Source organism: Hemiscyllium ocellatum, chromosome 34 (genome assembly GCF_020745735.1).
Source record: "Hemiscyllium ocellatum isolate sHemOce1 chromosome 34, sHemOce1.pat.X.cur, whole genome shotgun sequence".
Taxonomy (NCBI): Eukaryota; Metazoa; Chordata; class Chondrichthyes; order Orectolobiformes; family Hemiscylliidae; genus Hemiscyllium; species Hemiscyllium ocellatum.
The window spans coordinates 9,894,486-9,966,574 of record NC_083434.1 but is presented as its reverse complement, the minus strand read 5'-3'; the positions used below and the strand labels follow the sequence as shown (position 1 = coordinate 9,966,574).

The 72,089-nt window shown below is 42.0% G+C and overlaps 1 protein-coding gene across 1 annotated transcript; it reads right to left on the bottom strand.

Annotated features, from left to right (window-relative positions):
- Positions 1 to 31,180: 31,180 nt before the first annotated feature.
- LOC132832138 (beta-1,3-galactosyl-O-glycosyl-glycoprotein beta-1,6-N-acetylglucosaminyltransferase 7-like) lies at positions 31,181 to 69,040 on the bottom strand. Its single transcript, XM_060849882.1, has 3 exons — positions 67,967 to 69,040; positions 56,829 to 56,924; positions 31,181 to 35,288 (listed from the first exon to the last, which is right to left on the bottom strand). Exons 1-3 carry the CDS (start codon positions 68,928 to 68,930, stop codon positions 35,041 to 35,043), a joined length of 1,308 nt encoding a protein of 435 aa, XP_060705865.1. The 5' UTR covers positions 68,931 to 69,040; the 3' UTR covers positions 31,181 to 35,040.
- Between the last annotated feature and the right edge of the window lie 3,049 nt (positions 69,041 to 72,089).

Below are 72,089 nucleotides of genomic sequence, written 5' to 3'. Positions count from 1 at the left end.
ACAAATTTGGCAATCATATCTTCTGCCCCTGCATCCCAGTTGAGGTCCCAGCTTGTGGCTTGTTACTGTTAGCCACTAATCTTCTATTCATGCCAATATCCTTCCCCTACACCATGCATTTTAATTTTCCATGATAACATAAGTTTAGCATATCCACTGTTCGTCCTTACCACACCACATATTTGGATCCAACATGCCACGTTACCTGAATCCAATGAGCATTTATGTGGGGCCTTGTCAAAAGCATTGCTGCAATCCATATAAACTACATCAACTGCACTGGCCTCATCACACACCTGATTACCTCCTTGAAAATCAAACCAGATTTATTAGGCATAACCTCCATCTGACAAAACCACGGAGGCTATGCCTGATTAAATCTTGCCTTTCTAAATGTAGATTAATTCTGTCTTTAAGAATTTTCTCCAACAGTTTCCATACCACAGATGTGAGACTCACTCATCTGTAATTCCCTAGTTTATCCTTTCTTGAAAAGTAGAACCACGTTAGGTGTTCTCCAGTCCTCTAGCACCTCCCATGTGGCCAGAAAGGAATTAAAGATTTGGGTCAGAGCCCTTGTATTTCTTCACTCATCTCCCACAGCAGCAAGCAGGAAACATGCCACCAGGATACATGAACACCAAGTGGCCTCCAAAAGACATGACCCACTATCACTAGTTTCCATACATACAGACAAAGAAGGACACCACTTTGAGTGGGACAACACACACATGCCAGGATGGATGAAACAAAGACAAGAATTCTTAGAAGCGTGGCATTCTAACCAAAACTCCATCAATAAACACATCAACCTCGATCCCATCTACCTTCCCTTGAAAAAAGAACCGAAAATGATATCACCCACCTTAAGAAACCAAGACCTATAAATAGAGAGGTGAGACATACCACCAGCGCTTTATCGGAGACTCTTGCTGAAGATGTTACCTAGTCATGGTGACGAACATCTAAAAACAAACCTTCCGGCTCAGCAGGCTAACTTACAGACTTATCATCAAATCTGAGCTACAAATCTTCTCAAAAATTGCTACCGTACTGTGTTGCTGGTTTTGTTACTAAAATGCTTTCCCACTGCTACTTTGAATCCCTGTCCGGTTTATTCCCCTGGATTAGGTCCAGCACTGCACTCTTCCATGTTGGACCATTTACATCGGCAGCTGTCCTGAATACATTTCAAGAAATCTGTTCCCTCTTTTATAGCTGGCTTATCCCAACTAATAATAGATATTATTGTTTTTGCACACTTCAGTGAATTGACTATATGTCTGCTCCTCGATTGCCTGCTGACTGTTTGGGAGGTCTATAATATGCTTTTGATGTTGTGACTGTCCCATTTTTATTCCTAAAGTCTATCCATAGACTTATTTGATGACATTTCCAAGATATAATTCCTCCTTACTTCAGTTACTGACTTCTTAATTGCTGATGTGTCACCACCTCCTCTTTCACATCCTGCCCTGTCTTCCCTGAAGATCCTATATCCCAGAATGTTGAATTGCCAATCCTGTCCCTCCCTTAACCATATTATATTGACATGACACAGATAATTCTTTACCTGTGATCTGGGGTGTCAATTTAGCAATCTTTTTAACTACCTTAATTGAACCATTGAACTGTATTGTCAACCATTCATCTTGTAAAGGCAGTCTTACTAACACCTGATTTTTCTGGTTGAATTGTTCAAGATTTGGCATATTCTTCACTCTGTGTCTTCACATCTTCTTCAGAATTCGATGTTTTGCCTGTAGCGTCTGGAACGCTTTCAACTTCAACAGTTTGATTTCAAGTACCTCTGGAAATCGGAGTTCTCTAAGAAAAATAAACAAGCAGCAAAACTCACAGCTGTCCTTGAAGAAACTGTGTGAGGGGATCACATCAAGGGAGCATCTACGCAGCTGGTTTTATTTTGTAAATCCACAAAAAGGATTCTGGGTAATCCAAAATGGAAGACAGGAAAAATTTCTGGCTGTAACAGCTGCTTCCTTTTTGAGAGTTTTAGGTTTTGGAGGTGATTTCCTCGAATTCAAGGAGCAGCAATTACTGTTTTATATGCTGTTGCATTGATTTGGAACTTCGGAGAAAAAAGAGTCAAAACAACAGCACTTTTAAAAGGGAGAAGAATAGACAAAGGAAGCAGATGGTGAGGTCAGTGCAGGAGAGGGAGAGAGAGAGAAAGAAACCCACACTGCTAACTGACAGAATTAGCAGTTACTGCCTTTGCTGTTGAATTCATGTATAACTGGACATCGGGGTGTCGCTGGGAAAATTAACAAACATAGTAATTCACAATTGATCTTGGAGGAACCTATTTGGGAGAGGCCACAGCACAGAAACAGGTAAGTGGATGTTTTAAGCGTGGCCTTAAAATAAGTCTGCAGTAGTGAGTAAAGTGGGTTCTTTCTTGATTATATGTTTTGATGAGCTATGTCCCTTGATTAAAATTAAAATATAAGCCATAAGTATTAATTTAACCTGGAGAAGTGTTTTGTAGAGGAATAAGACAGTGCTATTTTCTGGGTCTGTAAATTGAAAGAAGTGAAAACTGGCCCTCATTAGAGTGATATGTTCTTCTTGTCAAATGCTGAAGTTTAGGGAGAGTTTACGGGTTACTGAGGATTATATCTGCAATAAATGCTGTTGGTTGCAAATCCTATCAGATCGAATGGATCAGTTGGAGTCCCAGTTAAAAGCAATGAGGAATTTACAACAGGATGAGGATGTGATGGATGGCAGTGTTAAGAAGAGGGGCAAGTCTCAGATGTAGTCACATAGATGGGTTAACTCCAGGAAAGATAAGAGAGTTAGACAGGTAGTGCAGGAGTCTTCTGTGGCTATCCCCATTTCAAATAAGTATGCTGTTTTGGACAATGTGGGGGGTGATGGATTCTCATGGGAACGTAGCATGAATAGCCAAGTTTCTGGTATTGAGACTGGCTCTAATGTAATGAGAGGTATGTCGCGTTCCAAGCGATCGATTGTCTTAGGGGACTTTCTAGTCCGAGGAACCAACAGATGTTTCTGTGGCCAGCAGTGAAAAATCAGAATGGTGTCTTGCTTCCCTGGTGCCAGGATCAGGGAGGCCACAAATCCAAACCCTTTTTCCATCACCCTCTCAAACCCACAAACCATCAAAGGCGGGAGGGTGAAAGGAAGGCAATTTGACCAGAGATGAGGAGGTGAACTGGAAATGCCCAGGATCTCCACCTGCAGCCAGAATTGAAGGTGCAGTAGATGGATGTGATATCCAAAGGCAACATCGTTTGATTGTCACAAGGTGGATATCTTTGTTCAGATTGCTGGATGTTCTGATGTAAATCTATGGGATATATCAGTGTAGAGAAAGAACCCCTGACTGAGGGTTAAACAGATCAAGTTGGAGAATCATGGAATCCCTACAGGGTGGAAGCAGGCCAATCAGTCCACCAAGTCCATACTAACCGCCCAAACCCACCTCCATACCCTTGTAACTCTACATTTCCCATGGCTAATCCACCTAGCTTGCACATTCCTGGATACTATGAGCAATTTAACATGGCCAATCCACATCGTCTGCACCTCTTTGAATTGTGGGAGAAAACCAGAGCACCTGGAGGAAACCCATGCAGACAATGGGGAGAATGTGCAAACTCCACACAGACTGTTGTTCAAGAGTGCAATCTTTGGCATTGTGAGGCAGCAGTGCTAACCATTGAGCTACCATGTGTGCCGTAGGTCTGACTGCTGCTATGATGTCCAGAAAATAAACAAGGTATAGATTGTTACAAGGAATTCTCAAGAAAAGGAAATAATTCCTCAAACAAGCCAAAGTACAGATACTGTCATAATTTGATATACAGTAGCCACTCACACAGTATTAGTAGAGAAAGGTATAACTTTTCCTTGAGAGATGAAATGAATGCCAAAGTTTTAGCAAATGGTTGCTCGCAGGAACTATACATGCAAAATATATGCTTTTGGTCTTCCTCCAAGTTAGAACTACAACTTTTAGATCCGGTCTATCCTTTTTCCATCACTAATTTAAAACTAATAGAATTATAGTCACTCGCCCCAAAGTGCTCCCCCACTGACACCTCAGTCACGTGCCCTGCCTTATTTTCCAAGAGTAGATCAAGTTTTGCTCCTTCTCTAGTAGGTACATCCACATACTGAATCAGAAAGTTTTCTTGTACACACATATATAATTCCTCTCCATCTAAACCCTTAATACCATGGCAGTCCCAGTCTATGTCTGGAAAATTAAAATCCCCTACCATAACCACCTGTTATTCTTACAGATAGCTGAGATCTCCTTACAACTTTGTTTCTCAATTTCCGTCTGACTATTCCAATAAAATGATCATCCCTTTCTTATTTCTCAGCTCCACCCAAATAACTTCCCTGGATGTATTTCTGGGAATATCCTCCCTCAGCACAGCTGTAATGCTATCCCTTATCAAAAATGCCACTCCCCCTCCTCTCTTGCCTCCCTTTCTGTCCTTCCCAAAGCATTTGTATCCATCCAGGTCCAGGTCCAGGTCACTTCTACCCAAAAGAGATTCCAATGATGCAAAAATGTGAATCCTTCTCCCATACACCAACTCCTCAGCCATGCATTCATCTGCTCTATCCTCCTATTCCTGCCCTCACTAGCTCATAGCATAGGGAGTAATCCAGATATTACTACTCTCAAGGACCTCCTTTTTAAATTCCTGCCTGTCTGTAATCTCCTTTCAGAATCTCAACCTTTTCCCTTCCTTTGTCATTGGTTCCAATGTGTACAATGACCTCCTGCTGACCCCTTTCCCCCTTGAGAACATTCTGCACCTTCTCTGAGACAATCCTGATCCTGGCACCAGGGAAGCAAGACACCATTCTGATTTTTCACTGCTGGCCACAGAAACATCTGTTGGTTCCTCGGACTAGAAAGTCCCCTAAGACAATCGATCGCTTGGAACGCGACATACCTCTCATTACATTAGAGCCAGTCTCAATACCAGAAACTTGGCTATTCATGCTACGTTCCCATGAGAATCCATCACCCCCCACATTGTCCAAAACAGCATACTTATTTGAAATGGGGATAGCCACAGAAGACTCCTGCACTACCTGCCTAACTCTCTTATCTTTCCTGGAGTTAACCCATCTATGTGACTACATCTGAGACTTGCCCCTCTTCTTAACACTGCCATCCATCACATCCTCATCCTGTTGTAAATTCCTCATTGCTTTTAACTGGGACTCCAACTGATCCATTCGATCTGATAGGATTTGCAACCAACAGCGGATGAAGGGCTTATGCTCGAAACGTCGAATTCTCTATTCCTGAGATGCTGCCTGGCCTGCTGTGCTTTGACCAGCAACACATTTTCAGCTGTGATCTCCAGCATCTGCAGACCTCATTTTTTACTCTTTGGATTTGTGGACCAACTTGTAATCATCAGCCTATCAGCTGCTTGACTTGCTTTTGACACCTTGCACTTTTCCATGAGAATTCTTACTAATGGAGGGTGTGAATTTTTAAAATCTCCCAAGGGAATTACTTCTCTAAGAGTTTGATACCTCATCTTATACCTTTAAGACCAGCATCCAACAGACACAGTGTGCTGTTCTAAACCCTCTCGAATTCTATACAAGTCTGTTTAGGCTGTTTCCAGATATTCCAACATTTCTGCCTGTAAGCCTCAGGGACCAACACAAATGCACCAAAAACAGCCCTTTTAATTTGTAGAAGCCTCCTCAGAGAGTAGGACATAATCATCAAAAGTTCTGTTCATCAATCTGCTTTGCATTTTCAAAGTTCTCTTTTAGCAACCTTATCTGCTTATTTGTCTTTGCAAAAAACTGATAAATACTTCTGTCCTCTTCATAAAATCCTAGGAGCTGTTGCACAAATTTAAATACCTTCCTGCGGGATCTTAGAATCAACATCAATCTTTCTTGCCAGAATAATCCCCATAGTTACCAACCTTTTTAATTTTAATTTCAGGCTTTTTAAAGCTGGAATTTCCGCTCTCTTCCCCCTTATCATTTTGCCTGAAATGTTACGGCCCTATCTCTGAAATCATGTTCTTGTTCCTTTGTTTCTCAAGGTCAAGTTTTAAATTTCCACTTCCTTTTCGTTTTCAATCAGTCTCATCTTATTTTTAATTCATTCTTATAATTAATGCATCACTGGCTGGGCCAGTATTTATTGCCAATCCCGAGCTGTCTTTGGGAAAGTGGTTGTGAGCTGTCTCCTTGAACTGCTGAAGCTTTTTGGTGGTAGTTTGACCCACAATGACTTTTGAAATGGAATTAAAGAATTTTGATCCAGCAACAAGGATGTTGCCAGGGTTGGAGGATTTGAACTATAGGGAGAGGCTCAATACGCTGGAGCTGTTTTCCCGGGAGTGTAAGAGGAGGAGGGGTGACTTTATAGAGGTTTATAAAATCATGAGGAGCATGTATAGGATAAATAGACAAAGTCTTTTCCCTGGGGTTGGGGAGTCCTGAACTAGAGGGCAGAGATGACTTAATTCTGTCATTATTTGGTGCCTTTTGGATGGTGAACAGCTTGGGGAGTCGGGAACTGAACTACCCGCCGTAGGATTCCTAGCCTCTGTTCTGCTTATATAGCCATTGTATTTATATGATTAGTCCAGTTCAGTTTCAAGTCAATGATAATCCCTTTCAGTGATGGTAATGGCATTGAATGTCAAGGGATGATGATTAAATTATTTCTTGTTGGAGATGGTCATTGTTTGGCACATGTCTGGCATTAATGTTACTTGCCACAACTCAGTCGAAATATGAATCTTGTTCAGGTCTTGTTGCATTTGAACATGGACTGCTCCAGTATCTGAGAAGTTACACATGGTGCTGAAAGTTGGGCAATCCTCAGTGAACATTCCCACTTCTGACCTTATGATGAGGGAAGGTCATTGACGGAGTAGCTGAAGATAGTTGGACCTAGGACACTACCCTGGGGAGCTCCTACAGAGATGTCTTGGAGCTGAGATGACTGACTTTCAACAACCATAGTCACCTCCCCCCCACTCCCCAACCCCATATGTGAGGTATGACTCTAAACAGCAAAGAGTTTTCCTCGATTTCCATTGTTTCCAATTTTGCTCGAGCTTTTCTGCCACATTTGGTGAAATTTGACTTTGATATCATTATCACCTCATTTCTAAAATTCAGCTTTTTGGTCCATGCTTGAAACAAGGCTGTAATGTGGTCAGGAGCTGAGTGGTCCAGGTGGAACCCAAACCGGGCATCAGTGAGCAGGTTATTACTGAGCAGGTGTTGCTTGATAGCACTGTTGATGATATCTTCCATCACTTTGCTGACGATTGAGAGTAACTGATGGGGCAGTAATTAGCGGGGTTAGATTTGTCCTGCTTTTTATTTATAGGACATACCTGGGCAATTTCCCACATTGTCAGGTAGATGCTAATGTTGTAGCTGTACTGGAATTGCTTGGTTAGGGGCATGGTAAGCTCTGGAGCTTCCTTACTATTGCCAGAATGTTGTTAATGCCCATCGCCTTTGCAGTATCCAGTGCTATCAGTCATTTCTTGTTATCATGTGAAATGAATCAATTTGGCAGAAGACTGGTTTGGGTGCCTCCAGAAGAGGCCAATATCAGCCATGGACTCAGCAATTCTGGCTGATGTTTGTTACACATGCTTCAATTTTATCTTTTGCATTGACATACTCAGCTTCCACATCACTGAGAATGGGGACATTTGTGGAATCTCTTTTACCAGCCAGTTATACCATTCTTGACCTGTTGTGGCAGCACTTTGGCAGAACTTAGTTCTAATTCATTGGCTATGGAATTGTCTGGCCCTATCTATCATGTTCTGCTTGTGCTGCTTCAGATGTGAGTAGTCCTTTATTGTAGCTTATTTTGAGAATGGCTCCTCATGCTCTCTTCAATGACCAGGGTTAATTGCCTGACATAATGGTAATACTGGAATGTGGGAGATGCTGAACAATCAGATTGTAGATTGCATTCAAGTACAATTCTGTTACCACTAATGGTCCATGTGCCCCCATGGATGCCCTGTCCTCATTGCTGGACCCTAGACTCTTGTCACCCTCAGTTCTTCCTGTGAGATGTGTTCAGTATAAAGGAGCATTGATTAATCAGCTGAGTTTGGGCTTCAGGAGGTTGTCACATAGAGGTGTGATTCATGGGGTACATGGTATTTCTTGCCTTTGAGGCCAGGAGGCATCCAGGGCTACAGAGTTAATGCTGAGGACTCCCAGTGGATCTCCGTCCTGACTGTATACCACTGCTGAATTTGTCCTGCAGATGGGATAGAACATCTCCAGGGATGGTGATGGCGTATGTAAGATTTAGCAATGTCAGGCGTACAATTTTGGCATCGGCCCTAGATATTGGTGAGGAGAACTGTGCAGAACCAATCAGGCTGCGTTTGCCATTTTGTTTTTGGTGTTGAGATCCATCGAATTTTGTTCCTTTTCAGAAGCTTTTAGCAATTGATAGAATTGAATGGCTTGCTCAGCATTTTCAGATGGCATTGCTGTCGCATGTGTGCCACGCCAGAATACTGAAGAAGGGTCACTGGACCTGAAATGCTAACTCTGCTTTCTCTCCACAGATGCTGCCAGACCTAAAGAACAAAGAAGAACAAAGAAAATTTACTGCCCAGGAACAGGCCCTTCAGCCCTACAAGTCTGTGGTGATCCAAATCCACTGTCTAAGCCAATTGCCCAATTTCTAAGAATCTGTATTCCTCTGCTCCCCACCTATTCATGCAACTGTCCAGATGCACTTTAAATGACTCTACTGTGCCTGCCTCTACTGCCTCTGCTGACAACGCGTTCCAGGCATCTACCATCCTCTGTGTAAAGTACTTTCCACATGTGCCCCCCTTAAACTTTTCACCTCTCACCTTGAACACGTGGCCTCTCATTATTGAATCCTTCACCTTGGGAAAAAGCTTGTCTCTATCCACCCTGTCTATACTCTTCATAATTTTGTAGACTTCAATCAGGTCCCCCCTTAATCTCCTTTTTTACTAATGAAAACAATCCTAACCTACTCAACCTCTCTTCATAGCTAGCACCTTCTATACCAAGCAACATCTTCGTACACCTTCTCTGCATCCTCTCCAAAGCGATCTGTCGAGTTTTTCCAGCAATTTATGTTTGGGTAGACCAAGCCAAGCTTGAAAGGAGATTAGTGAACCAGGTGGGGTTTTTTTTAACAACAATGATTTCACAGTTATTATTACAGTTTTAATTTCAGATTTATTAGTTAAAATTCACCATCTGCCATGAGGGATTCACACTACATCTCTAGATTACTAGTCCAGAGCTGAAAAATGTGTTGCTGGAAAAGCGCAGCAGGTCAGGCAGCATCCAAGGAGCAGAAGAATCGATGTTTCGGGAATAAGCCCTTCTTCAGGAGGGCTACTATTCCAGAGACAATATTAGCATCACTAACTCAGTTGACTCACTCTCTGGTTTACATTACTATTCTTTTAACTTCAAATATTGTCCCATTGCCCTACTAATGTCTTCCTTCCCTGCTCTTGTTTTTAAATCTAACCCTAACTTCTTTGTCCATTCCATTAGCACTGTCACCACAGGTCACAAGGAAAATAAAGCTACTTTCTCCATTTACCAGAATGGTCAATTAAATTATATTGAATTGAATTAAATTATTTAGATGATAAAAAGTGACGAATGAGTTGTGAAGAAGATGCAAGGCAGTTTCAGAAGGATTTGGACAGGCTTGTTAATTGGGTACGAACATGGCACTTGGAAACTAATGTGGAAAAGTGGGAGGTAAAGGTAGTTCTTCTGTAATGCAATGATTGTGTTCTTGTGCAACTCCGCATTATAGAAAAATTGCCCTTTAGAAACCATGCTTAAAGTGTTGGCGATGTAATCGTGTTACAGCCAACGCACGTTTTAAAAGTATGCATTTTAGAAACAGGGTACTCAATTTGTCAATTGCGTTACAGCGAATTTGCATTAACGAAATATGTGTTATGGCAGAGCGACCTGTATCCACTCTGGTAGGAAGGAACAGATGCACAGAATACTTCTTAAATGGTGAGAGGTTTGAAAGTGTAGATGTGCAAAGGAACCCAACTACCTTTGTCAGTTAGGCTAATACTGAAGGCTAACATGCAGGTGCAGCAAGCTGTTAATGGAATGTTAGCCTTTATCACAAGAGAACTTAAGTACATGAGTAGTGATGTGTCACTTCAGTTGTCTAGGAGCTTCGATAGATCACAACTGGAGTACTGGAGTACTGACTGTGTGCAGCTTGATCTCAGGAGAAATTTTAGTGTCACAGAGGGAGTTCCAAATTTCACCAGAAGTGTTCCTAGGATGACAGGACAGACCAAAGCAGAGGATTTGGGTAAACTGGATGTGTGTTCCCTGGAGTTTTCATCAAAATCAAAGGTAATGTCATTGAAATCTACACAACACATAAATGGATAGACAGAGTAAGTTAAAAGAAGATGTTTCTCCTAGTTGGGTGCTCTAGAACCAGAGGGCAGAATTTAAAAATGGGGGGGGACACTATCATTTCGGACCGAGAGGAAGAGAATTTATTTTTACCCAAAGCATTATGAGTGTGGAACTTGCTTTGCCACTGGAAGCTCAGTCTTTGAGTTTATTTAAAGTAAAATTTAATAGATTTCTGGTTATCGATGGTGGTTATGGGAATAGTATGGGTGAAGGGCATTGAAATATTCAATCAACCATTCTGACCAGAATATAAAACAACAAGGTCTATAAATCAGGTAATAAAGACAGGTATTGGTATATCATGAAAACAAATGTGTTTGAAAAATATTTAATAGGATATTATTCACAGTCAGTAACATAGAAATACAAATGATTATCCTTCCAAATATGTCCCAAGCACACACAACCTTCATAAAAGTATTAAAGAAACAGATCTCCCCCACAGATCGATTTTCTGGTGAAAAAAAACACTTTAGTGAATGGTTTATTCTTAAGCTGAAAGGAGAAAGTGCAGAAAGTATTGGAATCTGTTGCTGACATATCCTGGCTACTGTGGGCAAGTTACTAACCTTGTACATTTGTCTCTGGAATTTTGCAGATACAGTTTGTTCAGGAAATTACAGGGTGGACTTTTCCACAGCCTTGAGTAGCTTGGGTAATGGTGAGAAAGTTGGGAAAATATGACGAGAATGGAAAAATCAGATTCCCGACGTCAAGGAAACCATCTAACTCTCCCCTTAAGGTCTAGATGGCCAGTTCTGAATTATCCTAGTGAGCAGTGATTTGCTAATCTTGACTGATTTATACACAGTTCCTTATACTCCCCTCTGAGAGAACATTTCTTAAAATGAAACTCAGAATGGTTATCTGGGGCAGTTTGCTGTTTGTTTCCACGGATCTTCATCCAAATCAACCGACACAACCATTTTCTTGCATGCTGAGCTCTTACTCCACACAAGACAGCACGGTGGCACAGTGGTTAGCACTGCTGCCTCACAGTGCCAGAGACCCGGGTTCAATTCCTGCCTCAGGCAACTCTCTGTGTGGAGTTTGCACGTTCTCCCCATGTCTGCATGGGCTTCCTCCGATTTCCTCCCACAATCCAAAAATGTACAGGTTAAGTGAATTGGCCATGCTAAATTGCCCATAGTGTTAGGTGAAGGGGTAAATGTAGGGGAATGGGTCTGGGTAGGTTGTGATTCGGCAAGTCGGTGTGGACTTGTTGGGCCAAAGGGCCTGTTTCCACACGGTAAGTAATCTAATCAAGAGGCAATTGCCAGAACACCAGCCTCACCACATCATTGTAGTTGTTTTCAGAGCAATGAATGCATCACTGCAGGACCTCCGGAGTAGTTATGACTTGCAGGATCTGCAAGGTCACTTTCTGTGCAGGGGCACACATAAAGGTCTCATGCATCTGCACTTTCTGGCTCTTGGTGTACTTTCTTAGTGTTCACTCACTTTGTGCTTTCTTCCAGGCAGATAGCCTCTCTGGCTTGCTTTCGTTTTTAATGTATAGGGAGAGGCAGGCCCCTGAACATGGTCATAAGATTATAGAAGCAGAAGTAGACCATTCAGCCCATCAACTCTGCTCACCCATTCATTGAGATCATGGCTGATCTGATAGTCCTCAACTTCACTTCACTGCCTTATCTCCATAACATTTGATTCACGTACTGATTAAATATCTCTTTCAGCTTTGGATATACTTAAAGACCCACCACTACAGCTCTTTGTGGCAAAGGATTCCACAGACTTAGTGCACCCGAGAGAAAGAATTCCACCTCATCTCTGTTCCAACTGGGAAACTCCTTATTCTTAGATTCTGAGACTCTAACTGAATAGTAAGAACCATCTATATCATAGTTGTCAAGCCCTTGAAGAATTTTGTCTGATTCAATAAAGTTGTCTCTTGTATTTCTAAACTCAATTTAAAACAAGCTCAATCTGCCCAACTTCTCCTCATAAGAAAATCCCTTTACAACCAGGATAAACTCTTCTCAGGATTGTCTCCTATTCTTCCTTAGAGAAAGAGTCCAGAACTGTTCACAGGATATCAGCTGTGGTCTATCTCATGCCTTTGTAGTTTTAGCAAAAAAGCTCTATTTTTATACTCAATTCCCGTTGAAATAAAGGCTGACAGTCTTTGCTTTCCCTACTGCCTGCTGAACTTAAATGCTAGCTTTTTGTAATTCACATTCACAAGGACTCCCTCTGTGCTGCAGCTTTTCTCTGTCTTTCTCCATTTCAATAATATTCAGCTCTTTATTACTTCTTGCCAAAGTGCATAAACTCACATGTTCCCAAATTATATTCCATCTATCAAGTTTTCGCCCACTCATTTACCCCGTCTATATCCCACTATAGATTCTTTGTGTCATCCTCATTACTTGCCATTCTACCTATTTTGTATCATCTGCAAACTGGCAATAGTACACTCACTTCCCTCCTTCAAATCACAGAAAGGGTTCAATTCCCGCACTGGCTGAGCTTACTATGAAGATCCAGCCTTCTCAACTTCACAGGGAGAAAGTGAGGACTAAAGATCAGAGATCCCAGATGCAACCTGACTGGCTGTGCTTTCCCAGCACCACACATTTTGTCACTTCTCAACTTTACCCCATGCTTGAGGAATGGTGACCGTCAGATTAAATTCACTGCCAGTTCTCTCTCTCTTTCTATGTATTGAAAGAGTAACCCCATGGTCCTCTGGGATTATGGTGACTTTACCTTTACCTAAATATTGTAAATAATTGTAGCTCCAATGCTGACCCATGTGGTACTCTACTAGTTACAGGTTGTCATCCTGGAAATGCCTCTTATCCCATATCTCTGCCTTCTATGAGTTAGCTAATTCTCTATATATAGTACCTCAGATACAGTGGGTTCTTACTAAATAACTGTGTGTAATGCTTAATAGAATGCCTTTTGGAAATCCATACATAATACACTGACTGGTTCCGACTTATTTAGTCTTAGAGTTGTAAAGATGTACAGCATGGAAACAGACCCTTCGGTCCAACTTGTCCATACCGACCAGCTATCCTAAATTAATCTAGTCCCATTTGTCAGAATTTGTCCCATAGCCCTCTAAACCATTCCTATTCATATACCCATCCAGATGCCTTTTAAATGCTGTAATTGTACCAGCCTCCACCACATCCTCTGGCAGCTCATTCCATACACGCAACATCTTTCCCATCTCACTCTAAACCTAGTTTTGGATTGCCCCAATTCAGGGAAAAGACCTTGTCTATTTATCCTATCCATGTCCCTCATGATTTTATAAATCTCTATAAGGTCACCCCTCAGCCTCTGCGAATCTAGGGAAAACAGCCCCAGCCTATTCAGCCTCTTTCTATAGCTCAAACCCTCCAACCCTGGCACATCCTTGTAAATTTTTTCTGAACCCTTTCAAGTTTCACAACATCCTTCCTATGCACTTCCTCAAAGAACTGTAATAAATGTGTCAGGCATGATTTCCCCTTTGGGAAGCTATGGTGACTCTGCTTGATTTTGTTATGTGTTTTCAAATATCCTGCTATTACATCCTTTCTAATAAACTCTAATATTTCACAAATAAGCAGATGTTGGACTAACTGACTTAATCTTACCTGTTTTTGTTTCTCTCCCTTATTGAACAAGGATGTTACATTGGCAGATTTCTAAACCTCTGGGATATTCCCTGAATCTCAGGATTCTTGCCACTCTGTGATTACTTCTTTTAAAAACCAAGTTGGAACCCTTCAGTTCCCAGGACTTGTCAGCTTCCAGTCCTGTTGGTTTCCTTAGTATCTTTTCACTAGTGACTGATATTGAATCTATAGTCCCCAGCTCAGTGTTGGAATTTAAGAATATAAATCTTAATTTTTCACATGCTTGAAATCTAAAATTGTGGGGAAGGGAAGGGTAGACATTTTAAGGGTTGTACTTACAGCTAGTTCTTCAAAGCATTATAGTATGAAAGATAGGCAGAGAGTGAGCGGCAAGAGCATGCAATCGCTGAGATTTGAACTAAGTGCGGAAGTTTTAGGCAAGTCTACATTCACTACTTGTTAAAGGGGCAGAGATGGCAGTCAGTGGAGTGGCATGCTCCTCCTGTTGGATGTGGGAGATCAGGGAACAGTTGACTGACGACTATATCTGCAGGAAGTATGTTTGGCTGCGGCTCATAACAGATTATTTGGATTGGTTGGAGAGGCAGTCGGACTCACTGAGGAGCACACAGGAGGCAGAGTGTGAGGCATAGTAACTTCAGGGAGGTGGTCACACTGCAGGTTTAGACAAATAGACGGGTGACTGCCAGGAAAGGAAGGAAGGCAGTACAAGAGCCTCATGTGGCTATCACCTCTCAAACAAATACAGTAGCGCCTTGACATACAAACGACCCCGTTCACATACAAATCGGTTTACGAACAGGATTGTACGTAAACTTTTGCTTCAGCATACGTACGAAATTCAAGATACGAACAAAGGTACGAATGCAAAAAGCCCGTGTGCGACCACGTGGTTTCATTGTTCTGCTTTGCTATGCGCGCTTTGAACGCAAAAGCTCTCGGGCCCCGCGTGATCTCATTCAGTTCATCTTTGGCGCGTGCGCTGTAAACAGCCATCCAAGCATTCTTATGTGATCCGAACAACAGGAAAAATTGATGGAGTTTGCAAACTTTTCGGTTTGCGAACCGGGTCCCGGAACAGATTAAGTTCGTAAGTCGAGGCGCTACTTTATATATTTTTGGATACTGTTGTGACGGATAGCCTTTCAGAGGAAAATAGCAGCAGCAGCTCAATCTTGGGCCCTAGAATGAATCTTACATTAAGCAAGGTTTGTCAAGATTCAAATGAGCAATTTTTATAGAGGACTCTCCAGTCAGGTGCATAGATAGGTGTTTCTGTGGCTGTGAGTGAGACTCAGGATGATGTGTTGCCTCCCTAGGGTCAGTGTCAAGGATGTCTCGGAGTGGTTGCAACAAATTGTCAAATGGGAAGATGAGCAGCTAGAGGTGGTTGTACACATTGGTACCAATGGCATAAGGAGAGAAAAGAATGAGGTTTTGCAGAGTGAACATAGGAAGTTAGGTAGGAGGTTTAAAAAGCAGGACCTCAAAGGTAGTAATCTCTGGATTATTCCTTGTGCCATGTGCTACTGACAGTAGGAATAGGAGGAGGGAGCAGATTAATGCATGGCTGAGGAGCTGGTGCAGAGGTCAGGGATTTAGCTTTTTGGATCACCAAAATCTCTTCTGGGGCAGGTGACTTGTACAAGAGGGACGCATTGCACCTGAACTGGTGGGGTACCAAGTCCTGGGCGGGGAATTTATTAGTGCTATTTGGGCAAGTTTAAATTAGTATGGAGGTGAGGTGGGATCCTATGCAGTGTGAGGAAAAAGAGAAGGCTGAGGTTAGTTCAGAAGTTAAGGGGAGCAACTTAAAATGACAAGACAGGCAAGAGCACAGCAGAGACTGAAGTAAGCCCAATGAATTCATAGAACATAGAACATAGAAAAATACAGCGCAAGTACAGGCCCTTTGGCCCTCGATGTTGCGCCGACCCAAGCCCACCTAACCTACACTAGCCCACTGTCCTCCATATGCCTATCCAATGCCTGTTCAAATGCCCATAAAGAGGGAGAGTCCACCACTGCTACTGGCAGGGCATTCCATGAACTCGACTCGCTGAGTAAAGAACCTACCTCTAACATCTGTCCTATACCTACCCCCCCCTTAATTTAAAGCTATGCCCCCTCGTAATAGCTGACTCCATATGTGGAAAAAGGTTCTCATGGTCAACCCTATCTAAACCCCTAATCATCTTATACACCTCTATCAAGTCACCCCTAAACCTTCTTTTCTCCAATGAAAACAGCCCCAAGTGCCTCAGCCTTTCCTCATACGATCTTCCTACCATATCAGGCAACATCCTGGTAAACCTCCTCTGCACCCGTTCCAGTGCCTCCACATCCTTCCTATCGTATGGCGACCAAAACTGCACACAATACTCCAGATGCAGCCGCACCAGAGTCCTATACAAGTGCAACATGACCTCAGGACTCTGGAACTCAATTCCTCTACCAATAAAAGCCAGTACGTCATATGCCTTCTTCACAACACTATTTACCTTCAGAGATCTGTGTACATGGACACCAAGATCCCTCTGCTCATCCACACTACCAAGTATCCGACCATTAGCCCAGTACTCCATCTTCTTGTTACTCTTACCAAAGTGAATCACTTCACACTTACCTACATTGAACTCCATTTGCCACCTTTCTGCCCAGCTCTGCAGCTTATCTATATCCCGCTGTAACCTGCCATATCCTTCCGCACTGTCACTGTCCACCGACTTTTGTATCATCCACAAACTTGCTCACCCAACCTTCTAGCCCCTCCTCCAGGTCATTTATAAAAATGACAAACAGCAATGGTCCCAAAACAGATCCTTGCGGAACACTGCTAGTAACTGCACTCCAAGATGAACCTTTATCATCAACTACTACCCTCTGTCTTCTTCCAGCCAGCCAATTCCTAATGCAAACCTTTAACGCACCCTCAATGCCATACCTCCGTATTTTTTGCAGTAGCCTACCATGGGGAACCTTATCAAACGCCTTACTAAAATCCATATACACCACATCTACCGCTTTACCCTCGTCCACCTCCTTAGTCACCTTCTCAAAGAATTCAATAAGGTTTGTGAGGAATGACCTGCCCTTCACAAAACCATGCTGACTATCCTTGATCACATTATTCCTATCCAGATGTTCATAAATCCTATCCCTTACAATTCTCTCTAAGACTTTGCCCACAACAGAAGTGACACTCACTGGCCTATGGTTACTAGGGTTATCCCTACTCCCCTTCTTGAACAAGGGAACCACATTTGCTATCCTCCAGTCTTCTGGCACTATTCCTGTAGACAACGAGGACATAAAAATCAAGGCCAATGGCTCTGCAATCTCCTCCCTTGCTTCCCAGAGAATCCTGGGATAAATGCCATCAGGTCCAGGGGACTTATCTATTTTCACCCTTTCCAGAATTTCCAACACCTTTTCCCTACATACCTCAAAGCCATCCATTCTAATTAAACTGCATTTATTTCAATGCAAGAGGCCTGACAGATAAGGCAGACAAACTCAGGGCCTTGGATGGGAATATGGGACTGGGATATCATGACTATTACAGAAACATGGTTGAGGGAGGGACAGGACTGGCAGCTCAATGTTGGGGTATAGATGCTACAGGAAGGATAGAAAGGGAGGCAAGGGAGTAAGGGGATTGGTACTTTACAGAAGATATTCCTGGAAGATTATCCAGTGAAGCTATATGGGTGGAACAAGACAATATTCACCTTGATGGGATTGCACTATAGGGGCCCTCAACTATCAACAGGAAATTGAGGAGAAAGTAAGTAGGGAGATTGTAGATATCTGCAAGAATAATAGGGTTGCAACTATAGGGAATTTTAACTTTCCAAACATAGACTAGGACTGCATGGTGTTATGGACTTGGATGGGAAGGATGTCCTTGGCAGAGTGGGAGGGGGAGTTGAAGTGTTCAGCCACAGGGCAGTGGGGTTGTTTAGTGCGTGTGTCCCAGAGATATTTTCTGAAACATTCCGCAAGTTGGCGTGTTGTCTCCCCAATGTAGAGAAGACCACACTGAGAACAATGGACACAGTAGACAACGTGTGTGGATTCACACCTCCCCCCTCATTTCCATCCAATGCCCCAAAGGATCCTCCACCATCTGACAGAGATTTTCACCTCCACACGTCACCTACTGAATGCTGCTTTGTACCATGTTATTGTCACTGTTCCCTATGAGATCTCCTATACTAAGATCACATTGTAAACCTAACTCATCACACATTACCAGATCCAAAATAGCCTGATCTATGGTCATATCCACAATGTATTGTTCTGGGAAGGTAAGCCGAATACATTCAATGAAATCTTCCTCATGGCTACCCTTTTCAATTTGATTTTCCAAATCTACTGAATATTAAAATATTAGTGTATTTTATGCCAGTAAGGGTACTATTGATGGTCTTGAAGGTTTCCTCTAATTTGTTTTATTTAGTGATGACAAAGATGTCATCCATATAGCAAACCCAAAGTTTGGGTTGGATGGTTGGCAGAGCTGTTTGTTCGAGTCTCTGCATTACTGCCTCTGCTAAGAACCCTGATATTGGAGATCCCATGGGTGTTCCGTTGGTTTGTCTGTAGGTTTTGTTGTTGACGGTGAAGGCAATTTCACTAAAGAGGAGGAAAACAACAACAATCTGCAATTCCTAGATGTAGAGTGAACAGCCAATGGGGAACTTCAAACCAACGTCTACAGGAAAACAACACATACAGACCAAATTCTGAATGACAAAAGCAATCATCCCAACACCCACAAACGAAGCTGCATTAGAACATTATTTCAATGAACCACCACACACTGCAGCATAGAGGAATTATGCAGAGCAGAGGAAAATCACCTATACAGTGTATTCACAAAGAACGGGTACCAAATGAACACATTCCAGCGATTTCTCAGCAACAAATCCAAACAAGTAGACAAAACAAGTCCAGAAACCCAAGACATTCTCCCCTTCATCAAAGACATCTCAGAAATGACTGCCAGACTACTCAGACCCCTTGGCATCATGGTAGCCCACAAACCCACCAACACACTAAAACAGCAGCTAATGAACTTGAAAGACCCTATACAGACAACAAACAAAACTAATGTCATTTACAAAATATCATGCAAGGACTGTAATAAACACTACATTGGACAAATAGGCAGAAAACTAACCACTGGGATGCATGAACATCAACTAGCCACAAAAAGACATGACCCACTCTCACTAGTATCCTTATATACAGATGAGGAAGGACATCACTTCGACTGGGACAACACACCCATCCTAGGACAAGTCAAACAGAGACACGCATGAGAATTCCTAGAAGCATGGTATTCCAACCAGAATTCTATCAACAAACAAATTGACTTGGATGCCATTTATCACCACCTGAGAAAAAGAACCGGAAATGGCGTCACCACAGGAAATGCCATCAACACAGGAGATGGCATCACCAACCCAAGGAAACCTAAACACATAAATAGAAAGTGGGCTACACCACCAATGCTTCATCCGGAGGCTCACTGAATATGTTACCTAGTATGGTGGCAAAACATCTGAAAATGAACCTTCCAGCTCAGCGAGCAAACCTACATCCAGAACCTCAACCTGAGCTACAAATCTTCTCAAAATTTGCTCTGCTTCTATTTCTTACGTCTAACACCATGCAGTCCCCGTGAACTGAGACCCATTCCTCCCACAATTGATTTTTAGCCACGCATTTAATTCCATGACTTAATTGGGCTGAGTAGCTGAGGGGATGACTATAGTAAAAGGGGGAATCAAAGTAGAAGCATTCAATGTAATAAAGCAAAGAAAAGCATTGGGAAGCTGTGGGGAGGTGATGTTTACCTCATTGTTTCTTATTGGCCTAGTACCTACAATGTACTAATCATCTTGAATCATAGTTCATGATATTTTCAGGAAAATCAAAGACAGACACAAATGCTGAGAGAAAGCGATAGAGAGACTTCTGTTTCCAAATTAACTATCAATCTGACACACATTCTCTTATATTCCTTTTTCATGCAAGCAGTCTGTGTGATCAAATCCTATCACTGTCCAGTCTTCAGTGATTGATCAGTTTGACCACTGCCAGACTTTACAAGTGTGCCTTCTGCAATGGTCAGTCTGACCTTTCACCTATTAGGACATTTGTTTGTTTTCTGTGGAAGAAGATTTATCTTTTGGTTCTAATTAACTTTGACCCTGGCCCAGCCTGCTCAGATAAGCTATGTTCTTGCAGTTTCTGTGTTGTCCAGTCAATCATGTGATATTTATACAGTACAGCCCAATGATCAACCATACTTTGTTTTGCTGACAAATAGTACATCACACATCTCGCGCACAGTGACTGTTTTAGTTGCAGGGATATGGACCCTGTGACACTGGAGGAATGGGTCTCAGTTCCAAGCCAGAATAGTGTGTGGCTTGTAGCGAACTTGGAGGTGATGATGTTCTCCTGTGTTTGCTGTCCTTGTCCGTCTGGATGGAAATAGTCGTGAGTTGTGTAAGGTGGGGCAAAGGTTGTGGGTATACCTTGGACTAAAACGGTCTGAACTTCAGATATAAGTTTATGGAAATTTCTTTGACTAAAATTCACTGAACCATTGGACTCAAGAAGCTATGGGCCTCAACCAGAAAAGGCTGATTGGGACAGACTGCATAATACGCAAGCCGAGGGGCAGCTATCTGGAACAGGGGTTAGCTTGCAAGACAAAAGGAAGACCCCCATTCATGCCCCAACTTAAAACAATGAAAGCCAGAGTGCAGATCGAGGTTGACAAGCAGGAGGCTGGAAGAACACAGCAAGCCATGCAGCATCAGAAGATGGAGAATCAATGTTTCGGGTGTAACCCTTCTTCAGGACTGGAGGGTGGGTGTAAGGACAGATAAAGGGGGAAGTGGGGGAGGATTTTGGGTGGGGAGAGAGGTGGGTGGTGAGGTATGGATAGGTGAACACAGGTAGAAGGTATGACTCCTGATGAAGGGCTTCTGCCCGAAACATCGATTTTACTGCTCCTCAGATGCTGCCTGAACTGCTGTGCTTTTCCAGCATCACTAATCCAGAATTTGGTTTCCAGCATCTGCAGTCCTTGTTTTTACCCGGTATGACCTCATTGATCAATGGAAGGAATGAATCCAGTTGGTAGCTGAAAGGAAGGGGGAAGGGGCTGGGAAGGGAGTTGGGGGATGGGAAAGGAGGTTATTTGAAATTGGAGAACTCACTGTTGAGTCCTCTGGGCTGTAGGTTCCCAAGTGGAAGATACAGTGTTGTTCCTTCAATTTGTGGTCTGATTTGCTGCAGCAATGGAAGAGGCCAAGGATGGTCATGTCAAAAAGGGAGTGGGAAGGGAAATTAAAATGGGTGGTGACTGGGAGGTCAGGTCAGCCCCTGCAGTCCCGGCTGAGGCACTCGGCGAAACATGCCCTGTTTATCTTCAGGCCCTCAGCTTCTTCCCCTCCAACAGACCCAACCAGTCCCCCTCCACCAAAACCCTCCTCCGCCTCACTGAACTAGCTCTCACCCTCAATAGGTTTTCCTTAAAATCTTCCCATTTCCTCCAAATTCAGGGGGTAGCCATGGCACTTGGATGGGCCCCAGCTATGGCTGCCTCTTTGTCGGCTACATCGAACAGTCCCTCTTCCGTACCTACACAGGCACCGTGCCCCAACTCTTCTGATGACTGTATTAGTGCTGCATCCCGCACACAGGCTGAACTGGAGCGGTTCATTGACTTTGCCCACAACTTTCACCCCACCCTTAAATTCACTTGGTCCATCTCATTTACCTCCCTCTCCTTTCTTGACCTCTCTGTCCTGATGAAGGGCTTTTGCCCAAAACGTTGATTTTCCTGCTTCTTGGATGCTGCCTGACCTGCTGCGCTTTTCCAGCACCACTCCAATCTCAACTCTGGTTTCCAGCATCTTCTGTCCTTGTTTTTACTCTCTGTTGCCATCTCTGGCAACAATCTACTATAAACCGACAGACTCCACCTCCTCCCAACAGGTATACTGAAGATCCTTCAACCCATCCTCACAATTCCTCTGCATCTGCTCAGATGAGGAGACATTCCACTCCAAAGCATCACAGAAATCCACCTAGTTTGAACAACGTGCTTTTCCCCCCTCTGTCATCCAGACAGCCCTCACCGCACCATCTCCATTTCCAGCTCTGAACACCCTCTCTAAATGTAATAAAGACAGGGTCCCCTTGTCCTCACCTACCACCCCATCAGTCTCCGCATCCAATGTATCATCCTAAACATTTCCACCAATTAGACTACAACACCATGCACACCTTCCCCTCCCCACCCCTCTCTGCTTTCCGAAAAGACTGTTCCCTTCTCCAATCCTTGGTTTGTGCCATTCTCCCCACCAACCCCCCTGACCCCCCCAGGTACCTTCCCCTGCAACTGGGAAAGATGCAAAACCTGCCAGCACACCAGTCCCCTCACCTCCATCCAGGGCCACAAACAGTCCTTCCAGGTGAGGCAGAGGTTTACCAGCCTCTCCTCCAACCTAGTTTACTGCATCAGGTGCTCCCGATGTGGTCTCCTCTATACTGAGGAGACCAAATGTAAACTTAGGGCACAGTTCACCAAACATTCTCAGCTAGGCCTGCAGGGGCCAACTAGCCCTCCCAGTCATCACCCATTTTAATTTCCCTTCCCACTCCCTTTCCGACCATGCTTGGCATCCTCCATTGCCACAACGAATCAGACCGCAAATTGGAGGAACACCACATCTTCCACTGGGCAGCCTACAGTCTGGCGGCCTCAACATTGAGCTCTCCAAATTCAAATAACCTCCCTTCTCACCCCCTGACTCCCTTCCTTCCAGGTACCAAACGGATTCATTCCTCCCATTGACCAACCAGGTCATGCCCCCTACCTGTCTTCACCTAACCCCACCTCACCACCTCACTTCCCCCCACCCCACCCAAAACTGTCCCCCCCCACCAACCCCTTATCTGCAGCTCCCCCTACACCCACCCTCCAGTCATGAAGAAGTGCTACACCCAAAATGTTGACTTCTGCACCTCCTGATGCTGCCTAGCTTGCTGTGTTCTTCCAGCCTCCTGCCTGTCTATCTTGGATTCCAGAATCTGAATTGTTTTGTGTCTCAGACTGCAGAACAAAACCAGTTCAGACCTGCTGGAGCCTGTAGAGATCCAGAGCCATTCAACTTTCAATTAGTGCTCTGGCACAGAAATAGCACACATTCCACACCATTGTGCTACATGTAAACGTGTTTCACCATAGGCTATAAGAGCCTTCACGCTACCAGTCAAATATTTAGCGAGCACCCATTCAAAGGAAATACTAGACATTCCAAACCATCGAAAACCCATTTACACTCCATCCTGAAGACTCATTCAGCCCTGAGAGAAGGAACAATATCTCAGCTATCGAAATTTGGTGGGAGGTAAGGATCCTGATGAAGAGCTTATGCTCGAAACGTCAGCTCTCCTGCTTCTTGGATGCTGCCTGACTGGCTGTGCTTTTCCAGCGCCACACTTTTTGACTCTGATCCTCAGCATCTGCAGTTCTCACTTTCTCCTCGTTGATAAGGGTCCTGCAGTTGGGCATAACTGGGGGAGCCCCGACCTCTAAAACAGAGATGGAGAGAAAGAAGACACTGACTGGGGCAGCACCACCACTATCCAGGACAACAGGCAAAATCAGCATTTGTGGTCCGCAGCAGAGCCCAGCTATGGCAGGAACCTATGGACAAGAGCAAGCCAAGCCCCCATTCTACTCCAGGGTGAGCCTTAGGTCATCGAGAACCACTGTCAGTTAGAGATTTGGTGAGTTCGGATAAGGGGAAGCGGACTTTAGGGCCGAAGGTGTTGGGCATCCCAGGGTAGGACTCTGGGATTAGCGCGTTTGTTTTCTCCTCTCTCTCTCTTTTTTCTGTCATCCATTAGTTTGCAATTACTCACAGTAATTTTAAAATCACAGTATCAAGGCTGGGCTGCAAGGATTGACTGGTCAGGTTAATTCTCAGAGATTCAATTTTGATCTATATTAGTCAGGTTTTGAATATATATATATATATATAGATTCAAGTTGCTTTTTATCAATTAAATGAATGTTTTGTTTTGCCTCTGAAGCATCTGCCTCCTGTGTTTTCCACCACACCACATTCCACTACATTGGGGCGGCACAGTGGTTAGCACTGCTGCCTCATAGCACCTGAGTTTGATTCCCACCTTGGGCGACTGTCTGTGTGGAGTTTGCACGTTCTCTCTGTGTCTGTGAGGGTTTCCTCCCACAATCCAAAAGATGTGCAGATTAGGTGAATTGGCCATGCTAAATTGCCCCGAGTGTTAGGTGCATTAGTTAGTGGTAAATGTAGTTTAAATTAGTAGTGCTGGAAAAGCACAGCAGGTCAGGAGCAGGAAAATTGACGTTTCCGGAAAAAGCCCTTCATCAGGATTGGAGGCAGTGAGCCTCTGGGGTGGAGAGATAAGTGGGGAGGTGGTGGGTGGGTTGCTGGGGAGAAGGTAGCAAAGAGTACAATAGGTGAATGGAGGGGTGGGGGTGGGAATGGGGGTGGGGATAGAGGTGATAGGTCGGAGAGGAGGGTGGAGAAATTAGGTGGGAAGGGAGATTGGCAGGGAGGGCAGATCATGAAGACAGTGCTGAGCTGGAAGGTTGGATCTGGGGTAAGGTGGAAGAAGGGGAAATGAGGAAACTGGTGAAGTCCAAATTGATGCCCTGGAGTTGAAGTGTTCCGAGGTGGAAGATGAGGCATTCTTCCTCTGGGTGTCGGGTGGTGAGGGAGCGGTGGTGGAGGAGGCCAAGCACCTCCATGTTCTTGGCAGAGTGAGAGGGGAAGTTGAAATATTGGGCCACAGGGTGGTGGGGTTGATTGGTACGGGTGTCCCAGAGACGTTTCCTAAAGCGCTCTGCGAGGAGGCATCCAGTCTCCCCAATATAGAGGAGACCGCCTCGGGAGCAAAGGATACAATAAATGACATTGGGGGATGTGCAGGTGAAAAGTGGTAAATGTAGGATAGGGGAATGTGTCTGGGGGGGTTACTCTTCGGAGGGTCAGTGTGGACTTGTTGGGCCAAATGGCCTGTTTCCACATTGTAGATAATCTAATCTATTCTTACAGAAGCCCAGTGTTAGAATCAGGGAGCTGATGAGTCTAAATAAACCAACAGCACTCCCTTCAGTTGGAAGTTGCTGTCTAAAGAAACTTGATGGGGCTATCTTGTGGTCCAGAGGTAGTTTCCCAACCTTTGAGCTGAGCAACTTGGGTTCAAGTTCCACCTGCTCTAGAAGTGTGTCATAACATCTCTGAACAGGTATTTTTTTAAAAATCTTGGTAAATTTCTGCAGTGCATTGTGCAGAGAATGTCCACTGCTGCTACTGTGCTTTGTGGTGGGGGGAGTGAATCAAATTGGCTGCTTTCACCTGAGTGGTGTCAAACTTATTGAGTGTTGTTGGATCTGCATTTATCCAGACAGTGGATCATATTCCTGACTTGTGCCTTGTAGATTTAGGAGATAGGAAATGAATTTTTCACCACAGCATATTGTTTTCCCGAGATCTGCTGAACAACTTGTCGGTAGCAGACTTTGCCCAACATCTGCTTGTTCTGAGCAAGCTTCCCCCCAATGGAACCAAATAAAACAAACCTCTCCACACCATTCACTGTTTAAAACAGCCCTAGCAGGGTTCGACAGCAAAGCAAGTAGTTATTACCAATCTTATGATTTACAGGGAACCTCGTTAAATAAAGTTTCCAATGTCCACAGTGACCTTTTAATGATCTCTTTTAAAGAAATCATGACAGATATTTCCTCAAAACTTGAAATAAATCCATTTTCTACAATCTGTAAAAACATTATCTCTTTAAGTAATATTAAATATGAAGTATCTTAGTAATAGTAAAAGTAAACCTTTTGTTCGCTTTATACCATTTTCAATATATAATTTATGTGGCGACTTATATATGATTTACTGTATTTTCACAAATTCAAGTAACTATAAATCTCTGCACCTTATCTAACAAAGTGTTTTAATGATGATTGTCTAGCTGCATGTTCAGTGCTTTTATTCTTCATGGATATGCACTGGCCTCTTTTTCTATTCAATATGCATTTGAATATCTTGCTTTGTTGGTAGGTTTACAAATTCAGATGTTTTTCTATGGAATAAATATACTAGTTTATTCTGACAATTTTGTGGAAGAACAGTGCTGGGTTTTGCTACACCATTCGTAGACTATTAACCTGCCAATACGCTGTACCATCCAAATATGAGTATCATTTCAGTCTAGTAAGAAATTAGTGTATTCTGGAGCTTGTAAACTGAACTTTGCCATTGTGGTTGCCCTTTTCGAAGAATAGACTTGGAGTAAATTCAGCTGAGAGTTTGTACAAAGAAGCAGTGCCTAATGTTTCCTTTGCAGAAGACGAAACGGAATCATTGAAAAACATATACTTACACTCTCCCACACAAGTAAAGATTCTTGGCATGATTTAGAGTTAAAAATCGCTCAACACCAGGTTATAGTCTAACAGGCTTATTTGGAAGCACTAGCTTTCGGAGTGATGCTCCTTCATCAGATGAACCGTCATCAGGTCCATCAAAGGAGCTGTGCTCCGAAAGCTAGTGCTTTCAAATAAACGTGTTGGACGATAACCTCGTGTTGTGTGATTTTTAACTTTGTACACCCCATCCTAACACCGGCATCTCCCAATTGTGATTTAGGGTTGGGTCCCATGTTTAAGATTTCCTTTCTAAAATGAAAGCTGGACAACGAAAATCTAATTTTAAAACAACAGAAAATCACTATTTACTTTTATTTTGATCCTTCTCCTACAGAAGCACTGTTTTAAATTAAGATTTTGAATTCATTTGCATAATCAGCAAACATTAGAACTCTATACATCACGTGCTTGCATTTTGCCCCAGTTGGTCTCTTTAGCTTGAGATTTGAGAGAGTGTGATGGCAAAGACTGCCATTCAGAAAGATGCAGCAGCTGCAGAAAGCATTTTAATGATTTTGAGAAGGACAAGATTGTCAAGTTAAATCTATGATACAATTCCATCTCCTACCTTTTAATATACTTTAAACATATGCAGATAGGTGAAATCCTCTGGATGTCTGCCTCTAGTAACAACTTAAATGTAAAATACATTTTTTGTAACTTCCATTTTTTGTAATGTGTAATAATTAGTTATAACTCTTAGTAAAAAGTCCACATACTTGCCCTAATTCCCAACATTGTATGGATCAACTTGAATCAAGGATAGACTAGGTCAGCCACATATTTATTCTGTATATTTTTGTAACCACATGGAAGGACTATGATTTGGAAATAACTGAAGGGGGAAAAAAAAATCCAAATTATGTAGTTAACTAGTCTGTTGCGTTGAGCTAGTTAACCATTTACCATAGAGTCAACTCCAGAGTTGTCTCTATGACGGTGGTAATGGTTGAGAGTGTAGTGCTGGAAAAGCACAGGTCAGGCAGCATCCGAGGAGCAGGAGAATCGACGTTTTGGGCAAGAGCCCTTCAACAGGAATGAGGCTTGTGAGCCGAGAGGGTGGAGAGATAAATGGGAGAGGTGGAACTGGAGAAAGGTGGCTGAGAGTGTGATAGGTGGATGGAGGTGGGAGTATTGGTGATACGTCAGAAAGGAGGGTGGAGCAGATGGTGAGAAGAAAGATGGACAGGTAGGACAGGCCATGAGAGCAGTGCCGAGGTGGAAGTTTGGATCCGGGATAAGGTGCAGGGTGGAGAGATGAAGAAACTGGGGAAATCCACATTGATGCCGTGTGGTTGGAGGGTCCCAAGGCAGAAGATGAGGCATTCTTTTTCCAGGCGTCAGGTGGTTAGAATGTGGCGATGGAGGAGGCCCAGGACCTGCATGTCCTTGGTGAGAAGGGAGGGGGAGTTGAAGTGTTAAGTCACGGGGCAGTAGGATTGGTTGGTGCTGATGTCCCAGAGATGTTCTTTAAAGTGCTCTGCAAGTAGGAATTCCCAATACCTATAGCACACTCAGCTACCTTCCATCCATCCTCAACCCTCTCCCTCCCATTTATCTCTCCACCCCCTTGGCTCACTAGACTCACTCCTGATGAAGGGCTCTTGCTTGAAACGCCGCTTCTCCTGCTCCTGGGAAGCTGCCTGACCTCCCGTGCTTTTCCAGTGTCACACTCTCGACTCACATCTCCAGCAGTCCTCACTTTCTCCGAGGTGGTAATGGTGTCAATTAAATACATACACCAAGATTTTAACTGGTCATGAATTAGTGGCACTGGCTCTTGCAACCAGGGTGACATAATGAAAGATCACAGTCCAAATTGTGACTTAGATCTGTGATTCTGGTAGGGCAGAAGGAGCTGGGAAATAGAAATTAGTTCCATCACTTTAGGGTACTGCATAGTCAGACAGCTGACAGAGACACAGAAAATGCTGGAGAAAGCCAGCAGATTTTGCAGCATCTGTGGAGAGGGAAACAGAGTTAATATTTCAAATCCAGTATGACAGTTCAAAATAAGAACTCTGTTTCTCTCTCCATACATGCTACCAGATCTCCTGGGTTGCTCCAGCATTTTCTGTTCTTGTTTCAGGTTTACAGCATTCTCAGTACTTGGCTTTTAATAAAGCTGACAGGATCTGCAATTGGTATTTTGGCAAAGATCCTATTTTCAAATCTGCAGCATTCATTATGTCAGATTGTAAACATGTCCAGGGAAACCTGTCAGTAAGTAAACCTTGAACAGAACTGCTTAGAGGACAAACTTTAAAAGACCTACAGATTTTGCAGGTTTAAATGGCTCAAGTTTTTAAAAGGCCCCTCTTGAATTTTAGTGCTTTCTTCCAGCTGCTGTTGAAGCTTTCAAGAGACCTTCCTCCAGTTGTGATCCTTTACTTCTTCCCTGCCTGCCCCTTCCCTCACCTCAATGTGCTTTGTTGACATCAGCCATTTGGCCAATGGGGATTCTTACATTTGCGTGATCACATGAAGAATTCCAGAGGGATATCAAGTGGTGCTGCATTCACTCCCAACAACACAATATTTCTAGCGAAGCACCTTCCTTTAAAAAAAAAGACTTGTCATATGTATTTCTTTTTCACAACCATGGAATAACTTAAAGCACAATTGATTAAGTATTTTTTTGAAGTGCAGTCATTGATAATATGACAGCAGCTAAAATGTTCACTAGCCTGTACAAACAGTGATATGATAATAATCAGATGGTCTGTTTTTGTGATGTCGACTGAGGGACAAAGTATTGGCCAATACGCCAGGGATAACTCCCCTACCATTCTTTGATATAGCACCATGGGATCTTGCACATCCACCAGCTAAGCAGATGGGACCGGAGTCTAACATCTTATCTGATGGACAGTGCCTCTGACGGTACAGCATCCCCTCAGCACTGGAAACATAATTTTTGTAATCAAACTCTGGAATGGGACTTGAACAAAGCTTTGTAAGTCAATGGATGTTTGTGCTGGTGAGAGTTCCTCTTTCCAACTGTCCCAGGAGGAGCATGATTTCTAAGATGTCAATACCCATTATTACACTGGAGGGTTCTCTAAAATGTTCTTCAGGCAGCACTTATAACATGCTACATATTATTAGGTGAAAGGCAGCTGCCAACAGAATCCACTTTACTGGTTGTCATGGGCAACCACTAACTAACAGGTATTATTACCCACCTAGGAAATTTCGTGTCACTGGTCATTGATTCGGTGCATCCTTGTGTGGCAGGTATTTCCAGAGGGTGGAATCATCCTCGGCCTTAAGATCATAGGCATTTCTTTCTCCAACTCCTTTCCATACTTCCTTTTATTGACAGGTAATCTCAAAATATTGTGTCCTTCACTCCAAGTCAGTTTCTTCTGAATGAGCACCTCCAATGTGTTGACTTTGTTCACATTGTTTTCTGTATGGATCTGATTTACTTGCTTACTTACTGGGATTTGTTTTACACTAATAATGAGATGTGCTTTATTATCTTTGAAATACAGGATAAATACATGCAATTCTATGGAATCTGTCTTTCCCTCTAATTTCCTAATGAACCTTACTGTTCTTAAATTACTATGTTCTTGTGCTGCTTTAAAATCTGCCTTGGGAACAAGAAGGTAAATAAGTTTAGACTCACCCTGTTTTAGCTGGCCAAACTGAGGTTGAAGATATTGTTCTCATTCTCCAGGTTGCTGACTCTCTGGAGTGTCAGCCCCTCTGCTTCAATGGTCCCTTTCAATACAGTTCTCCAGGTCATTCCCAAGGACAGTGGCTTACTATGTTACAATGCAGCTTCCTCCTATGTAGTCATACAGCATGGAAGCAGACCCTTCAGTCCAACTTGTCTATGCCAACCAGATTTCCCAAACTGAACTAGTCCCACTTAACTGTTCCTGGCCCATATCCCTCTAAACGTTTCTATTCATGTACCTGTCCAAATGTCTTTTCAATGTTTTCACTGTATCTGCATCCACCACTTCCCCTTCCTTGTCAGTTCATTCCACATATGAGCCAACCTCTGCATGGAAACATTGCCCCTCAGGTCCCTTTTAAATCTTTCCCCTCGAGCTTTAAACTCCTGTACCCAAAGAAAAAGACCAAGGCTATTGCAGCCTGTCCTGATTTTATAAACCTCTATAAAGCAACCCTTCAATCTCCTACGCTCCGGTGATGGGCATCCCAGCCTCTTCTTATAACTGATTCCTGAAAACGTCGATTTTCCTGCTCCTTGGATGCTGCTTGACTTGCTGTGCTTTTCTAGCACCACTCCAATCTTGATTCTAATCGCCAGATCTACAGTCCTCACTTTCTCATAACTCTCCCATTGTTAACATCAAGCATCTCTGTTCAATATACAAGACAGCTCTAGGCTGGTCTGTTTGCTTTTGACTTGTGGTAACCTTGGCCTCCTTGCATTATATTAGGCCTTGCTTACAGAATTTGTGCCTTTATTTATGTCAGGCCTAGTTGCTTAGGCCATTGGCCACAGCAGATCCCCATTTAAAATATATCAAATCAGTGCCAGCTGCAAATTTCTGTCAGTCAGAAATTCTGTGTGATCATGTTTAACATGTATTTATTGTCATTATTCATATTACATCCATGTATATCACTTGCATATACTTCCAATGGGAATACAAGATTCACTTTGAAAAACACAAGGTGAAGCATGTAACATCCAGTAAAGCAAAATGGTGATCAAGATCTTAAAGCTTGTGACGGTTACTGTGATTAAAATATCTATTATATTATTCTGGATCAATCTAGTAATGTTAACACATGAGCATTATCCATCCATTTTAAATATGTTGCTAAAATCAGTGCAATCACCTGGCACCTGCAATAAAATAGCAGATATTGGAATATGGAATTAATCAACTGTAATTTCTAGGTTACAAACAGCATAAATGGTACAAGAAAACAAGTACATTATTTTGTTAACAGTTTACCACAGTGCACGATTAACCATTTTCTGTCCATGTGATGATTATGTTGCCGACTGAACATCGTAAACATGATTCTCTGCTAAAAAAAAAGTGGAAAATATGCAACATAAATTATGATACCATTTGTTGGGGGTGGGATATGTAGCCACAGCCCCAGTGAACATCTACAAACATTGCACTCTATGCCTAATTTTACAACGAATACATCACTGGTTAAATCTTTCCTTTTGCTTGTATAGAAAGAATATCTTTACCTTCACTTTGACAGTCCTCCCACAGACTTAAGGCAAAATTACATTTTAACAGGAGTACCCATTCAAGTGGCTTCACTGTCAAAAGACAAGAGACTTTAATGTGAATCAAGAGTCAGGGACCAAATTGCCTCAAGACTAAAGTGGTTGCTTTGAGAGTCAGGTCAGGACTTACAAATTTAGATTTTTTTTTATAAAAGGGGAACATTACACACTGATACTACAGGTGTAATGTAAACAATTTTACTTAACCTTTCCAGAGAAAGAATACATTTAGCTCCCTTTAGACTTAAACTGGTCAGTTAAATATTTGTTGAAGACAACACCGGAATATGTTGAACATCTCCCAATCTTTGGCTTCCACATATCTCAGAATATCACCAGCAAGTGTTTACACTAGAGACCTCTGCAAGTAAACAAAAGGTCTAAATTACAGAGCAGTTGTCATCATCACATTCCTACATGGCAATGAAATCTGGACTGTATATTAATGACACACAACAGCTGTCTAACAGCAATGTTGCCACCACATTTGTGGCACCATGCTACCCCATCTTTAGCACTGCTGCTAACAGCACCAGGGACTAGGTTCAATTCCAGCCTCAACTATCTGTGTGGAGTTTGCATGTTCTCCTCATGCTTGCGTGGGTTGTCACTAGGTGTGCCAATTTTCTCCCATGGTCCAAAGGTGTGCAGGTGAGATAGACTGGCCATACTATATTGCCCCATAGTATTCATGGTTGTGTAGTGTTAAGTGGATTAGCCATGGGAAATACAGAGATAGAGTGAGGCGCTGGGTGTGGGTTAGTTGTTGTTCAGAGTCAGTGCAAATTCAATGGGCTGAATTGCCTATATCTGCACTGTATAGATTCCTTCATTCTATTACACGCTCTGTTCAATGGAGGACCATACAAACACTAGTGTCTTTCTTGAAAACAGCTCTAAAAGCATTCAGGCAAAACTCATACACAACTAAATATAATTGTCAGGGCACTCTTCTCAGGCCCTTGCCAGTGTTCCCGAGGAGGACAAAGAAAATGCTTCAAAGACATTTCAAAGTTCAAGTACAGCAGCACTGGCATGCGTGACTGCGTGGAACTCATTTATAAATAGTTTAAAATGGCAACAACTTGCCCATCACGTCGCATCACGCTGAGTCCAAATGCCTTAAACAATAAGACAGAGTGGCAGTACAAAAAGAAAAATGGAAACAAACCCCATACTTTGGGTCCCAGTACTTTGTGAGATTTCCTTCCCTTCGTGACAAAAAAAATTCACAAGTCGAGAATCAGCCTGAACAATCACATGAAGACTCACAGTATAAACATATCTCCCTGATTAGCTGCCACGTTCAAGTCAAGGGTCTGCCAACAAGAATTGATATTACTCATATTCCCTGTTTTTGACTTTTTTTTCAGTGCATCTGCAGTTGTGCAATTATTGATCCAATGTAGATATAATACTTCAGGTTGGCTTTACCAGTGGTTAACAGATTGTGACAACCCTTTCTTTGGATTTATAATTGTTCGATCAATCAATTTAAAGATTTTTAAATATTCTAAGTGCTTCGGTAATTTTTGCTATTGACTAGGACTCTTCTTTCAATATTAGATACCGCTACATTTAAAACTGCTATCTGTATCCTATTCTTCGCAAAACCTTACTCCCAGTAATCTCTGTTCATCATCATCTATGCTGGTTCAGAGTTTCCAAATATAAAGATTTCCTCCTTGCATTTAAATATTCTTACAGCTTTGTACATCCCTTATAACTTGCCTCCACCTCCAATCCACAGAATTCTGTATTCTTCTGATTGCAATTTATTAATATCACGTATTTCCTTCAGCCCATTCAGAACTGTACCTTCAGTCTTCTAGGCTTTCCACCCTGGGATTCCCTCATTAAATCTCTTCACTTTTTTGAAGACCCGTTTTAAACCTCTCTCCTTGACTAAAGGCTTTATCCTTCCTTGTAGCAGCTCATCCTCTGATTTGGCATTAATTCAAATTGGATTATTTACCTTTAAAGTGCTTTTGTATTTGTAACTGTATTAAAAGTACTTTAAATATGCAATGTTTTCCTTTATATTTCTTATCAGTAACCAGTTATTTTCTCACTATCCAATGTTGTTACATTTTTAAATATCAGTGGTGATTTAGCTATTCAATTATGACTTGGAGTACTTGCAGTATTTCCATCATCGTCAAAAATACCAGCAGAGTCACCAACACAAAATTCTTTTGGTTTTACCTGATCTATAGAATTAAAATTATTAATAAATACTCTCAATTTCTCATTAATAAAACTAATACACTGTCTCACCTGAATTTCAATACCTTTGGCTTTCATAACATCAGGAGTGATGAATCTCAGGCTTACTAAACTTATATCATACCTATTTTCTCATCCTTATTAATTAATTGTTACCTCAAAATATCAACGAAATTTGTTAAACAATATTTTCCATTAAGGCGTTAACTTAGATGTTCTTAGATTGGTTCTTTAATATTTGCTTCCAATGTTTACCCACTATAGTTACCATATTAAATCATTTATAATTCCTTGTATAATGCATCAGACTTTTAAAAAAATCTGACTATTTCTCTCGCAATCCCATGTTTCTGAATTGCTAAATCTAATTCTCCTTAAACTTTGTTAATACAGTCTATTTTGTCTAGTGCCAACGGATTTTCCAGAAGTTCTTTTGCTTGCTCCTATTTTCTTCATGAGTTTAGATGCATCCTTTGCTTGGGTGGTATTCTCAAGTAGGCAATCAATGTACTCTATGGAAAGTACTGTATACACCCACCATGTTGTCAACTTTTCTAAGGTCAGGAAAGGAAAAAGAGTACCAAGTGAAGGAGGCACTGAGCAGGCAGAAAAAAAATAAAGAAAAACCTCAAGGTTATTTTTCTGCATATTCTATCAGGTGATTGCACATTAGTAACAGGAGCGATGGCAGCGCTGACCATCCATTCATCCTTTTCACTCACAAAATGTCCAGCAATAAAGCAATAACTGAAACATGAAAACTTCCAGGGTGATAAAAATGGAGTGCTAGAGGAAAGACATAGGGGAAGCAACTAAGTTCAAAAAGGAAGCGGTGACAACATTTTCTACCTAACCAATGACAGAAAAACAGCTTCCTTTTAGAACTGGAGAAAGGAGGTGGGACACAAAAACTCTTAGCTTTCTTCCTGTACAAACGTTTATCACTTCAAAGGAATGCTGCAGTTGTTGCCTTCAATATCGAAGAAACACTTGTTTTTGTTAATGTACCACTCTTGCTGAATAGGTACTTCAGAATGAGATAAAGCCCTTGGTCTTAACCACCGCTCCAAACACTGTGCCACTAGTGGGTGGCTCTTGACTTCAAACTTGTTTGCAAATAAAAAGTCCTTTTGAACAAGCCATTCCAGGTCTCCCAAACCATAGACACAGATGTTGCGAACATAGTGACCTAGAGGAAACAAAAGAGATAGAAAAGGCACTTTAATTTATGTAAAGTGATAGTGGTAAGTTTCATGACTATGACATTGAAATATTACTGCCACAATTGAAAACTGAACTGCATTTGTCATCAACCTAAAAAAGGTCAAAGGACATTCACCAATATTGATCAAAAGAAATAAAACCGATGTACTGGAATTTAGTAAAAAAAAACCACTAGGTCACTTTTCTCAGTAAGGCAGAGTAATAATGCAAGGAAATTACTTCCTGAAAAGACTGTTCTCATAAGTTACATTAATTGCTAAACTGGCTGACCTTAAACAAGGGTGGGACTATCTTTCTCAGAGGAGTGGAAAAGTCACAACAAATTTGCTAAAACTGACCCTAATGTATTATTATTATGAGCAACCTCAACAAGAGTCAGCTTTAAGTTTTTATGGGGGAGTATGCAATGTATCCCCTAAAATTTAGCCCTATGGGCCAAAAGCTGCAAGAGAACACATGAGCCGGTGGAAAATACACTCATGTTGGATATTCCTCATGCAACAGAATTTAATTTATTGTATTTAATTGTACTATGTTACCACTGGAAAAATCAGATCCCAGACTGAAATCTGGCTTAAATAATTTTTTTGTTTTAATTTAAGGTGATGGTCTCTCACTGAAACACAAACGTGCCAACTTGCAGAATTAGTTTGAACAATAAAACCAAAATGATTATTAGAATGAAGATAAAATAGACCAAACCAAGCTATTTACATATAACACAGCGTGAAAGATTTAAAAAATACATCAACAGAAATCACTGGAGAAACTCAGCAGGTCTGGCAGAATTTGAGGAGACAGAAACAGTTAACAATCTGGGTCCTATGACACTTCCTTGAAATTCCTTTGATTTTATTTTAATGCCTTTCAATATTCACTCTCTCCCATTGTAAAACTTACAATCCAAAAGACAATCTCATCACGACTCCTGGAGTGCTTTATAGTTTATAGAATCCCGACAATATGGAAGCAGGCCATTCAGTTAATCAAATCCACACCAATGCTCCAAAGAGCATCCCATCCAAATCCACCCTGTAACCCTATCACCCTGCATTTCCCACAGCTAATCCACCTAACTTGCACCCCTTGGACAGTATGAACAATTTAGCATGGTCAGTCTACCATACCTGCATATCTTTGGACTGTGGGAGGAAACTGGAGGAGCTGGAGAAAACTCTCACAGACACGAGGAGAATGTGCAAACTCCACAAAGACAGTCACCCAATGATGGAATTGAACAAGTGCTAACCGCTAAACCGCCCAAGTGGTTTAAAAATGATGGCTCTATAATGAATGACAAGTTACTGATTAAATCCCCTCATGCAAAAAAAGACCTAGATCCACTTATCTCTAATTCAAGAGCCAAATATGAATACATCATAATTACACACTTTACATCGTAATTGTGATGTAAGGACTGAGTATGGGCCCCTATAATAAGAAATAATTTTTATATTGAAATTGGATTGTGTGTTAAGAAAATCTATGCTTGCCATGTATGTTTGTATAAATGAAAGCTTAAAGTGTCAAAGGATCAACTCTGGTATTATCCTTTGGTACTGCGCTTTCTAGATACTGAAAAGACAGCAATAGATAGTTGATTCAAGGTTGGAAACAAATATTCAGGCAGGAATACTGTAATTCTTGTGGCCATCGATGAAAACAGCAATGCCCATATGCAAATGGTTTGGGTAAGACTGAGGTAGAATTACTGTTCAATGTTCTCAAAATCTGAATCACATGACCAGTAGAAGAATGGGGAGGGTTCACGAATAGGGGGCTACACTGCTATCAAATAGATAACAAGCTATGGTCGCAGTACTGCTGCTTATCATGAAAAATATAAGCAGAAATACTTTGACAGATGGACATTCATCAACTGGATCAAGAAACCTGGACATTTTATTAGTTTTTGGATAATGTTTACAAGAAAGATGGCCAGTTAAATAAGACACGGTCAGAATTTGATGGATGTCACGAAACAGATGGCCGTTCCACAGAGTATAATCACAGACTTTAACAGATCGTGCTGGCAAAATTCAGTTTAACGATCCTGGGATAAGTACTAGCATTTAAACTAGGCAAAAGTGAGCACTGCAGATTCTGGAAACCAGAGTCTAGATTAAAGTGGTGCTGGCAAAGCACAGCAGGTCAGGAATGATGAAGGGCTTTTGCCCAAAACGTTGATTTTCCTGCTCCTCGGATGCTGCGTGACCTGCTATGCTTTTCCAGCATCACTCTAATCTAGACACTAGCATTTAAATGACTAGTTTATGCTAAAGTACCTAACATGGACAGGCAATGCACTTTAAATTGTTTGTGAATGTTGGAGGAGGAATCTCCATTGGGTTACATGGACTACCTTAAATATAAATTCTGGGGGCAAACTGGTAAAATATTATTTTATTTCACTCATAGTTAGTAACAATATATATCCAAAGAATATAAAAATAATGCTTATTGGTAGAGTACAACACAGTTCAGTAAAAAAAAATTGTAAATTCATAAAATTGTTTACTCCAACTAAATTGTATGGGTACTGACATAATTCCTTGCAAGATATAATATTTAGTCAACAGCATAGCTATCAAAAAGGCAAAGTGAAACAAGAAGAATGACCACTATTTTCAGAAAATATTGGATCTGCAATGTACTCAGTCAAGAGATGGCATCACTGAACAAATCCTGCTGTAACTGCAGGACAATACTTGACAGTTTTATTAACAGAAGACCATTCCTCATGAAGGGCTTAAGCCCAAAATGTCGATTTTCCTGCTCCTCGGTTACTGCCCGACTTGCTGTGCCTTTCTAGCATCACAGTCTCGACACGTAACAGCCTAGATTTTATTTTAAAAAAGGAGGGACTTTTAGAAAATTGGGTAACTGAGACCAGGACTTTCGAATTGACACAGATTAATCATGGAATGTATTCCCCTTGACTTCCTTACAAATACGGTGCACCAAAAAACTGAATTATTCTATAAAATATGACAGCCCTTCCTGAACTATATAGATACAGATATTTCAGTCATATTGTCAAGGGTTTTTAGCTAGTTGTGGTAGTGGTTCTGACTGGTCCGAGGGCTCACGGGGGGAGGAATCCCATATGAATATGGGTTTATTATGACTTGATGTAATTCATTCTGAGCACGTACTTCATTATTTAATTACTATATTTTTTTTCAGTAATTAATATATTCCATTATATGCTTTGCTTATTTGTAGGTAAGTTCTTAGTTGAGTTTTTTGTGCTTGTTATGTTTTGGTTATTATTTATTTAATATTTAATGGTATATTAGTGTTTATATTTGCTTGTGTTATTTTGTAAATGTGTAAAAAACTGTTTTAAAAATTTCCTTTTTCTTCAATAACAAAATCTACGTAAAGGGGGGAACTTGAATCCAGAACCATTCACCAACTGAACCATTTCCGATACCAAAAGAAGCAATGTGTCATTCCTGCAACATGGTATTGGTCTATTTGGTGGATCTATTGCAAACTGTGATTCTTCCCAACTGCAAAAATATATTCTTTTAAAAGATTCACAGATCATTGTATAGGAGAAGATGTGGGGCAGAAATGTGAGAGGAGAAACAAAACACTGAAATGATTAAAGTACATAAAGAAGTAAAGGCAGCAACTTAGTGACTTATTATAAATTTAGCAAAACTTCCAATGTCATCACGAGTTTAAAGCATGACTTAGTCAGCTGTAACGCAAACAGAAAACAACCAGAAATCTCCAGAGCTGCCTACCTGAAACCAGGGTGTAAATCAAGCAACTGGTTTTAGTGAGAAACATAGTTTACATCCATTTGATAGATAGTTGTGAAAGAAACATTTTTTCTTATTCACTCGTGGGATTATAGGCATTACTGGCTGGCCAGCATTTATTGTCCGTTCTTAGTTGCCCTCAAGAATGTGATGGCGAGCTCATTCCTTGAACTCCTGCAATCCACATGCTGTAGGTTGACCCACAAAGTCTTCAGAGAGGAAATTCCAGGATTTTGACCTAGTGACAGTGAAGGAATGGCAGTGTTTTTCCAAGTCAGGATGGTGAGTGGCTTGGAGGGGAACTTGCAAATTATGGTGTTCCCAAGTATCTGCTGCCTTTGTCCTTCTAGATGGAAGTGGTCACGGGTTTGGAAGGTCCTGTAAGAACCTTTGGAGAATCTCTTCAGTGCATCTTATAGATATTATACACTGCTGCGTACTAAGTGCCAGTGGTGGAGGGAGTGTATATTTGTGGATTTGGTGCCAATCAAGTGGACTGCTTTGTTTTGGATGGTGTCAAGCTTTGAGTGTTGTTGGAGCTGCACCCATCCAGGCAAGTGAGGAGTATTCCATCACACTCCTGACTTGTGTTATGAAGGTGTAGGTGTGTACTGTACCGTTAAGAGACGGTAAGCTAGCAAGGACAGACTGAAAGCACGAGTGCACTGAACAATTTAAAAATGTAACATTTGGTTGAAACAAATAGCTGGAGTTACGTTGCCATGGACCAAGACAAATTCAAATTCAGCCAGTTTAAATTATGCCCCAGATACCAAACTCCAATCAAATTTGAATCTTATTATTTGAGATGACATCAAATCAATGAAATGATCTGATGTTTTGGGGTATAAGACTGGACATTTTGAACAGTTAGTGGGGAGAGTTAGTGCAAAGAGCACCAACAAAAACAGACTACTAGCTGACAGGTCTCTGAAAGGTACCTGTCCATAAGAAAAGTTGTGCAAAGAAAGCCAACCCAGGAAATTACAGAGGAAAATCTACAAAGAAGAATCGACAAGCTACTTTTGAAATGGGATTATTTTATTTGTAAATCTTAATTGGGTGTTTTTCAACAAAACAAAATTAGACCAGTATTGTAGACTGGAAGGTAAAAGAGAAGTTGAAGAGAAAGGAGGGGTTTAAAGTTCCTTTTTGGATTTAAAGAATAAAATTGTAATTTTTACTTTGAACCGTGAGATCTGGGATGGTTCTTTACCTCTTGAAATTTAACAGATTATGGCACAAGCCAAGTTCCTGTGTGCTGGGTTTAAATTAGCAGGGGGTTTACCCCCTGTCATAACAGTTTGGGGGCTTGTCGTAGGGATTTGAACAGTGTGGCTGCTCTCGTCCATAATTTGGACAGGTTTAGACAGATCCAGTCTAAGATTTGGACAGATTTGTGGGATGAAAAGGAGTCCAGTAGATTTAAATACTTGCCGGTTAGTGATCTAAATCTTTAAATAAAACATAGCTGAGACAATTTGGCTAATTATGGCTGATGTAGTTGATTAAATTAAAAGTAAAAGAAATGGCTCTTAAAATTGCTAAAGAGGTTCTGGGGTTTGAAGATGATTTCCAAATTTGCCAAGTTTAGAACATACTCTTATAATGAGCAGAGAGGTTAGAAATGGGCTTAACCAAGGACAAAAATAAAGCTGAAATTGTAAGCGAATGAGTCAAGCACTTATGTGTGTCAGAGAAACAGACAAGTGCAGTAGAGTTAGAAAAACTTAAATTACAATTGAGGAAAATGGAGTTAGAAGATAAACAAGGGAGAGAGAGGAAAGAGAAAGGGAGAAAGAAGAGAAAAAAAGAGAAAGTTTGAGCTGAGCAGGGAGAGGGGAAGAAAGGGGGAGGGAATTTGAACTTGAGAAGTTGCGACTTAGTCAGCAAAGTCAACTTAATAGGACTGAGTTAGAAGAGAAAGATATCAAAGCCTTCTTTATGTCATTTTTTAAAATTGGCTAGGCAGAAGGGGTGGTCTGAGGATTTATGGGTAATGCTAGATCAAAAAAAACTGGTAGGCAGACCGAGTGAGGTATTTACCGTGCTGTTAGATGAGAGGTGCTTGTGAATTAGTACCAGGGACTTACAGACAGGGGTTGAGAAACACAAAGAAGGAACCAGGTCAGACTTATGTTGAGTTTGAAAGATTAAACAGTAATTTTGATAGATGGGTGCAGGCCTTAATGATAAGATCTGTGAGGCTCGAAGAGAGATTATTCTACTGGAGGAGTTTAGAAACTTACTTCCAGAAATGGTAATAATTCACATGGAGGAACAGAAAGTTCAGGAAGTGAAAAGGGCAGCAAAATCAGCAGACGAATACATGTTAGTGCATAAGACAAGCTTCCGGCCAGATTTTGTCCTATGAGGGATAGAAGTTGGGAGAAGGGGAGATCCTACACTGCGAAACCGAGTAGAAAACACTGGTAAGTGTTTACCATAGGTTAAAAAATAAGTCTAATAGGGTAGAAAAGAGGTGAAAGGCCTCAGGTGTTTCTATGTTGGTCGAGTGAGACACAAAGTCACAGTGCTAGTCATTAAAGAAAGGCACTGTGGGAAAAGATGTGGTAAAAGCAACTAAGCCAGCAGCATTAATGAAAATAGTAAAGGAAACCCTAAGAAAAGCAAAGGAGCTGCAGGAGCATGCACAGCCTAGGCAGGGGCTGATCTCTGTAAAGAATTTGCCTCTGTGGGTAAAGTTAACTCAGAAAGGACAGGGGGAGAAGGCCAAGAAGTTATAATTTTGAGAGATACAGGATCTAACCAGTCTCTAATAATACGAAATGAGCAAATTTGCACTCTTCATGATCTGTTACCAGAGTGTGGTAATTTAGATGGATAGAAATTTAGCATTCTCCTGTGTAAGATCAGGTTGAAGTGCCAACTCAAGACTGAAGTAGTAACATTGACAGAGTATCAGTTCCAGGAAGCAAATTTCTTCCTCCAGAGGACCATTAATCTTTGTAGTTCCCTACAAAGGTTGAGAATACAAAGTCTACAGTTTCAGGTGTAAATAATACCTATACTGAATTCCTGTCCCAGTATACCTCAAGAGGAGCGCCACCTTGTGACAGAGTTGGGATATGCCTAAGTGTGCAACATAAAATATCAAGCTTTGGAATGTTAGGAGCATTTTCTGTGAAAAAAAAATTTCTTTCTTTTTAGAATGTGGATTCAAAACACAGAAAAGGTACCGCTTTAAACCAAGGACATTGTGGAATAAGACGTTGCAGTTTTTAAAATGGATTACTGGAACTCAACGTGAACTGAATCTACAACATTGCATTATTCAAAGAGTGGTGGAGGATGCTGAATACATTAGCACTGCGTAGACACTGTTCAGGGCTATTTTGCCCCAAGCCAGTCAGACTTAGATGTACAGCACGGAAACAGACCCTTCAATACACCTCATCTATGCCGACTAGATATCCGAACCCATCTAGTCCTATTTGCCAGAACTTGGCCCATATCCCTCTGAACTCTTCCTATTCATATACCCTTCCAGACGTCTTTTAAAGGCTGTATTGTACCAGCCTCCACCACTTCCTCTGGCAGCTCATTCCATACAAGCACCACCCTCTGCTTGAAAAAGTTGCCCCTCTCACCGTAAACCGACTTCCTCTAGTTCTGGATTCCCCCACCCAAGGAAAAAAACCTTGTATATTTATCCTTTCCATGTCCCTCATGACTTTATAAACCACTACAAGGTCACCCCTCAGCCGGTGATGCTCCCGGGAAAACAGTGTCCGGCTATTCAGCCCCATCCTGGTCCCCCCTCAGTCGAAGCAAAACGCTCAGAGACAGAGTAGATTTACTTCCTTCATCTTTATTGTGGACCCTGGAGGGAGAGGGAATGATCATCCATGTGCACAGAGATGTGAGTTTAGTCTTTTCTGGAACAGCAGTTTCTTAATGAATTATATAGTCATGTTCCAGGGAGGAGCATCCAGATAAGGCAACCTACATATTGATTGGGTGACCATTACAATCAGTGAATGAGAATAGCAAAAATTAAGCCATCTGCTGTTACACAATGGAATGTTCTTAACCTTAACTAGCTTTCACCTTGTTAAACTGACCTTACATACTGAATGCTTCCAATATTAAGTGGCTCTATATAATGAATACTTTTACACTTTGTTAACCCATTACCCTTGCCTCCAGCACCCCATTGTTAACTCCAATTTCTTATCTGATCTGAGTCATGCTCAGCTAACCTAGTTTCACGAAACTCAGAACTTAACTCTTTCCCTACCTGCTTATAACCTATACACAATTCTCATGGCAACATCCTTGTAAATCTTTTCCGAACCCTTTCATGTTTTACAACATCCTTCCCATAGGAAGGAAGCCATAATTGCAAGCAATATTTCAAAAGTGGCCTAACCAGTGTCCTGTACAGCTCTAACGGGACTTCCCAACTCCTATACTCAATGCTCTGACCAATAAAGGAAAGCATAGCAAATGCCTTCATCACTATCCTATCTACCTGTGACTCTACTTTCAAGGAATTATGAACCTGCACTCCAAGGTGTCTCTGTTCTGCAATACTCCCCATGACCTTACCATTAAGTGTATAAGTCCTGCTTTGATTTGCTTTTTTAAAATGCAGCACTTCCCATGTACCTAAATTAAACTCCACCTGCCACTCCTCAGCCCTTTGGCCCATCTGATCAAGATCCTGTTTTACTCTGAGGCAACCATCTTAACTGTCCACTACATCTCCAATTTAGTAACTATACTGCCTATGTTCACATCCAAATCATTTATATAAATGATGGAAAGCAGTGGACCCAGCACCAATCCTTGTGGCACTCCACTGGTCACAGGCTGCCAGCCTAAAAAACAACCCTCCACCACCACCACCCTGTCTTCTACCTTCGAGCCAGTTCTGCTTCCAAATGGCCAGTTCTCTGTATTCCATGTGACCTCACCTTGCTAATCAGTCTATCATGAGGAACCTGAACACCTGACTGAAATCCATACAGATCACATCCACTACTCTGCCCTCATCAATCCTCTTCAAAAAACTCAAAACATTCCACTGTTCTTCTATAAAATGACATTTGTTTGTCTGAGTTGTCTTTTCCAGATTTTCCCTTTTGAGTTAGATGTCTCTCGCACTCGCTGTGTCTCCGTGTTTCTCTTGCTCCCTCCCTCCCTCTCATTTCTGTCCCAGGACAGTTAACCTGGCATTTGCAGTATTGTCCTTATTGCTGTGGCAGGAATCCAGTCAGCACTCCCTGTTTGATGTTTCTCCAACTTTGAAAGATCTCAGCATGGTGGCTCAGTGGTTAGCACTGCAGTCTCTCAGCACCAGGGGTCCAGGTTTAATTCCAACCTTGGGCGACTTTCTGTGTGGAGTCTGCACATTCTCCCAATGTCTGCGTGGGTTTCCTCCAGGTGCTCCAGTTTCCTCCCACAGTCCAAAGATGTGCAGGTTAGGTGAATTAGCCATGGGAAAATATGGTGTTGTAGGGTAGTGGGCCAGATCTAGATGGGATGCTCTTTGAAGGGTTGGCACTGACTTGATGGGCCGCATGGCCAGCTTCCGCACAATAGGGATTTATGATTTTCCAGACAGCTATCAGTACAGATTGCAAAAGTGGATATCTCTATAAAATTACTGGATAATCTGAAGAGTGGATTGTTACTATGGGTAACAATGTAACCTAAGATCAAAACCAAAGTTAATAATTTCCAATCCAAGATTTTTTCCCCCAAGTTCATTTGTTCCAATTTTTATGTGAGCCATGCTAATAATCCACAGCAGTCTCTAACTCCATGAGGGAATACATCTTAAGCGCACTGAAGTTCCCAATTTTGGCATCAAAACAGTCTGTGTCTATGTTTTCAAATCTCTCCATGGCCTTGTTGCTCCTGCCTCTGACTTTCTCCAAAATCCGAATATTCCATCTACTCCTTTCAACAAATACCGCCCACCCCCTGCAGCTCTTTTATTATGTGGCTCAATGGTGAACTCAGTTTAGACCGGCAGAGGAGAAGACCAAGTTCGTAACTATCTTGGACTTCAAAGTAACTTCAATGGATTGTACATTAATCCCTGATGTGCATGGTAAACGAAGACAATCACCTGGTGTATATATACAAGTTACATTACGAAGGCCTAAACTATCATCTGTGAATTCATGGTCCTGTTGTAGTCTGGTACAGCATAGAATGATATAAACCCACCCATCGTGCTATTCATATTCAGTGACATGCAGCTCAGTGACATTGCTGCAAGCTTACTCCAGGGTCCTGAAGCTCTTCTGGAGCAGTGACAATGTGTATATGCAATAGTAGAGTACATAGGACCACTGAGTGGAAGGTAGTCTGCCTCTATTTATAATCCAATGAGACTACTGCATTCCTCCAAACCAGACCTCTAAACCTTCACAGATTTTCATTATCCTGTTGATAGTTGATGAGGCGACCAAAACTGTTTTCTTGTGTGAATTATTTATTTTAACATTTCTTGGATTTTCTGTCTTTAACCCCATATTGGGTGGTGGTGGTTGGGGGGGGGGGGGGAATGAAAGGGGAGACAGAAAGAGACGGATGCTTTCTGTCTGCAGGTTCTGGATGTTTTTAACTCTTCTGTTCTCAGCCATTCAAAGGGCTATTGCCAGGCAGAATTTCCCTATCTCTGAAGAATTCCATGGCAGCCCACTCTCAATTTCACCCTCTTGCTGATTCTGGAAGGCAGCTCAACAATATCCAACCCCTTATTTCCAAGTTGTGAAACAGTTCAAATTCAACTTATAGTCCCAATAAAGTCAAATGGATATGTGGTCTCTTGCAACACTTGCAATCTCCAACATGGCCAGTCGTGTCTGCTACTGATCAAAGTCCCAAGTCAGGCTGACTAGTATGCCTTTCCTTCCAATTTGCAATGAAATCCCTTCAGTTCTCTTTTTATGTTGATTCATATTGAGCCATATAGTCATACAGCACAGAAAGAGACCTTTCAGTCCAACCAGCCCATACTGAACATAATCCCAAAGTAAACTAGTCTCAATTGCCTGCTCCTGGCCCATATCCTTCCAAACCTTTCCTGTTCATATATTTATCCAAATGTCCTTTAACGTTGTAATTGTAACCACATCAATCACTTCCTCTGGAAGCTCATTCCACACATGAACCACGCTCTGTGTTGCCCATGTCTTTTTTGAATCTCTCTCCTCTCACCTTAAAAATGTGTCCCCTGGTATTGAAATCCCCCATGTTTGGGAAAAGACAACTATCATTAACTCTTTCCATACCCCTCATTATTTTATAAACTTCTATAATGTTGCATCTCAAGCTCCTATCCTCCGGTGAAACAGGTCCCAGCCCTGCCAGTTTTTCTTTTCACAGTTAAAAAATCTCATCAGGTAGCTCCTGATGAAGGAGCTGTGCTCCAAAAGCTTGTACTTTCAAATAAACCTGTTGGACTGTAATCTGGTGTTGTGTATTTTTTTTAAACTTTGTCCACCCCTGTCCAACACCAGCACCTGCTCATTTCTTTATAAAGGTAGTTCTACTATAACGCAATGGTTGTGTAATGTGCAACCCTGTGTTATAGAAAAATGGTGCTTTAGAAACAGTGCTTAAAATGTTGGCAACGTAAAGTTTGTGCTTTAGAAATACCACCCCCAATGTGTAAATGACTTTACAACGAAGTTGTGTTAACGAAATGTGCTACAGCAGAATGACCTTCCATACCCGGCAACATCCTAGTAAATCTCGTCTGAACCCTCTCCAGCTTGATAATAACCTTCCTAAAACAGGATGGCCAGAACTGGACACAGTATTGGTGTTGGTATTAATTCTGTAAAAATAATGCCTGCTCCTTGACTTGTGAGTGCACGTGTTGTATTTTGAGGTTCTGTCTGATTACGCTTCAAGCTGCCCAGGCCCTACATTTTGGAACTTCCTCCCAAAATCTCTACCTGCCTGAAGCTTTGGCCGAATATCTCATGAAAAGGTACAATGGTCAAATTTTGGTTGGCGCAATCACTCCTACACACTGTTCAGAGGTGCTCCTCTAAGCCAAAGGCACAATATAGGCAAATTGCTAGCAATGTCACTTTCCTGTGACTTCATGAACCCTGTGGCAAATCCAAAACCAACTTGCCAGCATTGGGATGTTGAGCACCTTGGGGAGGCCAGATGTAAAAGGAAGCTGATTTTGCCCAGACACCCACCTTGGTTTGTTCCACGCTTCTCAAAATCTCCACGTGGCTTTGTGAGAAATCGTGGCTGCCCTGATTTTGCTGTTGGGCTGAGGGAGTTAGCTGTTAGAACACTTGGTCATGTGGCTTAAGACTTTGTTAGCTTCAGAGACATTCCCTAAAAAGAAATTCACTGGTCTGATGTGATTCAAAGAAGCTCATTAGCAGTTTTCAGCGACGGAGCTTGGATTCGGAGGATTCCCTTGTTGTGCAAATTGAGTTTGTTGTTTTTGCACTTGGGAATTTTGGCGTCAGTTTATCAAAGTCTGCAGCGTTTCCTTGGCATTAATTTGCCCTGAAGATCAGAGCCTTGGCTTGGAAAGTTCTGAGGCTCTGAACCTTTTATCTAACCCTCTGGAGCTTTCGATTATATCTGTTTTCTCAGAGCAGCTCTACATTGTTTGGCTGTTTTGAAATTTTGGAAGAAGCAGCACTTGGAGGATGCAGGGAAGAAAGAGAGCTGACAGTATGAAGCTTTTCGACACCACCATCTGCAGCTTTCCCTCCGAACCCCTCACCATACTGACCTGGAGATACATCGCCATTCCTTCAGTACTTCTGGGTCAAACTCCCAGAATTCATAGAATCCCTACAGTGTGGAAATAGACCATTCGACCAACAAGTCCACACCAAACCTCCGAAGACCATCCCCCACAGACTCAGTCCCCCCTACCCTATCCCTGTAACCCTGCATTGCCCATGGCTAACCCACCTAAACCTGCATATCCCTGGACACCATGGGCTAATTTTGCATGGTTAATCCACTTAATCTGCACATCTCTGGACTGTGGGAGGAAACCGGAGCGCCTGGAGGAAACCCACGTAGACACAGGGAAAATTTGCAATCTCCATACAGACTGACGCTTGAGGTGGGAATTGAACCTGGGTCCCTGGTGCGGTGAGTCACCTTGCTGCCTCCTATAATTCCCTCGCTATAAAGGGCACTGAGTGTCCCTAGTCTGATGATTCAAGAAGGCAGCTCAACACCACCTTCTCAAGGCAGTATGGATGGGCGATAAATGTTGGCCCAGCCAGCAATGTCCATGTCCCATGAATGCCAAACATAATTCCTCAATCTTAATGGGGAAGGTGCAGTTGGAAGGAGACAGCGTGCCCCACACACACTGACCTCTATTACCTTCATGGCAACACTCCGTCAGCTCATAAAATGGTTACAGCTGAGAAGGCGGCCATTCAACCTATCGAGTTGATGCTGGTTCTCAGGAGGAATGGCTCAGATAATTGACTGGACGGCTTTGCAATGCAGAGTGATGCCAACAGCGTGGGTTCGGTTCTCACACCAGCTGAGTTTATCAGCAAGGTCCCAGCTTCTCAACCTCTCCCCTTGCCTGAGGTGTGGTGACCCTCAGGTTAGCCATGACGTGGAGGTGGCTGGTGTTGGACTGGGGTGGGCAGGTCAGAGGTCACAAGTTTTCGATTTCAAATAAACTCATTGGACTATGAACTAGTGTTGTATGACTTCTGACCCTCTGGTTAAACCACCACAAGTCATCTCTTTGTAATGAGAAAGCAGCCCTATAGTCTAGGAAGTCTACAGCAACCTTTACAGACCAGGAGGTAATGTGTGTGAACGCACTGGAGATCACACAGAAGAGAATTTGTAGAATGGTCCCAGAAATGAGAGACCTCAGCTGTGGGGTCATTTTCCATCAAGAGAAGATTTGATCAAAGCTTTCAAAATGACCTGAGAACCAGAGAGGCGCTGCTTTCAAGTGTTTGACAAAAGATGCAATTGTGAGGTGAAAAATAATCTTTTTTGCAGAACGAATGGTTAGGAAGTGTGGACTCAGATAAGGCTTTTGAGGGGGTATTGGTTGATGAAAGGGCAGCTGGGTTAGCACTGTATTAAAATGCTCAGAGAGCATGATGGGCTGAATGGTCTCTGAACCATGACAATTCTGTATGCTTAAGATATCCGGTGATCTAGGATTCCAAACTGAAGGCTGTCATGGAACATCCTGCAGGATTTGTGGATCCCAGTGCAGAAATTGATTCCTTTAATTGTTGTCCAGTGAAGATAGTGTGATAAATTGTTTTGCAACACTGTCTCCACGTGTCAGCTCCAGTCATTTGGAATCTACAGGCGTTCAATCCATAGGCACTATTGCTCTGCAGTTCCATCTTCCTATCTCATCAAACACAAAACATTCAGAGCCACTACGTATCCTGCTTTACAAATAATGTGATCAGGACTGCAGACAGCTTGCGCAAATGGTTTTCAGTTTGGGTCGAGGTGACATTCTGAGTGTTAACCCAGAGTTTGCACTGAAGGCTGGTATTGAGTCAATTCCTATATAGGAGAGGGTTCTGAGGAAGGGTCACTGGACTCGAAACATTAACTCTGATTTCACTCCACAGATGCTGCCAGACTTGCTGAGCTCATCCAGCAATTTCTTTTTTTTCCCCTATATAAGTCCTTTCCCCAGAGTGGGAGAGTCCAGAACTAGAGGACATAGGTCCCTTTTAAATCATTGTAAACCTAAGTGGCAACTTTTCCAGGTAGAGGGTTGTGCATTTACAGAATGAGCTGCCATAGGAAGTAATGGAGGCTGGTACATTTACAACACTTAAAAGACATCTTGATGGGTATATGAATAGGAAAAATTTAGTGGGATATGGACCAAGTGCTGGCAAATGGGACTAGATTATGTTAGGATGTCTGGTCAGGCTGAACGAATTTAACCGAAGGGTCTAGAACATAGAAAAATACAGCGCAGTACAGGCCCTTCGGCCCTCAATGTTGCACCGATTCAAGCCCACTTAACCTACACTAGCCCACTTTCCTCCATATGCCTATCCAATGCCCGTTTAAATGCCCATAAAGAGGGAGAGTCCACCACTGATGGTCTGTTTCTGTGCTGTACAGATCTGTGTCTGTATTAATTTACAGGCCAGTGTGTTGGCTGAATCCTAACTTCCAGCCAGAATGAGCAGGATGGGTTGATAGTTCCTGACTGTGCCTGTCCTCCCACAGGCTCCTCAGGAAACCCATTCTGAAGGGAGGAGATGGCCATTTTAGCTTTCACGGTGGAATCCGATCCAAGTCTGCACTAATCCATTTGTGGTTGAATTGACCAAGGAGACAAACCTCTCCGTGATAAGCCAGATGTTAGCTTGGAGCCTCTTCAGTCCAATACGTTTTTGATTAGTTTCCTATTTCTATTAAAATTTTGTGCTTATAAACTTAGTCAGCACTGCAAGTTAGTAACCGAAACCTCTCCGTACTCCATTAGTGTTCAAAATGAATGATTTACTATGAGTTCTTCCAGGATTGAAAAGCATTCCTCCTCCTCCTCTTACTTAACAGAATAAAGACAGATGTAGAGGATTTTCTTGAGTGTAGTGAATTGGTAGAATTTTTTTGGTTGTCAAGGCTGGCTCATTAATTAAAGAAAAGATTGAGATACAGACATTTCAATCTTTAAGTGAATCAAGGGTTATAGGGAAAAAGGTAAGAAAGTGAAGTTAAGATTATTAGATCAGCCATGAACCCATAGAATGGTGGAGTACACCTACTTTGTCTTATGATCTTGAGCAGACATTTCTGGCCGTTTTGGAACATGTCTGGTCAGTTCATGTCCTCAATTCTATTCTCAGGTGTGACCATTATTTAGATGTGCTGCTTATATTGTGATTCCAGCTAACTGTACTACTGGACAAGTCAGATCTGAGAATGAAATCTGGCTTGATAGATTATTTCTGTATTTTAGGGTTAACAAGGCAATCATTCATTGAAATATAGTCATTCAAGTTTGCAGATTTCTTTTAACAACAAAACAACAGTTTGTTACACAAGACAAAATAAACCAAATAAAGGACAGTTAGACAAAAATCTTAAAACATCCAGCAAAACAAAGTTTCAATGTTTTCTAACACTACTATTTTATACTGAAGCTCCTCCTTGATAACACACCTTGATGCCTGATGGAGCTGATTTTCCTCAGTTCTTTCCTGAAAACTCAAACTGTCATACATAAATACTTAATAAATCAGAGAAATCAGACTCAGTCAGCTAGGCGTATATTGCAGATTTCTAACCAAAACACTTAATAGTCTGAAAGTTGCACTGACTATAACTTTTCTACTGAGATGCCTTCCCTAAAGTCCCAACAAACTTTGCTTCTGAACAAGGTTCTCAGTAGACTTGGCAGATGAAATAGCATATCGGAAAGCTACAGAATAGTGGGATTTGGGTGGTCTTTTCTTGAATCACAAAATGCTAGCATCCAAGATTTTCTAGGTAATAGGTAAGACAAACAGAACATTGAAATAAAGGCCAAAGTGGAAGGGAGTATAAAAGGTAAGGAGGTTTTGGTAAAACTATACAAGCACTAGTCAGCTGGAATAGTGAATAGTTTTGGGACAATACTGACATTATGTCTCAAGTGTCAATGTTCGCTTGGCGGAAGGGGAGGCAGCAGCAATATCATTGGACTGGTAATCCAGAGAGCCAGATTAATGTTATGGGGACATGGGTGTCAAATCCTACCAAGGCAGCTGAAATTTAAATTCAATAAATTGGAACTGAAAGCTAGCCCAAATGGTGTCCACTAAACCATTGGTGAATTATTGTTGAAATCTCATTCATGCTTTTTAGGGAAGGAGACCTGACATCCTTATGCGGCATGGCCTAAATATGATGCCAGACCCATAATATTGTTGCTGGCACGTACTTGAAATGGCTGGAAAAAAAACAATTAGTTCAAGCAACTAGGTATGGGCAACAAATGCTGGCTTTGCCAGCAACATTAACAGAAGACTTATTAGACTAAGGTGTACTTGCAGGATGTTTACAATAACCTCTGACTCAGAGGCAGTAACAAGGAAAAGTTTTATTATTTAAAAATGCGTGTGGAATTCACATACGTGCAAGAATGTTAATAAAAACGACTTTAAAAGCTTGTACCAATTGTAAATAAGTCAACTATTATTTTCTTGGAAATTAAGAAATACTGGCTCATGTGGCTTGGCGAATCTTGACCTTGAAACAATACCAATATGACAAACTAAAATAGAAGTTATGCAGCCAGACACAAGGGGGTGCTGCAAACAAGGGACAACTGGAATAGAAGGGACACTGTAAAGCGAATGTGTAAAACAGAACGGAGAGCTGGATGCAGACAGTAATCAGCTCACAGATACAAAAAAAATGAGGTCAGATTGTGACAGAGAGAGTAACAGAGAACTTGTGAGGTAAATCCAATAAAAGTCTCTTTTAAAAGATTGGTTTTCCTATTTGCATTAAAAGGAGAACAAAATTTTAGAAGGCTCTTGGGGAAGCAGTTTGAGCTAACAAGAACTGAAAAGCAAAGTCTGGCATGAATGGTATTCGAGGTCTTAATTATGATCCCAGTATGTTGGTTGGTCAGTAGAGAACAAACTTGGGAAAGCTATGTCTTCAAGACTGATATGACTTGAGGGAAAAGGGGTTCGTGGATATACAACTGGTCAATGTTAACAGTTGCTGGAGACATTGGGCAGAAGACACCTGCTAGTGAATGTATATTGAGGGCCTAATCAATTGGGTTAAAGGGCAACATGATTACACATGATGCCTTGTTCACAGTCAGATTGTACTGATTGTTTGTTGTACCAATTATGTTAAGTGAAATTTATCTTTTCATTTGAATCAAGTATAATTTGCCTGTTAACTCATTATATTTGTGATATTCCTGACTAATGTTAGGTAAGAATTATAAAGCAAGTATAGGAATTTGATAGAAGTGTCACAGCTTTACAGGACATTGATGAAGCCACTTTTTAAAAAAAAATACTTTCAGTTCTGGTCTCCCTGCGAGAGGAAAGATGTTGAAAAGATTTGTAAGGATGTTGCTGGGACTGGAGAGTTTGAGCTATCGGGAGAGAGTGAATAGGCTGGAGCTTTCTTTCCTCAGCAAAACAGGACCAAGGGTCAGAATTTACAGCGTATGTTTCCGTGCTTCGGTCCAACTTGTCCATGCTGACCAGATATCCCGAATTAATCTAGTCCCATTTTCCAGCATTTGGCTCATATCTCTTCAAATTCTTCCTATTCATATACCCATCCAAATGCCTTTTAAATGTTGTAATTGTACCAGCCTCCACCACTTCCCGTGGCAGCTCATTCCAGACACACACCGACCTCTGTGTGAAAAAAGTTGCCCCTTAGATCCCTTTTCAATCTTTCTCCTCTTACCCTTACACCTATGAGGTCTAGTTTTGGACTCCCCTCACCGCAGGGCAAAGGCCTTGGCTATTCAACCTATGTCCCTCATGATACTATAAACCTCAAAAAGGTCACCCCTCAATCTCTGATGCTCTATGAAAAACAGAATAGAGGGGTGACTTTATAGAGGTTTATAAAATCATGAGGGGCTTGGATAAACTGAATAGCCAAGTTTGTTTCCTAGTCCAAAACTAGATGGCATAGGTTTAAGGAGAGAGGGAAAAATTTTTAAAAGGGACCCAAGGAGCAACTTTTTCCATGTAGACAGTGGAACACATATGGAGTGAGCTGCCAGAGGTGGAGTGGTGGAGGCTGGGATAATTACAACATTTAAAAGGTATCTGGATGGGTTTTTGAATAGGAAGGGTTTAGAGGGATATAGGCCAAATGCTAGCAAATGGGTCTAGGTCAGACTGGGATTTCTGGTCGTCCCAGTAGGAGATTACTAACTTTGGCAGCAAGAATAGAAAGGTGGATTATCAGAATGATGATAAATTGGAACAAGTGCAACAACAACTGGGTATCCTTGTATACTAGTCACTGAAAGTATGTAAGCAAGTGCAGCAGGCAGTGAAGATGACAAATGCTATGCTGACTTTCAAAGAGATGGCGAGAGCAGCTGCAATTGTACAGGGCCTTAGTGAGACCACATCTGGAGCATTGTGTGCAGTTTTATTCTCCTTATCTGAGGAAGGATATTGTGGCTATGAAGGGAGTACAACAAAGACTGTACTCCCTTCATAGTCAGACCAACATATAAAGAAAGACTAAATCAGTTAGGATTATCATTACTGGAATTTAGAATAATGAAAGTTGTGGGAGGAGTTGCTGAAATTAATTGAAATCCTAAAATTTTAATAGGACTACACAAAGTGTCGGCTTTGCTGAGCTGAAGGTGGCACAAAAATGGCTGACCATGAGTATTAGTTGACATAGCTGGTGGAGAAGACTTTTAGCAGAGGCAGTAGCTTGTTTAGTGTAGTATTAAGGTAAAACACAAGTTAGGACAATTGTAGTTTTGAAGACAGAATTTATATCTAAGGTAACAAAAATAAGATAGTACAAAGGATTTTACTGCAAACAACAGCAGCAGCTGTTGATACAGAGACAGCTGTATAAGGAGACCCTCTAATATGCTGATAGAACAATTTCATACCGAACTGATTTGAAGTCAAAAGTCGGAGATCCATCACAAATAAAGTTACTTTGAAAATTAGGTATGAGCAGGTAGGGAAAGAGTTAAGTTCTGAACTGGAGGTTCTGCTGAGCATGACTCAGATCAGAACTTGCAGTTAACAATAGGGTGTTGGAGGCAAGGGTAATAGATTAACAAGGTGGAAAGGCATTCATTATGTAGAACTATTTAACAATATTGGAAGCATTCAGTATGTAAGGTCAGTTTAACAAGGTGGAAAGTATTCATTTTGTGAAGCCAGTTAAGGTTAAGAACATCTATTGTGTAACAGCAGATGGCTTAATCTTCACTATTCTCACTCACTGATTGTGACAGTCACCCAATCAATATCTATGTTGCCTGATCAGGATGCTCCTCCCTATAACATGACTATATAATTCATTGAGAAACTTCTTCCAGAGAAGAGCAAAAACTCATATCCCTGTGCATGTAGGTGATCGTTCTCTTCCCCCTCCAGGGCCAGAATAAAGATTAAAGAGGTAAAACTCTGTCTCTGAGGGTTTTGCTTTAACTGAGGAGGGGAAAACAGTGGGACAATATTAGTTAAGATTCTCAGATAATCAGTAATAAATTTTGAAAAACACACAATAAGCATTAAAAAAAACCCAGTAAATTCTTTGGACAACTTTAGACAATAAAGAAAGGCCACCACACTGCTTACAGGGAGAACTGAATTACAGACGCAGAAATCAGCCATTTGAATGTGGATTGAATAAGATGCATTGGGAAAACCCAAGGATGTCGAAAGCAATATCTAGTAAACACAGATCATGGGAATACCTGGGGTTGTCCATAAGGCTGTCCATTGCTGACAATGCAGTCACATGAGTAACCTGATTGGATTTGTGATCAATGATCAATATTATTGGTTTGTAATAGTCAAAAGGTGGACTGAAAACAAATGTCTAAGAGTTTATGTCTTTCCTTCGTTCAGCGAAGCTTCAATAAACTCTGATGCTGGAAGTAGACTCCAGATGTCAAGCAACTTTATCATCGAAATCATAGAAATGAAATCATCAAATCCCTGAATTGTGGAAACAGGAGATTTGGCTAAACAAGTGCATGTTGACCCTCCAAACAGCAACTCGCCCATATCCAGTCCCCTATCCTATTACTGTCACATTTCCCTTGGCTAATATACATAAAACCTACACATTCCTGAACACAATGGGCAATTTAGCATGGCCAATTCACCCAACCTGCAACCTGTGGGAGGAAACTGGAGCACCCGGAGGAAACCGATGCAGACACTGGGAAAATGTGCAAACTACACACGGACAGTTGGCAGAGGCTGGAATCAAACTTGTGACCCTGGCACTGAGGCAGCAGTGGTAACCACTGAGCCACCATGCCACTCTATTTATTTAAACATTCCACCCCAACACAAATTAAACACAGGAAGTAAGTTCTCAGAAGTAAGACAGAAGCCAGAACCAGGAGTCACAATTTAAAGATATAGAATAGACATTGAAGACCAAGAGGAGGAGAAATTTCTACATCTAGAGAGTGGTGAGCCAGTGGTTGAGGTCAAAGCGTTGAATGTTTTCAAGGAAGAGTTAGATAAATTTCTTAGGACTAAATGGATCAAATGGGTATTTAGAGAAAGTGGGAACAAGTGAATGATCAACTATGAGCATATTGAATGGCAGAGGAGGCTTGAAACACCAAATGGTTACTCCTGCTCTTACTTTTTATATTTTTACACTTTTAAACACACTATATTTATACCACAGATACACAACGCAAATAGAAAACAATGATCCAAACAGGTCCTAGTAAAGTAATAAAAGAAAAAAGTCAAGCTAATGACTTTAAAAATCAAAGCAGCATTTGTTTAATACCGATGACTAACAGTCAGCATGTCTGAGCACTTCAAAATCTTATCTCATGGGAAAAACAACTCATGTTTGTATCCCCAGGACATTGCATATGAAATCTCAAAGAAACCAATGCAAGGTTGTGAAAGTGATTCAGTATTTCCACCATAATTTATGCAACTTTGACAAAACTACACAATATTACACAATAATGCTTAACCAAGTTACTGCAAGTATTGATGTTGCTATAACATGGACATATACAAGCATACCTTTACAACCATCGTGGGACACTTTAGTCTGGTCCAGCCATTTAACTAACTTTACATTGCCTTCCCACCCAGCATCGGGATCTGCTCCAGGTGCATCTGTTGAAAGGAAAGTATGACTTAGTTAATTCAAACCAAACAGGTTTGAAAAATACATCAAAGTAGAAATAACAAAATCATACAGCATTTGATCACACTTAGGTAGATGGGAAAAGTATCAGTATACCTTCAGTCTAAAGGTTAGTCTGCAACTAAAACCAAGCCATATGTAACACTGAACTCCGAGGTTAAATTTTGTGCATATTCTGACAGATATGCAATTTGCTTGGCACTATTTTTCTATTTACGTAATTGACTATAAATTGATACAAAAAGGGAAGGGATAATTCAGTGTCACTCCAGAGTTCTCTTACAGTTTTGAGGTTTGACACTTGTGCATGTGTTCCAATTAAGAGAAGATCTGTTTGTTGACAATAAGGACAAAGTGCGCACTCGCAATACATGCAGTCAGAGTTTATGTTGTCACTGTCAGTAACATCCCAGTCATACACCGGACTAACAAAAAGAGAAAGTGAAATGTCTTTGGAACTTCTCTCTACCAGCTCTTCAGTTCCCTTCAGCCACTCCCCCACTTCACATCCCCTACTTGCCCTCTTCCACTCCCATCCATTGGGCATGTGCAGAATGAGTACAAGCCAACAATAATATAGGCATGTTTAGAATGAAGCCAGTGCTTCAAGAAGGGCTCATGCCCGAGATGTCAATTCTCCTGCTCCTTGGATGCTGCCTGACCTGCTGCGCTTTTCCAGCAACACATTTTCAGCCAGTGCTTAGTACATTTGTGCAGTCTTCATGCATGCAGAATGTATTTTGCAGTTGACAGTGATCAAGGCAACCCTATAATTTGATTGTTTTTAATCTCTTGGCAACAGATTTGTTTACAGTTCATAATTTCAAATCCAATGGCTTTTTGTATGGTTCATTATGGTGATTAGACTACAGTGATAAGGAATTTTGTGTTTTTGCTTAGTAGCACAGGACATAAACATGAACATCTTGTCTCCTTCTAGCAAAGCATTTCAACTTGCAATAATCAGGATTAGGACAAAAGACTTGAAAAGAAGGAACATCAATTTATGACAAAAGTGTGCTGAATAGTTAAGCCATCAGCATGGAGTTGCAGCAGAAAGAATAAACTGTCAATCTTAGTTCTGATTGTTCAGCTTGATTCCATGAGAATTCATTGTACCCTTCTCACTCCCTATGACAAAAGATGCGGTGGATACAAATTCATTTATCTACAAATGATGCCCATCTGTTAATAGATATATATACACATTTTCTAGTTTATGCAATGCATTTCACTGATAGTCTGACTTTTGTCCTTAATTGGTTTCTATTGTATTTTTTTAGCATAGTCTAGATTATTTGTCCAATAGTGGAATCACAATTAATGTTGGAGATAATATTTTGAGGGATATAAGCAGAGTTTACTGAGCACAAATCAGCATGCCATCTACTGTGAATGGTTGATGGGCAATGGGGTTTGATACTGTCTGCCAATCATCGATTTAGACCCTATCTACCTTCCCTTGAAAAAAAAACCGGAAATGACATTATCCACCTTAAGAAACCAAAAAGATTTATAAATAAAAAGAGCCGGGACATACCACCAGCACTTCAGAGACAAAATGTCTGAAAATAAACCTTCATGCTCAGTGAGCTAACTTACATACTTATCAACCTGAGCTACAAATCTTCTCAAAAATCACTAATTGGGAACATATTAGTTACATACAGCACAATGGCATGCAAATAACTAATTTGTGCCGTCGGGTAAAACATCTCGAATAATGGTGCCACTAGATTTTTGACTTGCAGAATGTTTCAGACAACAACTCTGGGAGCCATGCACCAACAACCCCTCTGCCCTGTGGCCGACCACTTCAACCCCCCCCCCCCCCCCCACTTTGCCTAGAACATGCAGTCTTGGGTCTCCTCCACCGCCAAATCCCAACCACCTGTGCCTGGAGGAAGATCGCCTCATCTTCTGCCTGGACACCTTCCAGTCACATGATATCAACGTTGATTGTACCGGTTTCCTCATCTCCCCTCCCCCATATAATCCCAAACCCAACCCTCCAACTTGGCACCACCCACTTGAACTTCTCCCACCTATCCATTTTCCTTTCTACCACTCTCTGCTCCGATCTACCACCATTACCCTTCACCTGCATCCACCTATCGCCTTCCTAGCTACCTTTCCCCAGCCCCCCAGATCCTCCCTATATTCCTGATGAAGGGTTTATGCCTGAAACATTGACTGTCCTGCTCCTTGGATGCTGCTTGACCTTCTATGCTTTTCCAGCACCACACTTTTTGACTCCTGAATATACAGTCTTGTATCTACATATGGTTATATTTAATTGATCATTTTGTGTCCTTAAGATCATACAGGTAAAGCTGAGCATTACAACAAGTATTCATTTAGAACAATCAAACTGCAGGCCAAAGGTTACCTTTCTTCATAATTTTTGGATTTTGTGATTGGTACAATAAGTAGTTTTAAGGTATTGCTCTCAGTATGTGCAAAGATATGTAGCTTTATGAAAGTGTATATTGTATTATGTACACTATACCACTCTTAGTATTGCCATAAAGCAAAAAGTCCAATCAGTCCTTTGTTTAAAAAGTGCTCTATAATGGTTTATAGAGAATTTCATAAAATGTTTGATCAGATTTACCTCAGAGTGAGAAGCAGCCAGTACACGATGAGTGACTTCTTTGAAGATTGTTCAGGATCTTCGTCCTGCTCTCACACCTCAAATTTGCAAAATGCGAGTCGGGCCTGGTTACAGATTTAGAACTGCACACCAGGTTCATATGTGACTTTGCTCAGGACTTTCATTTCTTTCATACAAAGGCAATCTGCAGTTTGCATGTCACGATGCGCAAAGTGCACGCATTGAGGTGGGCAGCTTGGAAGACCAACTTTGGTTCTTGGGGTCAATAGAATCGCCAAGGTCTTAGCAGATCATAGAGCTTCTCTCTAATGCAAGAGAAAGATATACACTGAGAAACAAAAGGCAGAAGGAAGGAGAGGTAAACAACTGGTAGTGGCTTAACCTGGGGGTCACCCAGGTGTACTGATCAAGCGGCGCTGAATGGTGTTGAATTACTGGAATATTGCTGGAGCTGCAATTATCTAGGCAACTGGACATTATTCCATCACACTTTGAATTTAAGCCTGATAAATGGTGGACAGGCTGTGTGGAAAAAAAAAATCTGATGGGAGGTTAATTGCTGCAGGATATTCAGCCTCTGACCTGTTCTTCTAGCCACTGCAGTTATATGGCTAGACAAGCTCAGTTTCTGTTCAAAGTAAACCCCATGATATTAATGGTGAGGGATTCAAATGATGGTAATGGTTCCTCTTGCTGAGAATGATTATTGCCTGGCACTTGTGGGGACAACGTTACTTGCCACTCATCAGCCCAAGCTTAATTTTTGTGTAGCTGAAAATGTGTTGCTGGTTAAAGCACAGCAGGTTAGGCAGCATCCAAGGAACAGGAAATTCGACGTTTCGGGCATAAGCCCTTCATCAGGAATGAGGAGTGTGTGCCAAGCAGGCTAAGATAAAAGGTAGGGAGGAGGGACTTGGGGGAGGGGCGATGGAGATGTGATAGGTGGAAGGAGGTCAAGGTGAGGGTGATAGGCCGGAGTGGGGTGGGGGCGGAGAGGTCAGGAAGATGATTGCAGGTTAGGAAGGCGGTGCTGAGTTGAGGGACCCGACTGAGACAAGGTGGGGGGAGGGGAAATGAGGAAACTGGAGAAATCCCGACTGAGACAAGGTGGGGGGAGGGGAAATGAGGAAATTGGAGAAATCCCGACTGAGACAAGGTGGGGGGAGGGGAAATGAGGAAATTGGAGAAATCCCGACTGAGACAAGGTGGGGGGAGGGGAAATGAGGAAACTGGAGAAATCCCGACTGAGACAAGGTGGGGGGGGGAGGGGAAATGAGGAAACTGGAGAAATCCCGACTGAGACAAGGTGTAGGCCTTGTTTCATTTGGACATAGACTGTCTCAACTTCTGAGGAGTTGTGTTTAATACTGAATACCAGCCAGTTATCAGGGAACATTTTGACTTTTTAAACTTTATAATGAAGGAAACGTAATTGATAAAGAAACTGAAAATGGTTGAACGTAAGACACCACCCTGCAGAAACTCAACTTTTGCAGGCAAGATCATTGGCACCCAACTACCATGGCATCTTTCTCTGTGCGAGGTAATGACACCAATTGTGGCATGGAATGTCCCATTTAATTTTCACCATTGAACTGCTGAAGTGAAATAATTACATCATTTAAACAATGCACTGCCCGAAAATTTTTCTGGGACTCTTCTGGTACAGTGGTAGTGTCCCTATCTCTGAGCCAGCAGGCCTGGGTTCATGCACCACCTGCTCCAGAAGAGGGTGGTATCATCCCTGGATAGGCTGATACAGAAAGTATCTCCAACATTTTTCTGCAGTAACATTAAATCATAACACAGATTACACTTTATGCATTCTACTGAAAACAGCCAACAAGTATTTAAGACTGTTCCCCAAGTTCTACAGAATATACAGCACAGGAAGAGACCATTTGACCTAGCAATTTCATGATCCCCATGCTCCTCTTTAGCCTCATGTCATTCAACTTTCAATTCCTGTCTCGCTCAGGTGCCATCTTACTTCCTTTTAAATGCATCAGTCTGATTCACCTGAACTACTCTCAGACAGCAAGTTCCACATTCTCGCCATTCACTGGCTAGAAAGTATCTTCTGAATTTCCAACCTGATTTTTGAAACATATACATGATGACCTCTAATTTTGTTCTCCTTTGCAATCCCCCAAACCCTGCCAAATCAAATGCTGTGTTTGTGCCTGTTAACCTTCTGTATAATAGGCACATTCAAAGGTTACGTTTGACAGGCTGCTTTTAAAAGGCCTCATTAACTGTCATTATTTTGAGTGATTTGAGAATTTGTACTTGGATCCTTTTGCTCAATAATATCATTTTAAATTATTTTTCATTATTAATGTTAACACTCATTAAAATCTAATAACCCAATTATTTTCACTGAAATTCATGTACATATTATACAAGTCTATGATTCAATTCCCTTCTTATTCTTAAAGAAATTTTAGAAATTGGTTCCAAAATTGAAATTATTTACTATCTACTTTGACTAATAGCATTGATCTTCCAGTAACCCTATTTCCCAGAAGTATCTAATTCAGGCATTAGACCCTTTATTAGTTTGTGAATAGCTAACATTCATCTCAGCAGCCACTCTAGAGAGCTGAAAAATACCCAACTTGAAATTGATTTGAACTTCCTCAGCCACGTAGGATGCTGGTCTCTAAATCAGACCTTGTTACACACAATTAGGGTCGTATTATTGTGAAATGGTCAAACAGTCAGACTTAGCAGAAATCTAACAGCTTATAAGAGACAACTAACTCTGTGGGATTTAATCAACCAGAGGAACACAATAGATGTCTTCAATCCATGACAAGACACCTGGGTGTCAAGGTCACCATGTTTTCATTGTTAGGTATCAGAAACCAAGACTTAAAAAAAAACTGATGTGACTTAGTGAACACTGACAGTTCAATGACAGCTTTTATAATTGATCTATATGGATGATAACTAGGCAATGATTGGATTAAACCAGTCTCTCTAGACTTTGTTGCATAAAGCTATTGTGAGAAGGGATTTACCAAGTGTAGAGATTTTGACGTTTTACATATTGCACTGACTGATGTCATGGTACCTGAGGCAAACCAGGGAGTGTTTAATTGGAAATTACACATATGACCAGCGTAATTGTCATGCTGATGCACTTTGATCTTACTGTCTTGGATATAACAATGTTTCAGGTCTTCCCTTCACTTGAAGGAAATGTAGCTACTGTCATAAAGTACCAAGATCTGGACAACATCCAAGCTGATAAATGCCAAGTAACATTTGCATTGCGAAAGTGCTAAGCAACAATGATCAAGAGAGAATCTTGCCATCAACTCTCAACATTCAATGGCATTACTCATGCCAAATCGCCCATTACCAACATTGATGGTTACTACTGACCAGAAACTGAAGTGTGGCAGTTATTTAAAATACTAAAGTGCAGTCAGAGGCTAGAAATTCTGTGGTAAGAACCTAATCGCCTGACTCCCCAAAGGACTGTCTACCATCGACAAGACACAAGTTAGCAGTGCAACACAAGTCTCTCCATTTGCCTATACCAAATTCAAGACGACAGGTCATCAAACTTGTTCAGGACAATTACAGAGACTAATAAATATTGGCCTGGCCAGCAACTCCCACATCTCATGAACAATAAAATATTGATTTTAGTTCAGGACAAGGGAATATGGGGTTAATTGACTCTACCGCCTGTGCAATCTTTCATTGCTAACCCCGTGCACATTACAGGAAAAGACAAAACGTACAGATTACAGATATTAAATTAATCAGAAGATCGAGAACTCTAAATAAGAATATATTGTTTCAACTTTGAAAATCACAGGATTTAGGTTGCACTTGCATTGTAATAATTCACATCTGATACATTGTAGTGGCAGATGGTTGGTGCTGCATATACTCTAATGAGTTCTTAGTTCATATCCAACTTTACTGGTATTCATCATTGTTACAAATTACATTTGATAGAAGTTCATGCAAATACAAGAAATTAAGTTAAATGAAGGAATCCAGAATTTCTGCCAGAGAAGTTCTAATTGCACCAAAGATCGGTGGAGGCGGCTCCGAGAGACAGATACATGAAATGTAAAGTACCTACCCAATGCAAGAAAGAGGATTAGAAAAGTTAGGACTGTTAAGTTTAGGAGTAAATTAGTTTTTAAGACAGTAGTGACTGACCCTGAATATAAGTATGAATGTGGAGACTTATCCCTCAAGAAATGTCATGCTACCAGTTTTTGAAAATAAGTTTTTATTTGTTTGTCTCTTCTAGCAAACTCCCTTAATTTTTGTAATTCACATTTTGCCTCCAGAATACAGTTTACATGTTGTTTACATTCCCTGTTATTTTTTCTGACTTTTTTTTAAAGAGAATAGAATCCTCACAGCATTCGGCCACAACAAGGTTCACATCAACCCTCCCAAGAGCACTCCACTCAGAGCCACCCCCTGCAATCACCAACATTCACACCTAACCTACACATCCTTGAACACTGTGGGTAATTTAGCATGGCCAACCCACCTAACTTGCATATCTTTGTACTGCGGGAGGAAACCAGAACACCCGGAGGAAACCCACGCAGACACAGTTGGAAGTTCTTCGATCAGACTCAAGAGTCTGAATGTTGCCTGCCCTGTTCACAGACACCACAGAGCCCCTGCACCAAGACATATGCCAGCTTAGAAGAAAGATCCTTGAAAAATATCCAAAATCTTTGCAAGAAAAGATGAGTAGTGAAAGGCATTTCCAGAAGATGATGACATAGTTTTAGGATAAGAGGCAGCAGACTTAAAACAGATGAACAGAAATTACTTCTTTCAAAGTACCACAAACTTGGGGAATTCACTACCCCACAGTGGATGCCAGAACACTGAATAAATTTGGAGGAGGAGATCATCAGATTTTTAATTAGTACTGGTTTAAAGGGTTATGGAGAGCAGGCAGGCAAGCAAGTGGAGACGAGATCGCATTCCTCTTCAGTGGTCTGTTTGCCCTTCTAAAATATAATCCCCACTCATTATATAAAATTTGAAAATGTAGTAATGTGCAAGCAATATGCCCTGTTCACCCAAGTCCTGCTCATTATTATAGACCAGTATTACGAATATTAATCCTTTGAAACACTCCTGTTTACCTCTTTCAAAAGAACCATTAGCCATCACTTTGTCCCTTTAGTCAATTTTTAAAATTATACTACTTTTAGCTTCTTATAGAATCTTAAAGATTTTGCCAGCAAAATTACATGGCACTTTGTGAAACACATTTTTAAAGTGTGTATATATAGGCACACACACTTCGATCTTAAATCTTCAAATTTTCTTGCATGATCGGCACATCAAAAGAGAACAGGAAGAATGTGGTCAAAAACCTCTACAAAGTTTCTATGGAACCTATGAAATTTCCATCTTGCCTGTCCCCACCAAAATCACATGCCACCTGGACCAACTGACATCTCTACTATGAGAACTTATGTCCCAACTACTTTTTAAAATCCTACTCAATTGTGCTGCTGCCACCTGCATTGCTACTGCTGCATTTTATCTGCTTTCATTGTTGACAAGGTGTTCACTTATACCCTGCCATGTCCTCAGTATCCAGGGAAAGATCGATTTTGTTCTCCTCCACGGTGCGGCACGGTGGCACAGGGTTAGCACTGCTGCCTAACAGCACCAGAGACCTGGTTCATTTCTCGCCTCAGGCGACTGACTGTGTGGAGCTTGCACATTCTCCCCGTGTCCTCCGGGTGCTCCGGTTTCCTCCCGTAATCCAAAAACGCGGTTAGGTGAAATGGCCATGCTAAATTGCCCGTAGTATTAGGTGAAGGGGTAAGTGTAGGGAATGGGTCTGGGTGGGTGGTGCTTCGGCGGGTCGGTGTGGAATTGTTGGACAGAAGGGCCTGTTTCCACACTAAGTAATCTAATCTAATTAACCTCAACCTTTTAGCATTTTACAACAGCTTATAAAACAGTCTTTGGATTCTAGTCGTTAATACAACTAATAAATAAACCCACACAAGGTCACATTTCCATAATCATACTAGGCGATATTCACTGAGTAAGTAAATTGACATAGTGCCTTATTATTTGTCAACAATTGAACAGCTTGAGAAAAATGCAAGTCTGTGTTTGGTACTGAATTGCATATTAAGAACTAGCTGGTACAGTGGGCTGGGAAAATATTCCTTTCATTTCAGGAATTTGAGATAAAGTCTGTCCATCAGTTTGAAAGTGTAACTATATCTAAAGTATATATAAAAAAAGTTATTCATTTGAGTTAGGATTTTGAATCAGTGGCATAAGTGGCTTTTAATATTTCTACTTGCATATATATGTATGACTATTGGAGTGATAAATGATAATGCCTTTGCATTGCACAAACAGTACAATTTGTTTTGCTTAGAGGAAAATCCCAGAGTTGTAAAAATTTCTGATTTCAATTTCCAGAAGTCCTGGCTTGAGTCAGATGAAAAACGCAGCTTCTCCTGATGAAAAGAAATAGTTGGGAACAATTAGAAAGTGGGCTACCACAGTCGAAGAGTTTTTAAGATGTAAAATACCAGATCAATGTGATTGGTTAGAAACCTGAAGGCGTTATTTGAAGATGGAAAAGTCCAAGTTCAGCAGACTAATCAAGAAAAAGGATCTCAAAATGCTCAAGACTAAGAATTAAAAGAAACTGATAAGTCAAACCAGATGTGATTGACAAAGGTAATCTCTTTGATAAAGTGATGGTGTTGAGATAGATGAGTTTTATTTCCACTGCTTCACATTGTGTGTTATATATAAATAGTCTGGTGTATTCTGTTTGATTTTCATTTCTTTTGCATAATAAACTTCTGTTATATTGTTGAAACCAAATCTGCTGCATTGTATTTTGGTGAAAGAAATCCTTATTAAAACAAAAAAGCAACAACAAAAAACATGGTCTGGTCAAGCTAGGTTTCAATCTGGGATACATCCAGAAATAATGGCCAGGATCATAACATAATTCTTTAGCAAAGACCTGACCTAATTTCCTGACCCAATTTCCAACAAGTATAGGCTGAGCACAAAAGATGACCTCAAAGCTTGCTGCTAAAGGAAATGGAAACAAAAATCGCAATAGGGAAAAGCCTGAGAGTGTACTCATAAGCATGTTGCTGAAGTAGGACAAAGAAGCTGCAGCAGTTACAGGTGTGTTCCATTATCCAGAATTCAAATCTTTCATTCGAGTACAGAATTCAACCAAAATTATGTAAATAAACTAAATTAAACACTCAATGTCACTGATAAGCTAGTAAGGAGGTCAACTGCCTCTCCTGTAGTCTCAAGGACAACCACTGAAAGCATTTATACTGATACTTTAAATCAAGCACACTGATACACTAGGTGATTTGTAAATTATCATTGTAATGGAAATACAAAGAGTCAGCTATCATCAGCTGACTTTTTTTGCTGTACATTTGGCTGAAATACATAGATCCTATTTGGGCAGTGAAACTTCATTACATAATAAATTTTGCTGCATCAACATTTCTGCCTCTTTCCCCTTATATTTTCTCCCACTGCTCTCAAATACATCACATCAGGCCTGTCTGCCTGTTCCCATTAGCCCACTGACTGATTTGGGAAATTCTGATAATGAAGTCTGTTACAGAAATATGTTATCACACACCTCTGGGGCAGATGGGACTTGAATCCTCGTGTCCTGGCCCAGAGATGGCGTTATTACCATTGTAACACAAAGGCTTTTCTGACATTATAAACTGAAACTAACTGCTTCAGTTTGCCCACAGGTAGTGTTAAGAAAGGGGCCACATAAAACCTACGCAACAATAGATTCCTACCAGCTGCTCTGATGCAGAAAACTGTAGATAATAGCCAAATTCAAAGCAAACATACATCAATTGACTAGCCCTTGCATTCTGACAAATCGGTTAACAGCCAGAGTAATGTTGCAAAAAAACTTTTCAATCTCCTTCGTCTTCAAATACTTGCCTTAAATTCCAATTATGATTTTTTTAAAAAAAAAGTACAAACAGAGTTAGAGTAATAGAAAGCTGGCAGTACATAATGAGGCCATTCGGCCCACCATGCGCGCTGGTTATCTGAAACAATCTCAGTCAACGCCGGGGGTGGGGGGGAGCAACACGAACAATTGCAATTTTTGCTTCCACGCCGTACAAAAAAAGTAATTTCTAAAATAGGACGAAAATGTAAAGCAACAAGAGAATCATTTACAGAGGGAGGTTTGAATTAGTGACTGCGCTGTTGGAACAGGAGCGTCCAACTTCTAAATTAGCTCATGTCGAGGGAAACGCGTGAGTGGTTTGACTTCAGACGATTTCGCAGTAAAATAGGAATTGGGATCACCTCCGCGGCGCCGTGTTGGCTCAGGCAGCACGTAGTTACCTGCGATGCGATTCAAGGTGACCCAGTAATGCTCATCCGGGCTGTAAGTGTCCCGGGACCACTGCAGCAGATCCCTCGCCCGCACGTCCTGAAGCACAAAGTCCACGAAGCCGCGGGTCAGCACGTAGTAAGCGGAGCCGAAGTAGAGCTTCAGGCCGTGGGGGACGCCGCCCGCCTTCTTGGCCGAGGTCTGGATCACGTACGACTGCCCGGGGGCGAGGTGCTCCCGATGGACGTGAACGGTCCTGGGCTTCATGTGCTCCGGCTGCGGCACCCCCGGGGTGATGTTCCTGCTCCGCCGCTGGCTCTTCAGGAAGCGCACCAGCTCCCGGTTGGTTTTCAGCGGGTAGTCCTGGCCGCACAGGTTAATCACGTACTGCCAGCGGAGCGGGGAGCCCGCCAGCTCCTGCATGCAGTTGATGTCCGCCTGCAGCCGGGAGAAGCCGCCGTACACCACGGTCTCGCTGCGGGACGCCAGGAAGACGTTGCGGAAACAGGAGGCGAGCTCCTGCAGCCGGCGCCTGAACTCGGCCGAGCTCTTCTGGTCCACATGGATGCAGTAGATGTTCTGCGGGGCGTAGATGGCCCTGAAGAGCCACAGCAGCGTGTCCAGGTCCTTGTGGACGGTCAGGATGTAGGCCAGGGGGAAGTCCGCCTCCTCCTGGGACAGGGGCTCGGTGATGTAGGAGTGCGCGGCCAACAGGCGGGAGCAGTTCAGCGGCCCCGGGGCCATGGCCTCGGCACGGTGCAGCTGCTCACACCGAGCCCCCAGCCCCACGGCGGCCGCCTTGCCCTGGAAGAGCGCGGCGCACAGCTCGTCCGGGTAGTCGCCGCACTCAGCCGGGTGCAGCGGCCAGGCCTGGGGCACGGGCCGCCGGAACTTGCCGCTGCTGATGTAGATGCACAGGCAGACGGCGGCGCTCACCGAGGCGCACAGCACGAAGCTCCATTTCGCCGCATTCATTGGCCTCGCCCCCGCCGCCGCTCCGAGAGCCAGCAGCAACTTGCACCATGGTCCGGGTCCGCAGCACGGCCCTGCTCCCGGACACTCTGCATCGACTCTCCTTCCGCATCCCCGGCTCCACCCAGAAAGGGGGCAGGCACTCTCTCTCCCGGAGCTCAGTGCATAGAAACATGTCAACACCGCACTGCCCGCCGCTGACCATTTCCAGCATCACACTCGTCTGAAACACAAACAAACTGCTGGTGGGGGAGAAAAACTCAGTGGGTCTGGGAGCATCTGTGAAGAGAGCGCAGAGTTAACTTTTCGGGTCCAGTGATTCCACTGCAGAACCCCTTTTGAATTCTCCACAACCACCTGATGAAGGAGCACCACTCCGAAAGTTAGTGCATCCAACTACAACCTAGTGTTGTGTGATTTCTAACTTTGTCCACCCCAGTCCAACACCAGCTCCTCCAAATCATGGAATAAAGGCCAGCATCAAAAAGCTAAAAACCCAGATCAAACCAACCGGACTCTCAGATTACCGCGGAATGTTCTGAAATCGTAAACATTCAAACAGGCGCTAGTCACACACTAGAACGGAAGTGAGGACTGCAGATGCTGGCGATCAGAGTGATGCTGGAAAAGCACAGTAGGTCAGGCAGCATCCAAGGAGCAGGAAAATCGACGTTTCGGGCAAAGGCCCTTCATCAGGAAACGTCGATTTTTCCTGCTCCTCGGATGCTGACTGACCTGCTGTGCTTCTCCAGCACCACTCTCATCTTGACTATAGTCACACACTGACACTAGTGTGAGAAAATCCAGTAAATCTTGTAATGGTGCTTACAGGGGTGACAAGTTTTCTCTATTCAGGACAGAATTCCAATAGATTCATGTCTAAATATGACTTTTTTAAAAAAATCCTCTCCGCCCAGGTTTTGGGAGAGTGAGTGTTATCACACAAAACGGAGAGGGAGAGGGAGGCGAGGGGGAAAGGTGGGGAAAGGGGAGGGGAAAGGTGGGGGAGGGGAGGGGAGGGGAAGTGAGGGGGAAAAAGGGAAATGTGTGGGGGGGGCGGAGGAGAGGGGCCGGAAGGGAGGAGATCTCCATTCCCAATACTTGCGCACAGACCCCACAGAGCCATTCAATATCTTCCGTGGTGCCACCTCCCAGTAAATGGTAGAGGGTGCTAATGAAGATGGTACCTGTAGTCTGAAGCACTCTCCTCTCCTCAGACCTGTAAGGATCAACCATCAGTGTGGTCTTTTTCCGCATAAAGTCCCTGATCTGAAAATAATGGAAGAGGTCCCTGCTGGACGATTCATATTTGCAGATCACCTGATCAATGGACATCATGACCTACCCCGCAAGTAAGTGTCCCGGACAAGAGACTCCCCTGGATGCACAGAACCTAAAACCGTGGCCGAATTCCTGGCTACAATGGGGTTGGGAAAAGGAGGTTTTATGTAAACTGCGCTCGTTTTGTCACATCGCTCTCCATGCTTTAAACATGTTACCGACAATTGGGTTCTAACAATACTCTGTGACTGCCCTCATCTTATCCATAAATAACAAATTAATAAGGGGACATTTTGCCCAGGAGGCCTCAATATCTAGCCATATTGACCTCCAATCCTGACAAGCTCAATCATTCACAAAGGATAATAGGGAGCTTATGTGATATCTCTTAAAATCTGGAAAGTCCACCCCATCCCACAACATTCCGTGGGGAAGCTGCAATTTGACAAACTTAATGAGAGGCCATCTGCGGAGCCAAATAAAAGAACTAAGCCAACTGTTGAGTCTCTGTAACATTTGCTTAGGCAACAACAGAGGGAGCATTCACATCAGATATAATAAGCGAGGAATAACATTCATTTTAACAAGAGCTATTCGACCCAATCAAGATATTGGAAGAACCTCCCAACGCTGAAGGTCCTGCCTTATCTTCTCAAGCAAGTACACAATGGATATAACAAATGACATTAGTGGATGTGTAGGTTAAACTTTGATGGATATGGAAGGCTCCTTTGGGCCTTGGACAGAGCTGAGGGGAGAGATGTGGGCGCAGGTTTTGCAATTCCTGCGTGGCAGGGGAAGGTGCCAGGAGGGGAGGGAGGGTTGTTGGGGGATGTGGACCTGAGCAGGTAGCCATGGAGGGAGCTGTATTGGTCAGAGGGCTATGAGGATAGGTTGGCGAAGATGGAATCCTTCTTTAAGAATCTGGACCTTCCAAGTTTGACTCCAGAGCAGGCGTCCCTTTTACCTGGCTTATCATCATTCTCAAATACCCTTTGTTTGCAAAAGAGATCTTTCTTTTCTCTGTCTCAGTAAGCGTGGAGTTCAGAACCCACTGAAGAGCTATGATCCACTGTAACTTCATCACGGATCGCCTGTCAAAGTACAAAGTCTGGGCTGCCTTCAGCCGGGCCTCAAGCATACGCTGCTGCTCTCTCCTCTGTCATTTCTGAATCGCTGAGTAAGAGATAATTCAACCCCTTGGATAGGCCTTGGCAGTATCCCAGAGCACCAATGGGTTGCTGGCTGTACCCGAATTGATGTCCAAGAACATTTTAAACTCCCACAAAAAGTACTCAATAAACTTACTGTTCTTCAGGAGAAAACTACCTCATTACCCCGGCCTTAACCTCCAAATACACTGCCACATGATCAGAAATGGCTATGTTTCCAATTTTGCAGGACAACACTGAACAAAAGAAACCCTATGGAGCAAGAAATAGATCAATCCTTGTGTAGCACTTGTGCAAGTTGAAGAAAAAGGTAAAGTCCCTACCAGCTGGGTGAAGGCATCTCCATACATCCACCAATCCCAACTCCCCACATAAGTCCACCAGTTGTTTAGATTGCTGGGAGGTTCCTGGAGACCCCAGGGCATCCTATCCACTGTGGGATCCATGAGATGATTAAAGTCTCCCCCTATAATTGTATAGCGCGCTCCAAGGGCCACCAACCTGGAAAATGCAGCCATTAAAAATTTAAAAGGGTGTGCCCAGAGGCTGTAAACATTAAAAATATTGTACTCCTCACCATGTATTAAAGCTTTGATGATCACAAACCACCCATATTCATACTTAATTTGATCTAACAACTGAAATGGGAAATTCTTCTGAATGAGTATAGCCACTCCCCTGCTTTTGGAGTTAAAAGACAAAAAGAATA

Bases quoted from the DNA above. Each gene is read 5' to 3' on its own strand.
- LOC132832138 (XM_060849882.1), bottom strand. From the start codon at position 68,930: ATGAATGCGGCGAAATGGAGCTTCGTGCTGTGCGCCTCGGTGAGCGCC. The intron at 56,925-67,966 runs GTAACTACGTGC...TCCTTTCAACAG, and splicing joins CACCTTGAATCGCATCGCAG to ATGCACCTGGAGCAGATCCC. The intron at 35,289-56,828 runs GTATGCTTGTAT...TGTTTCCTCTAG, and splicing joins GTCCCACGATGGTTGTAAAG to GTCACTATGTTCGCAACATC.